At 39.5% G+C, this 72,089-nt stretch overlaps 2 protein-coding genes across 2 annotated transcripts; one reads left to right on the top strand and one right to left on the bottom strand.

Moving 5' to 3' along the window:
- Nucleotides 1-59,322: 59,322 nt before the first annotated feature.
- Nucleotides 59,323-60,361, top strand: LOC131428092 (2-oxo-4-hydroxy-4-carboxy-5-ureidoimidazoline decarboxylase-like). The gene is made up of 3 exons (XM_058591754.1): nt 59,323-59,606; nt 59,664-60,002; nt 60,065-60,361. Coding segments are annotated over exons 1-3 (525 nt in total). The 5' UTR covers nt 59,323-59,604; the 3' UTR covers nt 60,249-60,361.
- Nucleotides 60,362-65,358: 4,997 nt separating this feature from the next.
- On the bottom strand, nt 65,359-71,831 carry LOC131429147 (uncharacterized). The gene is made up of 2 exons (XM_058593195.1): nt 71,604-71,831; nt 65,359-71,550 (listed from the first exon to the last, which is right to left on the bottom strand). The coding sequence occupies exon 2, from the start codon at nt 71,401-71,403 to the stop codon at nt 65,359-65,361; it is 6,045 nt and encodes a 2,014-aa protein (XP_058449178.1). The 5' UTR covers nt 71,404-71,550; nt 71,604-71,831.
- Between the last annotated feature and the right edge of the window lie 258 nt (nt 71,832-72,089).

Raw genomic sequence — 72,089 nt, 5'->3', positions numbered from 1 at the left:
GAAAGTTCGATCTGGATAATATTCAATAGCAGGCTATGGACCCAAGATACTTTTCATTCGAATCTAATGGCGTTTTCGTTTTTAATTTGCACTACACCGGTGCAGTGCTACACTGAGGCATGCATAAACGAACAAAACTGACGAAAACATAAACAGTAACCATTGACTACAATAAACGATTCCATTGCACAGAGCTACACCAAACTTTTGATGAGTGCTACACCAGTGGTATCGGTGCAGAAAAAGTGTAGCACTGGTGTAGTGCAATTGGCAAAAACGAACGGTTTCAGTGCAGCTTTCGCTACACCGGTGTAGTGCAATTTAAAAACGAAAACGACATAAGATTATGAATACCGGTTCAGCCGTTACTGAGAAATTGGAGTGATTTTTGGCTTGGAGTACACGGTCACTTTTTCATACTGTCGGAATCTGGAACAAAGATTCGGTATACCCAAAATCAATGTATCTGGTCATCAACTAACCAAATCTGTCCAACTCAAGAATTATACGGCTATTTGAATGTATTTGATTGAATTTTCCGTGTCATGTATAAAAACACGTACCAGAAAATGAAATTTTTATACTTATCAGTTTGTAACTCCGGAACCGGAAGTCGTATACGGATGAAATTTATTGTATATTTATATGGGGTTGCAAGACCTTCAATTTAAACCTCCGCTAGTGAAAAGTGGACGAGCGGTCACTGAGAAAATCGATTGCACGTTCTAAGTTCATTTTTCACATCTTACCCCGTAACTCCCGAACCAGAAGTCGGATCCGGGTGAAATTCAATAGGAACCTATGGGACCAAGAGACCTTTCATTTGAATCTATGGTTGTGAAAATCGGTCCAGCCATCTCCGAAAAAATCGAATGTACATTTTTGTTACAAACACATATATACAAACACATTTACACACATACAGGCACACACACTAAGTGAATGTGTTGCGTCATGTGTAGAAACACAGTTTACTTCAAATAAATATTTTTGCCAATCTCATTTATAAAGGCTATACAATCGCTGTAGAAACCGAGGCACGGAGGGCCTAATGTCATATACCAATCAATTCAGCTCGACGAACTGAGCAAATGTCTGTGGGTATGTGACAAATCATGTCACTCAATTTTCTCAAAAATAGCTGAACCGATTGACACAAACTCAGATTCAAATAAAAAGTCTGATGGCTGCTATTGAATTTTTGTCCCGATTCGACTTCCGGTTCCGGAATGAAACCATGTGATATGCAAATGGAAACAACAGTCCAAATCTGATTTTCTCAGAAACGGTGACGAATAAAAAAACCCAACTGACAATATTTTTAATTTAATTTAGATGCGATTAGTGCATATATGCTGTCGCGTTAAAAATGAAGTGAATGTTATTTTTGTGACGGTAAGTCGATTTCTATGGCGGCGCCATTGTTTTCTGCTGCGGTTCCCTGGTAACGTGACGAAACATGAGAGAGAAATAAAATCGGCTCAGAAAGGCTGCCAAACAAGCGGTAGCTTTATTGGATTTTATGTGATGTAGTCAAACTTGTAATCGAAAGTATCAAAACTTTCTTGACCACCCGGCCACATCGAGAGTCATTTTGCACATTTGCGAGAGAGCAGGAAGTTAAATGTAATACGCAGAGCGAGCCAAGTGGTTTTACGCGACCTACTGGCCTCAGTCATTAAAAAGTCATACGTGCAAATTTATTAGAAAATGCGCACTCCATTTTCTCGGAAATCTCTGAACCGATTTTCACATACTACTATTCAAATAAAAGATCTTGAAATTTTTAAAAGGTTTTCGAAATATCGATTCGAATCTTACTTCCGGTATTACAGTACGATAAGTGAAAAAATTTCAATATCATGAGTATTTTCTCACTAGAGACAGGCGAGACGAGATGCAATTTTTTATGAAACTTACTGGTACATGTTAAATTGTGCAGATCTTTCTAGTTGGTGGATATCTGAACCTACTTTGGGACTACTTGTCTACGATTTCCGGTTCCAAAAACACAGACTATAGTTAGATAAAATTCAAAAACCGAGACTCACTTCGATTCCTCAGCAAGGGTTAAACCGAATTTCACAAATTTTGATTCAAATTAAAGCTCTGGTGGTCGTAGTAGATACAATGCATTTCATCCAGATCCGACTTCCGGTTCCGAAATTATATGACGATGAGTGTCAAAACATTCAAACCGTCATACAAAATGACGATGCAAAGCCGCTGCGAGCTGGTACAGAAGAAAAAAACACCATCGCCTTTCGAACGAAGCACACACCGATCAATTTCGTAAAGCATGCAGCGTTGCCACATTTATATCTATATTTTTCAGGAGAATTATACTTTAAATCTGTATCGGGGGATCAAAATTCTTTAAATGAAAATGATAAAAAATTAGAGCGCAACGAAATGAAAAAGTTATCAAATTAAATCTGAAAATGCCAGCAACTTTTTGTTTAGAAGTCCAAGCTTTTTGTTCAGGAAGACCAAGTATCCTTTACCATTCTACACAGTTAATGTGTATGTATTGATGTATGTGAGTATATGCCAAATAATGTCACTCATTTTGCTCAGTGCCAGCTTGACCGATTTTCACAAACTTAGACTCAAACAAAAAATCTCATGGTCCCCTAAGCTGCTATTGAATTTCATCATACTTCCGTTGGGTAAAGTTTGTTAAAAATTGTACATTGTCATTTAGAGCGACGATGCAAAAAGAGTAAAATTCTTCTAGTTCTGCCTCAAAACTGATTTAAATTTGTAAGCTATATTAGTTACATACTAAACGAACCGACTTCGACTGTACCGGTTCCCAGTTCCCTGTTCCGGATGTACCGGTGGAAATAGTGGTCAGAAACTCCAAAACGAAACTCACTAAATTTTCTCAAAGATGATTTGATCGATTTTCACAAACTTAGGCTACGGTCAAATGAATGGTCCTATAGTTTCCTAGGTTGCTGTTGACTTCATTAGGGTCCGACTTCTGGTTCCGGAAAAGTAGGGTTTCAAATTTTAAACCGTCATTTTGTGCGGGGATGTAAAATAAATAAAAAATTCTCATTAACTGTTTACACTGTTTACAAATTGAAAATGTAATGTTAGCTTATACCCAATAAAAGTTTCTAGTTTTATTCAAGTTTGAAAAAAATATTTCTTGACAGAAACTTCTAGTAATATTTTTGAAAATATAAATTATATGATAAAGGCACATAGGAGGATTGAAAGGATTTTTCATGCGAATCTTCAAAGTGTTAAGTTTTTTAAAGGCAAATTTTCAAAGTTATGCGAGTTTTTTATGCAAATTTTTAAAATTATTCGGGTGAGTTATGCATTTTTATCACGGAACGACCGAAATAAGTTCTGCGTTTAATTTGCATTACTGTTTTTGAATTAGTTGATTTTAACGACAAAATTTCCAAAATACGTTTAAATTAGTTAAAATTGAGAATTTACTTTGCTGGAAAAAACTTTTATTTTTAGAGAATGTGTTTAGTTGGCGAATATACAGGACACAAATCAGTAATATTTCAATCCAACACGAAATTCTCATTGACAACTAATTATGTGACTAAAGTCAGAAAAATTTTATCTATTCATCTATCACCATCATTGCTGAAGGATAGCATAAAGAAAACAAAAATGAAATTCTTTTATTAACAAGTTTATTAGCCAAAACCTCATGAGAAGTGTTAAAGCAAAACAATCCATCAAAAAGCTAAAAAGAACAGTCGTTGAAACTGCTTGCAAATTGTTTTGATGTTTTTCGCATGTGTTACGATATATCCATATTTAAATTTCTAAACCGATATGTAAAAATGCTGTTAGTGGGAAATTTGTGTGCATTTGAAGCGATTGTGCGTAATAATGTTTTTACATCGAACAGTGACGTGTGTATCGAATGTTGCACTCTAATTGTATATGTCAAATGAAGTTTTTTGTATCTTCCAACCCTCCGGGCCACGCCGTCTGGTGTACTACTTGTATTCGGTTTCTGTTTTCCGAGTGCTCAAAACTTTCAGTGAGAGAGTCAATTTTGCGAAGTCGAATGTTAGAAGAAAAATGTTTTAAAAGAAGTTTATGTTTCGTTTATGTCTTTTTCTCCAATACAATATCGTATTTATACCTGTCAATATAGAAAAGACAACCGAGACTGAAAAATTGTTTTCGGTAGTAGTGTGGCATCTAGTGGCTAGTAGTCACTACGGTGTTAACGTTTTGATGTGGAACACATCTTTATTTTCTATATAGGGGTGAAAATCAGAAACTCAAGGAAATATACACTTAGAAATGTGGTCAGGTTTTAAACACTTACAACTCAGTATATTTTGTATCAATTTTTTATATTATTTCATTGTTTGATCGGAAATATTTCTAAGATTCGATTTGAGTGTATCAAGACACATATTTTCAATTATAAATGATTAAAATTTAGATTAGTAGCGAGCAGTGTCCTATTTTGTCTGCTAAACATCTCCGGAATATCGGATTTCCCTGCCATAGATGACGGTTTTGAAGGAGTAAGCGATTTGAAGCGATATATCAAAGGGAAAGCATCGCTCTGATTGATCAATCGACACAAAAGCGAAGCTGTTGGAAGCATGCGAATCTATAAATAGAAGCGAGATTATAGCTAACGTTTCAGTCCTACGCGTTGCATTCTAGAGGTAGGTTGTTGCTAGACAGCAAGACAAAAAGTGCCATAAAATGATTTTAAGCTTTAATTGGTATGCTCTGATCTTGTGTCATGCAAGCTCGGATGAAATTCCATGTTATGTCGTTTCGCCTGAGAAATTGACAACTACCCAGGGTAAATTTTGAGTGCCTAAGATTAATTTCTAATTTATATAAGATGAACTCGATTGATAATGAGAAAAAGTTTATCGCTTCAACCGAAATCGCAGAGTGGTAGAGAAACCCAATGCTATACAAATAACTGCTTACATACAAAACTTGAAAACAAGCTTGGCGAAGAGAAGCTTAAATAATGAAATTACAAAGATATCATTGCCTACATTTGGGATGTTGGTGTAATTTCGTTGGCATATAAAACAAACAATGTTAGGTGTTGGTTCCTAATCAAGATCAATCTAATGCTTATGACAGACATGTGATATCGGTATCACTGTACACCAAGAAATCACATGTCTGTCACCCTGAATCACGGTGGTATCACGCGAGCATTATGATACAACGGTGATTTCCGTTCTACGGTCATTCATCGTTGTACTGCGCAAAATCACATCACTGTTTACTGCTACCAGCGCCATTGGCGAGCGATGGTGAACTCATGAAACAATATTTCCTTCATCTGAGCATCATATAATAAACAACCATCGTCATATTTTGAAAAAAATCTCGGTAAAATGCTAACAAGCAGCATAAAACTTATATACTTTGTAGCATATTTTCAAAAAGCAGTCAAACCAAGAAATATTCATTAATTTGGTGAAGTTTTGAAATACAAATAAGGAAAACAATTTATTCATATTTGTACAAAAAATCAGCACTATTGAGTAATTGTTTTCTATTTAATAACAAGTAAGACTATTGTTGAAATGGATTTAAAAACATAATGATTCATATTTTGAATGCACATGTGGTAATAATAAACGATAAATATCCAATACACGAATAAACCAATTGTGTAATCATCCTGTTTATTGATGACCTATCGAAACTCAATTTATCACATTGGTCTCCTATATTCACTTCTGGAAACTCTAAATCTTCTTATTACTTCGTCTTGTGTCATCGGGTTGAATGCCGTTGGATGGAAAGTAAACTTGTTTTCAAATTGTTTAGAAAGAGTCTTATTTTGGGTTCAGCGAATCATGTCTTTCAGTGTGAGCAAATTGAAGCAGAACACGTACCAAGTTACATATTCAATTTAGGAAATACTTGTAATTATCACTCAGATTATCATTATCAGATTATATTCCAGTGTAGTAGACCGTTTTTCATAAGATTTCTGAAGCACTTTGCTATTATATAATAGCATCAAACCTTTGTCAAATCTATTTCGGAAGGATTTAAAATTCAAGAAGGTTTTAAATTCAGTTTCATGATGAACATGATCTTTTTTATGAAAATTTCGTGATAAATAAACTGTTACGTTGACAAAATTTTTCTGAAATATGTGTGTGCCATGCCGTTTCTGATGGTTACATACTAATAATATCTTAGATTTATATACTATTTTGAGACTCAATCTTAATAGTTTATGCGCTCGTTTTTTTATCGTGAATATGCAGGTGAAAAAGGAATTATTACTGCACGTTTTGAAATTTATGCGGAATTGGCAAAAGTCGGTAAGATTTACAAACAAAATTTAGTGATTCATCACCATTTTGGTAGAAATCAGCGTCGTTGCAAAAAAAATAGTGCTCGTGTTCCGAAAATTAGTTCTAAAAGCCTTTCATATTTCCTACATTCTCTATTTATATTGTTTTTTTTTTATTTTTATCAGTGAATGTTACGGTAGAACATCAAAATTATGAACATCTAATTTTCTCTAATGCTAATTACATTTAAACAATGAAGGAAAAATCCTGTATCCCAAAACAAACGTGTCAAAAATGTGTCTGATATGAGTGACAGTATCACTCACACTCACACACGAATAGGTTAATAGCTAAGACAGAGAGACAAGATTATATCTGTCATAAATTAGTTGCTAGTAATAATCTTCAAACCACAAAAATTGTTGGTTTCTATATTATCGATCATCGGTGCTGGGAAATTAAGCTAAATTTTGAGTTTTTTCGTTTCACAGTACATTCATTCTGTGCGCAAAACATGTCTGTCACCTCATCGTTGTACGCGTACAACGTTGTACAGAAATCATTGTACGGAAATCACATGTATGTCAGCGGTATAAACAGACTCTCGTGCAATTGCGGATTCAAAAGTGTGACGATTGATTGAACTGGTTGATTGTAGATCATTAAAAATTTTGGTTGCCTTGTTCCACATCAATAGCTCGAACAACCCCATGGGGCTGATCCCTGTAGTTTTTTCGATGGCAGTTTTTTTTTTCGGTATAGCTGCAAATTGTTGGTTTAAAACAACGTTTTATTTCTCTAATTCAACTGAAAAAATAGTTGAATGGAAGTGGAGTGTGCCTTAGCTAAAAAATGACAGCACGTTGAATGGGTGAATTCAACTAAAAATATAGCCATTTCAACAAATATTTTATTATTATTAAGGGAATGAGAATTAAAAAATCTAAATTGGCGAAAGTAAGATTTTTTTAGTTGTCTCAAAAAATAACTAACTAAAACCAGAAAATGAACTAATTTTTGCGATAAAATGCTTTCGGTCTTTCATTGTATGCAAAGTATCGTAGTTATGCGATTTTTTTGTGCGAATTTTCAAAGTTTTTCGTTTTTTTTTACGCGGTACGTATCTATCACATAAAAAAGACTTCAGTGTAATCATATAAGTGACGTAACCTTTTAGATTTGACCAATTTTCAAGTTTTGTTATTGCTAGCATACCGATACCAAAATCTTTGCATGACTACAATCTGATGCACTGATGAGCCGAAGGCAAAACGTGAAAAATGAAAAACAAAATATTGAAACTTCAATAACTTGCAGTATGCAATTTCTTCCAAATTTCGATTCCTAATGTAGTTCTTACTATTCAAAATTTAAGCTAACATCAGTAGCAATTTTATATAGCAATTAGAAGGAAATGCATTCGGAACTATGCAGTATTGAAACGAACTAATGCCATGTTTCCGCTATTACAATCACTGCACACTCTCATCCACACCCAAACTCCGAAAGACCATTAAATAAATAACCAAATACCTGCGAAACAAAATCCCGAAAAAAAAATTTTGGATTGATTAAGTAATTGATAGAAATTATTGAAATTGAATCAATCCAATAGCTACTCAACTAGATTGATACCTACCTAGTTATACCAGAACTGTGTGAAGTAAAACATTTGTGCTTGAATTGAGTCAAAGCTATCAGCGGCGATCCAAAATACTTAAAATATCGAACGCCTATAGAGAGAATGAAACACCAAACCACCATCCAAAAACAAATGAAATATTTTCGGTGAATTCATCAATTTAATTTCAATACGATGCGCCTCCCGCGGCAACACAAGCAGGGTACATATTTCTCATTTTTAGATGAAAAATGCAATGAAAATGAATAGCCAGAACAATGCACTAGAGCCACTCACAGAACAAAAAAATTAAGCCAACCTGAAAATTATCAGCAGTGTACGTTTCCAGCCCATTACCCTCACTGGTTGCAGCTGATGAAATCTCGCCGAAAAATGACCAATGCGCTTTCGGTTCCCCAGCCGATCGAATACCAAACGTGCACGGAATAGCAACCGAACCATAAATTTTAATAGATGAAAATTGAAAATGTGCGGTACTGCTGGCAACATATCATAACATATCCGACGCAACGCAACACTTCACTAACACACGCACGCCGAAACACGGGCACAGGCCAATCCGTTGCGATTTTGGTGTCGGTTATAAATTGCATGCATTCTCCCAGCTGACGCTAGCTACAACCAGTAACAGAACATAAAATTGAATCCTTCATCCCTCACCAGATCTGCCATCCCATCGCTGCACTGTTCCGTTGTCTTATGCGATACAGCGAGAAGGATACATTGTTGCATTGAAATTTTTCAAACCGGCTTGGAATTCGATGGCGAAACTGAACGCATGTCGAACCAAAACACATAAAATACGATGTCATAGGTCAGACGTTGTCCACAGTCGTTCGTACTGACAAAATGTTATCAGCAAACTTCGGTCCATTAGCAAAACATACAATAGTTGGCCATGAAAGACCAAAAGGCCCAAACCGAACTAGGTTAGGTTTTTTCGTCTGAATAGCCTCGGGACTCTGCCAGCAGCCGCGGCCTGTTCACGCGGCATCGATCCCAGGAAATCTCGCCATTGTTCACTAACGTGCCGTACATGATTCGATTGACAATGATTCTTATGCAATCTACCGTGAACGATACGATTGGAAGACGGCTATCATGCTCGTACGTGCCTGAGGGAGTGCCGTCAGAAAATTCAATAAACCGGAGAAAAGTAATAGGCTTGTTCCCGCACCTGAACCGGAAGGCGGAAGTAATTGGAAACAAAGTAGGAGCAAGACAAATTTGACGATACAAAAATGGACAACCATCGTAGTAGTGCAGGTTCTGGTTATGATTTTTCTCCGTTAACAGGTGAAAGAATTCTGTTGCTGGTTCGGATAATCTCGTAACAAGAAACTAGTAAACTATGTGATGGCATATTCGACATTTACACGTCCGACTCCATTCGAGCATCTATGTTAGAATTTCACGTTTATTCCAAAAATTATTAACCGTCAAGTAATGTTTTCATTGGTATAACTCGTTTTCGGTATGATATAGAACAAACCAAACAGTATTCTAAATATGATTTATATGTTTAATTGAACTATTTATTGAATCCCAAAAATGGTAGGATTTAGCATGCGTCCTGCAAATTTCATCATAAACATTTGTTTATTTATTCGTAAAACAAATGTAGACAACATATAAAAAAAACAGGTGAGTTTACTAAATATGTGTTAATAGAAGGCAACATGATTTTTCCACTAAACTACACTACAACTACATTTCTTAACGATTAGTTGGGGATTAGGCTTTTGTTGCACCAAATGTTGAATACGTTAATTTCATGTTGAAATACTTCTGCATCTACACCATTTTTTATTTCCATAAAGATCATCATGTCGTCTGCATATACAAGTACTTTTAGATGTTTGAGTAAGAAGGAAATGTCGTTTACGTACAAGATATAAAGAAGAGGGCCCTAATGTGAAACACCTGAAGTGACATTTACTAATTTGGAATATGTGTTTTGATAGCATACAATTTGTTTACGTTTTGTGAGATGTGATTCAAGCCATTTCAAAAGTTTTTGTTCAATGCCATATTTTTTAATTTTGAATCGTACACAGTTCGAAAAATTCTTGTGATATTGCATCTTAACAGATGCACATAAATGGAGTGTCACATTTTTCGCAAATTTATGTTCAAGAAGATGAAAAATTGTGTGATTTGAAAATTGCATGGCTTTAAAACGAATGGAATAAAAATCAAAAGATCGACAGCAACAACGCGACCTGAACCGAAAAACATTAGATCACAAAGCACACCAGTTAGTCGACTGAGCCACAGAAGCACATGTCTGCTTAGCTGGTAAATCGTGCATATAAATTCATACAGTCTCACTTGCTTGCCGAATGCAAATTACACTCGTAGGCAGTAAATTTCTGTACGAATGGAATATTGCGCCATTTTAGAAGTTAAGTAGTTATGAAGTGTAGCGTTTGTAGAATTATGTCAACTGTAATATTCATAATTTCTTGCTGTGTAATAACAATATGTCAATTCAGTCGAAAGCTTTGCTGAAATCAGTAAAGAATTTCTACATAGTTTCCATTGTCCATAACTTCCAAAGTGAATGTGATGAATTCCAAGAGATTTGTTGAAGTAGAACGACCTTTGAAAAAGCCATGTTGTTTTGGGGTTATGTAATTTTTGCCTTTCTTATATAGAAAGGCTATGCAATCGTTGTGAAAACCAACTTTACAACAGAGGCCCGGAGGGCCGAGTGTCATATGCCATTCGACTCAGTTCGTTGAGATCACAAAATGTACGTGTGTATGTGACAAATAATGTCACTCAATTTTCTCAGAGATGGCTGAACCAATTTTCACAAACTTAAATTCAAATAAAAGGTCTTAAGGTCCCATACAAAGTTCCTGAGTTTCATTTAAATCCGATTTCCGGTGCCGGAGTTACAAGGTGACACTAAAAAATTCACACCAGAAGAGGAAAAAAATAGTCACACAAGTTTCTCAGAGATGGCGAGACCAACTTTCACAAACTTAAATTCAAACGAAAGGTCTTATGGCCTTATACAATTTTCTGGAATTTCATTAGAATCCGTGGCATTTTAAAAATTTGACGCAAAAAGTCATTTTACAATAACTTTCAGGAATTTTTTTCCCATCTTTTTTCATCAGTCAGTCATTTCAATGATCAAATAGAACCAAACTATCTCAGGGGACGGGTATAGCGTGATGGGTTAGTCGATGCCTTTCACGCAGCCCACCTGGGTTCTATTCCCAACCCCGCACATAGAGTCAGAAATCTTTCCTAGCCCGAAGAGTCGAATGACCTTAGCAACCTTTGAAACAAAAAAAAAACAAATTATCAACACATGTACAAAAAATTTAAAAAAATCATTTATATATTTTGTGTTTTCACGAATACTGATCCTCCTTGCAATCACGGTTTGCTCATTATTCATTTTTGTTCAGAACGAGTCACAACAATTTTGCAAAATTATGTTGATTTAAAAAAATCTGAATCAACATCATTATCAAAAATCTGAATCAACATCAATATCAAAAATATCCGCATTTTTTAGTTTTTATTGAACTAAAAAAGGAAATGGAATAAATCTACAGAGATTATGAAAATAAATCATCTACTTTTGTTTTTTATTCACTATTGTTAGATGAAATGCGTACTGCATAATGTACTGTTTTTTCAAAGTCGATGTACTGTATTTTATTGATGTTAATAAAAAAATGTACTGTTTTTTGAAAAGAAAATATAAGACCATTAGGCATTCTACATGGTGATTCCGAATTATTCGAGGAAAGAGTACTTACTCAGTATTTAATCAATTTTTAAAAACCTACCAATCGATTTTATTACTATTCACACAAATTGGTAGTGTTTGACACAGCTTTCCATTCACAAAGATTCAATGAAATGAGAATTCACCGAACGAAACAGGCTCTCCTAGTTCGATCAATACAATTAGCTAAAATGTTGATTCAATACGGTAAGTACTGAGCCGTAAAACAAATTGACTCCGCCGAAGCTGGCAGAAAAAAAACTGCATCCGATTCAGTTGGCTTTGAACTCGCAGTCGCTAACAACCGGCGAGGATTGTGCAGTGCAAATATTGAACTTTCTCACTAACTATGTTGCGTCATTGGTGGGACTTTGATGCGAAAAAATAAAAACCGCCAGTCAACTACCAACTGCTATTAAGTGGTCCTCAACATTGCTGTTCGCCACAGCGCTGGGCGACATAATAGTGGGGGTTGGCTTTGGTAATCGTTTCAACAATCCCATCAGGATGCTAACCGGAAACCATTCCATTTCAGATGAAACTTTGATTGCAGTTTTCGCTCCTTTATACTTCTTTTTTTTCAAGCTGGTTTCCGAGGATGAAGATCACTACTGCTACCAAAAGTTTAAGAAGTATTGTTTACTCTTTTATTTGTGTTTTTCGTCAAACGGATGTATTTTGCAACAATTATATGACTGTATTCGCTTGTTTCATTGATTGTAATCCATACAAACTGTTGAATTCAGAGGCGTATTTTAACAGTAAATCGTTAAAACAACGACAAAACGCTCATTAGACTTGTTGTTCTCTATGGCCACGCGACCTGGACTATTCTGGCAGAGGATCAACGCACCCTTAGTGTATTCGAAAGAAATTGAAGACGAATTGCAACAGTTGCACGGAGAACCACCTATCGTCGGTAAGTTGGACGACTACGATCATCACGATGCCAGACGGCAACCCAATGAATCTGATCCGGTAGTCACAAGAAATGAGAAGCGTCGCAAGCAAGGTGGATCAATGAAATGGATTTATGAAGTACCCGGACTTGAGTGGCTGGTGAAAAACGGCCATGGATCAAGCAATATGGAGACGTTTGCTAGATATTGCAACGAACACCACAGAACTAGGCTGATAGGAAAGGGAATCATAAAAACTGTTTTTGAAACTACTTCGATACCAAGTGACATGAGATTGGAGATTAAAGAGAGTTAGTCCAAGAGAGTCGAAAAAAATCCTGAAAAATAGCACAGCTATTCTCTTTCTACAATAAGGATTTGTTGGATCAAGACATCTTTCTCGAAACAAGAAGTATTCAAAACAACGTGTACAAAATACAGTGAAAATGAATTGAGGGATTCCACTGAAAAAGATTTTTTTTATGAATTTTTGTATCTTTTGATTTGCCTCAAATTTTGGATAAGCATTCTTCAAGGCCAATAAAGTTAAATTAGATCAAGAAATTGCCATATAAACTCTAGCCACACATATGATAAAGGTATAAGCACAAATTCCTTGAGGAAAAAACTTCACCCGCACTGATGAAACTACCCATGCAGTGCCAATCATAGTAACCCATGAAGTAGCAGACAAAATTTGACAGCGCTATAAGTCGAACTCCAACCACGATGGCGAAAACAATGAAGCAACTCCGTTCAGAAGTATGCGTGTTCAAAGAACGGCACTCCGCCGCGTCGAAAACGAACATCGTGCGACACTTTGTGGACACCGGATGCGCCCGTCCCGGCATCTACAACACTAATAGACAACAAACAGAGCATCGAAAGAAAGCTCGGTTCCGGACAACCGACGACTATGAGCGACAAGAAGGTCCAAAGGAAGCAAAAGAAGACCGAGGGAAAGTGACTACATCGCTGCGTGATTTATAGTGCCTACCGGAAGCTGCGTCGTTTATTCGGATATATCACAGGGGCGAAGACGCGGTGTTCTGTCTGGATCCGGTGTCAGTCCACTACTCAAAGCGATCGTTGGAGGAGATGGAGCAAATCAGAATGAAACACGAGAAAATACATACAAACTCTACTAGTTTTTATTCAAATTTTGAATATGAAGTAAATTTTGGTAGGACCATAAGACCTATCATTTTACCTTAATATCAGGAATATCGGTTCTGCAATCTTGGAGAATAGTGAGTAAGATCCGTTTTTGGGCATATGACTATTATCTTCCATCGTTAATCGAAAACCGAGAACCAGGATGGCCGAAATCGGTTCGTTTAGCTGCATACTTATAATGGCGGTGTATAATATTTAACCCACTTTACTTTATAACTCCGGAACAGGAACTCGGATCCGGAAACAAATTCGGAATTCCGCATCGGAAATTGGTCAAACCATCGCTGAGAAAAGTGAGTGAGATCCATTTTGCAATATATGACCACTATTTCCCGTGCATCCGGAACCGGGAACCAGGATAGCCGGAATCGGTTTGTTTAGCTGTCTACTGACAATAGCTATTTTTTGTAATTTTGGGTCCAGTTTAGACAATTCTTTACGGTTGTGGTTCATCACTTTAAAGTTCTACTTACAATCACAGGAAAACAGCCATTGTTGAAAAACACTAAAGCAGTTTCCTCCGCTACTGCTTGATGAAACTTCAAGAGAAAAAGATAAGTTTATTTAGGAAAATGTTCTAAACAAACTGATATTTCTCTTTTGAGTTTCCGCTCATCGACTGCGAAGAAAACTGTATTTTCGTTTTGCAACAATGGCCGTTTTTCCAAGATTGTAAATTTGCCCTCCGAGAAAATCTAGTGAGATTATTTGACACATACACACACACAAAGATCGGTCGGTCACATAAGTTTTAACGTTATATCTTCTGCAGCGTATATGACAGCTATTTGAACATGATCTAGATCAACAATTTGATAGTAGCTTTCAAACGAGCCTAAGCTTGTTTAAATCGGTTCCATTATCTCCGAGAAAATTGAGTGCCAAAAAATCTTTGAAAATTTCACGCACAGAAACATTTTTTGATCTCGTTGAGCTGAGTCGAATGGTATATACAGGGTTGTAACGAAAAAAATCAAAACGCGCGAAGTCGAAAACTAACACGCGCGAAATCCGCGCTAAGATGAAAACTAATACGTTTGTCATATAAACACACTAAATAAGTCCGCATGCAGCATGTAACTTTGAAAAACCCAATGAAAACGGTTTCATTTTCATTCTTCATATTTTTCGATGTCCTTAGTTTATTTATACTCTCTGATGTACGGAAAATGTTAAAGTAAAAATAAAATTGCTTACAATTGTGATTTTGAAAGAAGTTAAACAGATTTCAGCGAAAACATTTTTTTTGCTTCAACATCTTCTTGTTCGGCAAGCTTTTCCTTCTCGGTAAGAAAAATTTTACGGTAGACCACATCAGGATGATCTGAACTACTCTTTTTTTTAATTTCAGTTTCAATTATGTTCTGCCTCTTGATTAGCTTTTGTTTTCTGGAACAGTGCCTTCTCTTGTTGTCGGATTTTACTCTGTCTTTGTTCCCTCCCCATCTTTTATTCTTTTATTTGGAGCAGGGAAAAGCCCACTGGAGATAGTTTCTTGCTGTCAAACTTGCTCTCCAGTAGGCATAAAACCTCCTCATATTTTGCATCAACAGATTGCAATCATCCAAATGATGCATTTCCTTCAATCTAGTGCTTATATAGTAACTAAATCTAATGAGACAATAACATGAGAAACGATTTCTTGATAATATTACGTGATAAATGAAAGCCGAAAGAATGGAAACATAAATATGCCACACATGCTAGTAATGGACTCGTGATAACCATATGTAGTTCTAGCGTAGGGAATCCGAAGAAAAAATAGGATCAAAGATTACGACGTCGAATGTCTAATTATAACAATTGCAATATCTCGGAGCAGTCGGTTCGCGACTGAAGTACTTACTCTTACTCTTTCAGTCGTAGACCACGCGGGTCTCTGCTGTATACAGGAGGCGTCTCCATTCAACTCGATTCATGGCTGTTCGCTGCCAACCTCGGTAGCTGCGAAGGGTCCGCAGGTCGACCTCAATTTGATCGATCCATCTTGCCTCTGCGCGCCTCTTCTTCTCAAAGACTGTCCCAGAAAGTATGGACGCACTTTGATTTCTCTGTAAATAATTCACAAGTGTTAGATATTAAAATTTTATTCGATATACTGATAATATTAAACTACCACAACAGAATATTATTCTCAACATTTGCTACTTAGCCATTGTAGACTAGCTGGCGTACCTTCTTGCGAATGTTCCTCATTAAATTCCGTACAGACTCCATGGAGACAAGTTTTGACACTTTTTTCCAAGTTTTTTCGAACTGTTGAATGGTTTCGGCTACCGAGACATGCTTCCTAAGACGTGCCTTCGTTAATGCCCAAAATTCCTTAATTAGTCGAAGTTGTGGACAATTTGGTGGATTCATGTCTTTTGGGACGATAGTGACATTTTTGGTAGTATACCATTCTACCGTAGAATTCAAGTAGTGACAAGAAGCAAGATCTGGCCAGAAGCCAACAGGATCCTTGTGGCTTCGAATCATGGGTAGAAGTCGTTTTTGTAAACATTCCTTGATGTATATTTCGCTTTTCATTGAAGCAATGGTGATGAAGGGTATCGAAATCTTACCGCAACTACAAATTGCTTGCCAGACCATAGCTTTCTTACCAAATTTTTCGACTTCAATCGATGTCTCGGACCGGTTTAACACTTGCCCTTCTCGCACCGTATAATATTGTGGTCCCGGCAAGGATTTGTAATCGAGTTTCACGTAGGTTTCGTCGTCCATGATTATGCATTTCAAATTTCCAGCAAGAATCGTATTGTACAGCTTTCGAACCCTCGGCCTGATCAATGCTTCTTGTTTCGGACTACGTTTTGGTTGTTTCTGCTTCTTATAGGTTCGAAGATTCAAACGTTCTTTAGCACGAAGAACATTTGACTTCGAAGTGCCGGTCGGATCATTTTCGAGAATCATATTAACCTCGCGACTGAAGTAGGTATGCCACAAAACTAGCCTTACAAACATTGTGAAAGACATATAACAAACCTAGATCAATCAGTTCGCAGCGGTCATGATAACTAGGTAAGGGATATCTCCAAGGAAGACGTCGGAGAGCGAATTAGACACATTTGCGTTGAATCGTTCTAATGCGTTGAATACCGTTTTGGTAATAAGGTAGCCATATAACAGCAGCATATTCGAGAATTGAGCGAACTAAGTGGCAATACAGAGCCTTCAAGCAATGTATATCAAAGAATTCTTTGGTAACACGAAAAATAAATCCTAATAACTTAGAGGCTTTGAAGATAGTAAACTCTATGTGCTCCTTAAAATTTACCTTGGAATCCAAAAGAACACCCATGCCCTTAACAGACGATGCGCGTTCGAGAACAGTTTGTGAAATATTATAGTCGAACTTGAATACAGACTTTTGGCGACTGAAAGAGATGACGGAGCATTTAGTGGCATTTGAAACCATTTTGTTAATGTTACACGAATTAGTTAAATTATTCCACTGTTATAGTAGGAACTCTGAGTCAGCTGCAGATCTGATTATATGAAATATTTTAAAGTCATCGACGAACAATAGTTTCATACACTTGATCGAAAAATGTAAATCGTTGAGATACAATAAAAATATAAGCGGTCCAAAGTGATTTCCTTGAGTAACTCCAGAGGTAACAGCAAATGGTGAAGTTTATTTATTTATTTATTTTTTTATTTCGTCAAGCAAATGTAGACTACATATAAACGGTTTACAATGTTTACTTAGATACTACGCATTTTTTCTACGACTAAGCTAGAATTCCATTTCATTTTTGGACATACCAAGGTCAAGAGTTTCGCAATATTGATTGTAGTGGCGCATTATTCGATTGATTGGGCTATATTTTGCATAATTTGTTCTAGTGTTTCTTTCTAAAAATATTTTCCTGGTTCGTAATTGACGGCTAGGTATATAAAAATACAATTGCGATAATAAAGAAGGTGATTGAATGCGTTGAGAAATAATGTCGCTAATAAAATAAAGAATTGCAAGGTCGCGGCGATCTTTAAGTGTTTGAATATTGATGAGCATGCAGCGTGCTTCATATGGTGGTAAGGGAAATGCTGTCCAGTTTAATTTACGAAGTGCATATAAAAGAAATTGTTTTTGAATAGATTCGATGCGTTCTTCGTGAATAATATTGTATGGATTCCATACTAGGCTGCAATATTCCAAAAAAGGTCTGACATATGTACTGCATAATAATTTAATTGTGTATGGGTCCTGAAAGTTATGACTGAAGCGTTTTATAAAGCCCAGCATGCTATTTGCTTTATTGATTATGGTATTGTAGTGTTCCACAAAAGTGAGCTTGGAGTCTAAGATTACGCCTAAATCTCGTACAATTTTACATTTTTTTACAAGTTGATTTCCTAGATGTATGTTTATAGATATAGTTTCATTTTTCCTGTTGAAAGTAATTGAGTTACATTTTTCGACATTGAGTTGGAGTAGACTTTTGCAGCACCAAATGTGGAATAGATTGATTTCGTTTTGGAGTATTACAGCGTCGTTGATATTTTTAATTTCCATGAAGAGTTTCATGTCGTCTGCATATATAAGCACTTTCAGATTTTTTATTATGAAGGAAATGTCGTTTATATGTAAAATTAAAAGGAGAGGCCCTAAGTTGTACAGTCTCCTATGTTCACTATCATTTCACGATGATATAATCGAAGCTATTTTCAAAATTATCCGTTAAATCCCAGACTACTCAACTTGGAGATCGTTATGTGATGATTGATTTGGACCAACGCAGCAGAGAATTCGGTGAATATAGAATCTACTTGTAGTTGTGTTTGTAAAGAACGTATGATGAAGGAAGTGTAGGTTACTAAATTTGTGGAAGTGGAACGCTTTGGTAGCAACTATGAGTTATAAATTCCAGAACTATAATTCCAAACAGCTTCGATACAGCGCACAAAGCTGCAATTCCACGTTAGTTGGATACTATACCCTTGTTCACATATTTTAGGAAAAATTCCATAACACAAAGAACAATTGCAAATTTTGGATAGTGGAATTTACAAACTATTAGAACAATTTCTTTTCACCACGAATGGAATCGAATAATACATCATCCATCACACATCAATATTTTTGAGTGCGAAAAAAATCTTTCGATTTCCGCATTAGAATGGGGAAACGCAATCACATATATCGAAAAATTTGTGTAATTCCTGGAAACAGCTCTGCTGAAATAGTAATTTGTACCACTCGCGATCGAAGAAAACAAATCGAAATTTTGTCCACTTCAGGAAAGCATTTGCTAGAATCGCGTTCCCGTAAATTTTGATTTTATCATGGTGAAAATTCACCAATTCGGCCAGCTCGACCAATTGCTGAAACGTTCGCACATCCAACTTCAAAAATTTGTAAAGAACTTTTTTCTCAAACAAATGATTCATAAATGTAAAATGATGTTTCTTGAAATTCGCGCGAAAACCGCGCCATCACATGAAAATCTGAACAGAAAATGCGCCAAATCCGCGAAAATCGCGAGATCCGCGAAAACCGCGAAATTCGCGCGACCGAAACAACCCTGTATATAACACTATGGATCACTGAGGCTTCGTTTAAAAGTCGGGTTTTCCAGAGATACTATTAGATAACAGATGGCCAAAAAAATAAAATCACGAGTTCATAGATAACAACCGCGAAATGTATACGAATCAATTTTAGATAATGATATTCCAATCGAAAAAAATTGAGCAGTAGAAGAGTAACTTCCGCTACCTTTCAAACATACGAGAGAGGGTAGGGTATGCCAATTTTAAAACCCTAACCCGACCCGTGCCCGATTAAAAAAAATCCAATTCCAACCCGAATCCAAAAATGTTTTTTCCTAAATTCTAACCCGACCTGTTATTTATTGGAAATGAAAATCTCATCCCAAACCTGTCGAGTTCGGTTTCAGGACGGGCTTCCACCCGAAGTTTTATACGAAAACAATTAAACCCGAAACAAATCCAAGCCTTTCCGATCTTTCAAAAAAAAATTACCACCTGATGTACCCTTATAAATATATATAAAAGAGCAAAGGTTGGAACAACTAAAACAACTTTTCTGCTCATTCTCATTCAACTACAAAATAGTATGGAAATACCATGCAACAGCATAATGAACATTATTCAGAAACGAATGCTATTCAAGGAACACATAAATATCACATATTATTTTCATTTTATGTGAATAAAATATACGATAAAGCTTGCTTCAGATAGAATTGGAACACAGGCAACTGCCTGTATTTCAGCTATTTATTATTGAATTCAAGATCATTTTTATACAAATGTTGCGTTTTCTTCATACTTTAAAGAAAAAATAGATTAAAATTATTCGTCACGGTTTCGAAGGAATTCTAGAATGTTTCCTGTAACACGTCGACTCCAATATTGTTAGTAAATTTATGTAAATTATCACTTCCAATAATGTTAGTAAATTTATAGGTCCTTGGTTAGGTACCCGTTACCTCATTACTTCAGCAATAAATGTACAGCTCGTAAAGACCAAGTGATACCAAAATCTCTACTTAATAATATGAGTAATTTGTCAGATGGCTGCGGCAAGTCGTTCTAATTTTCATTATGACTACTGAAACTGCCTCAACTTTACCATTACTTTTCTTCCTTCGCTACTCTGAATGATCTCCGAATGATGTTTTGCAGACCAGTGACAAAATGTAAGAACAATATAATTGCATTTAATCGCTTTGACTCTTACTGTAATTGGTAATAATAAAACTCAAATTGTTCTTAAAAGCTAATGGTCCTCATCATTGCCGCAATATGAAAGAAATTCACTTCTTGATGCTGAACCATTGCATTGACAAACATCAGAGCATTGTCATATCGAATACGAACTTCACAATGCAAAAATCGTTAAAAATATGTTTGCTGGCATGGGCGTCCGGATCCATGCTGGGTTCCACAGCGATGTTCGACGGGGAAAATTTTGAATTCAAAGACCGGATAAAAACTTTTATTTCTGAAAAAACGGCTAAGCTTTCATCCGGTTTTTTTTTAAATTCAAGTATTCTCAAATGGATTTTTCAAATTGAATTGCATTAATCCGATTTTTGCATTCATCCGTTCATTTGTTATCATTTTCCAAATGTTTTACGATATATGCTGGGTTTTGTCATATGGAACGGTACACAGTTCGAAAAAATCTTGTGATTTTACATCTTATAAGATGCACATAAATGGAGCGTCGTATAACATACAAATTTATATTCAAGAACATGTAAAATTGTGTGATTTGAAAACTACATGTCTTGAATTCGAATGAAATAAAAAAAACAAAAGATCGATAGTAGCAGCGCGACTTGAACTGAGAAACATTAGATCGCAAACATATCGATTACTCGACTGAACCACAGAGCTCATATCTGTTCATTGAATAATTGATAAATATAAATCCATACAGCAGCACTTGGTAGCCGAGTGCAAATTACACTCGGAGCATGTAAAATTCTGTGTGAGTGGAATATTGCGTCATTTTAAGAATTAAGTAGTTGTGAATTGTATCGTTTGTAGAATTCTGTCACCTTTAAAATTCATAAATTTTTTCTGTGTGTTCTAGTGTTTAATTTTTAATTGTCCACCTACAGTTTCAAACATAATAACATAATAAGCATTATAATTAGTAGCCTCCTTCTCCCAACAAACTCAAATTAAACCGCATTTTTTACCGAAGAACTTCAACACAAAAGTATTTTTATTCTCTCCCAGAAAAATATGCTAGAAGAAATTATGGCCCTCGACTTTCCAACAAACCACATCCACTGTGGTTACCGAGTATGGGGCCAGAAGGAGAAGAATGTCTAATACTTTTGCGAAAAGCATACGCAGCGATATCGATTTTGAAGGGTGCTGCAGCAGTTGCTGGTGAAAAACTGAGTGAAAAATATCACAATATCATTACCGGATCCTCAAAACCACCACAGGATCAACAAATCAATCTTATGAGAACTAACGTTGTGGTGTAGGAGGATGAAGGAAAATGGCGATACTGATATGGTTTGCGTAGGTATAGCGTTCACAACCGATTACAATCTTCCAGTAAAGGAAAATAGCTGACACTATTTTCTCACTCTGAAGTCAACATAATACATTCAAACTAAAACACACAAAATCCAATTAAAAAAGAGCCGAGAAAAAATTTCGAATATTTTCCAATCAGAATCTATCAGACTACAAGATAAGTAATTCTAATAGTTTTTTAGATAACATTTGGAACCAGTAGAAGGGCTGATTTTGGATAATGTTCCTCATCGTTGTCCACTTTTCGTTGTATTTTTTTGCTCCAATGCAAACGACCAGCAGCAGGCACGGTGACGCAATCGATCTTCTTTGAAGGGAAACTGACTCTGCGAATGACCGCAATTGATTCAATACTGAACTGAATTCTTGATACTGGAACTGGATCTGAGCTCTGGACCTGAACCAACCGGAATGATGCGCTTTCTTTACCGCCTGCTTAGTCAGCTGCACAGGTTAGAATAAACGCAAAATATCAGGTGTTAACCTTTTACTTCACTTTTTGATACTCGTTGACATCAAACATTTCAGAAAACTTTAATTTTAAATTATTTGTGATTATGTCATACAACTGAAAATTATGATAAATTGATGATCATATTTCCGATGGCATGTAGCAATGTTGATACGTTCTCAGACGGTAAATTTTGGAAAGGCGCCCCATAGTAAAGCAAGTCGTATTCACGACAAAATGAAATGTTAAAACTAATTTGTTTGAATACAATGTCTTACAAAATAAAAAAAATGATTCGTGTCGATCGGATCAACAGTTTCATTTTCATCGTATGAACGAACGATTTCGAAAAATAACGCGCTTTAAAGTTTATGTGTTTTAAAGGAACGGCATGGCACGAATAAATTCAAAGAAATATTTATATATTAATAAGTGTGTAGTAGTGTAGATTAGCGTCTTTTGAAATAGTTCGTGTTTGACACATTCATGCGTTTCAATATATTTTTAAGTATTAAAGCACTTTTGCATGTATGGTGCTACAATCCTACTGCCACTAATAATCCTTACATGGTCGGGACTCGAACACATGCGACAACTAGCTCGTGAGACAAGCGCCCTATGCATTGAATCACCAACCCGGAAGCCAATTTGTAGCATTGCAACTTATAATTTTATAATCATGCATTGACACAACTAAAAATGAAATACTCAACGTAATGAAAATCGGTGATGGGTAAAAATTTATTTTATAGGTGACCGCACCTGTGTGCAAGTTTTAGTAATAGAATAATAATAGATATCCTAGCTTGCAAATTACTAACATTCCAAATTTCGCATCACTCAAGCTCACTAATCAACTGTTGAATTTCAAGCAGTTCTCAGTCAAACAATGCTGTATCTCACGAGCATACTTCGAAAGCCCTCGAGTGTCGAGTATGCTTGCTACAGACTGGAATCATTTGAATTCCTAATTTCATGCTCCAACAGAACAATTTGAGCAAGTATATGAGCCTGTTGAATTAAGTTTCCAGTTGCCAGCAAATGGGGGAACATTTTCAGCTATGTCCACCTCCCCTGTCTCTACCACCGCATTCAACTCCGGTGCCGACTGCCGCCAGCTTTGAATCGCTATTCACAAGATTCTGCTGAATATACTTTACACTGTATGTGATGCAGCCGAACTCGCAGTCCTGACGAAGAAAGACGCTCTGTTTCCACACCAGAGTCGTTCATCTGTCAGCTGGCTGCAGGGATTTTAGAATAAAATGCTTCCTGTTGACCCCGGAAGTAGTGTTCTGTAAATGTTTGTGTAATTAGACCAGCAATGGTCAACAGAACATGTCGAACATGTGTAAAGTCATGGTCAATATTTGTGTTTCGATAAGGTTAATTATCGGCAAGCAAATAAAGGACTGCACTTCGGACTTACGGTGAACCATATGCAACTGGTGTGAAATGAATTTCGGATTGTTTTGGGCACTTTCCTTGTGGCTTTCGGAATCATTGGACGTCTGTTATGGCAATGGAAGCCAAGTCATTGTTTGATCATTTGTAATCTGAACCAGAAAATATTTTTTTTGTTGATTTTTCCACTTTTAGGTAACGAAGTACTATGTGACTAATGTGATTTTCATTATCCGTTTCCGCAACCATCGTTTATACTTGAGACTGGACCAATTCAAAGTAATTGAAACGAATAACGAATTCGGGTATAATTCAGTAGCAAGCGATTATGATTGATGTTGTGTCCTTCGTCTGAAGTTGCTAAGTCCAGTTCAATCACCTTTGCGAACATTTATTCGAGTCGTTATGTCCGTTTCCTTTGGAAGTTTTGGTACCGCATGGGTAGCGGTTTGTGTTAAACTATTATCTCTTTTTTTACGTTTCTCCTTCGACTTGCAAACCACTTTTTGCGAATAGTATTAACTTTACGTCTGTTTATCGGTTTATGTTGAGTTGTTAGGTGGCTCGAGCAGCTCAGTATAAACTGTTAATGCACCGATGAGTTATAGACGAATAAGTATCGGAATATCCATAGCTTACAGAACTTTCCGAACCAAGGAGTTTACTAAATCTAGCTGATCATATAGAAAAAGTCTGTAGAACCAAATGGAAGAACCTGCACTGGCCGCACGAAACATTCTGGTGACTATTTTACCCCATTTCTCCATTTCATGATATCTTATTGTAAATCGTCCTTAAATCTCGGTAAAATAGTCACCAGAACGTTTCGTGCGGCCAAAGTAGATTCTTCCATTCGATTCTCCAGACTTTTTTACATAATATAAGATAGTTTTCGTATGCTTTCAACGTGGTTCGCTTAAGACTTAAAAGTGATTTAGATGAAAATTTCACATATAGGAGGAATTGGGGTAAAATAGCCACCAAAACGTTTCGTGCGGCAAATGTAAGTTCTGGCATTCTATTCTACAGACTTTTTTACATAAGATAAGCTAGATTTAGTAAACTTCCAAAAAGTTTTACCATGTTTTAAGACCGATTTACAATAAAATATCATAAAATAGTGGAAATGGTGTATAATAGTCATCAAAACGTTTCGTCCGACCAGTATAATTTCTTCCAGTCGATTCTACATAGTTTTTTACATAAGATAAGCTAGATTTAGTAAACATGCAAGAAGTTTTACCAAGATTTAAGGGTGTTTTACAGACAGACTTTTTACATGAAAGTTGGCTATTCCACAATACCGCACTCGACTTCTTATCAAGTTTCCGATGCGAATGTTATAGGAAATCCCAAAACTGCTGTACATTATGGTAAAACGAGCAGGATTGCGATTCGTGCGGCCATTGTAAACCATTTCATTGAATTCCTTGGACATTTTTACATAAGAAACGCTTTAGTTTGTTGACCAATCTCAATAAGTTCATGAGTTACAGAATTCTTTGCGGGTTTTCATAGTATGAAGATATGAAGTCGTTCAAGGTTAAAACTACACCGAACCGTAATGATAAACAGATATTTGACGAAGTTTTTCTGTGTGAGAATGGACGATGTGCTGGAAGACTTGAAGCTGCTTTACGGAGTGTTTTTTTTACTGCCATGCATCGGAACGGCGTAGAGGAGCATTAATTCAGGACGAAAAAAACGCCAAGCTTCACAAAAAATGATTGGTTTGGCATGCAATGTGCAACTGTGGTTGAGCGAGCTGAAGCTTCATCACTACCGGAACAGTGAACAAGGAGATATACCGTGAAGAATGCCTAAAGAATCGATGGTTACCATTCCAACGCAGCCATGACGTCCCTCGCTAGTCTGGCCTGTTTTGGCATCTTATAACTACGCCAAAGATGTTTTGGAATCGTATAATGCGAATGGAGTCCATGTTGTACCGAAAGAGGCGAACCCACTTTACTTCAGAGTTGCGATCTATCGAGCGGTATTGGGCTCTCGTAAAGAGAGAAAATACTCTCAATATAAACAACAAACTTTAACTATAGGAACATTTGAAAAATCATGGGCAAAAGTAGCTAAATCGAATGCAGAGAAGTCTGCACAGACCCTAATGGCTGGAGTAATTTTAACATGAATAATAATGTTTTATTCCAAATTATTAGGTGTATAACTTTGCTTCCGCCGTTTTTTCCAAAATTTAAAGCTTTATTGCGAAAAAGTGCTTACAGATGTATTATTCAAAGTATTGTCCGTCGCTAGCGACAACTTTCTCCCATCTTTCCGGAAATTTTCGGATCCCGGCTCGAAAAAAGGAGTCCTTTTTTGACGCTATCCATAAAGCAATCCATTTTTCCAACTCATCGAAGGATTGAAAATGTTGATCTGCCAGGCCGTGTGCCATCGAACGGAATAGGTGGAAGTCAGAAGGGGCGACATCTGGGGAATACGGCGGGTGGGGACTTCCCATTTCAGCGTTTCCAGGTACTTTTTAACCACTTTTGCGACGTGAGGCCGAGCATTGTCGTGTTGGAGGATGACTTTGTCATGTCGCTCTTGATACTGTGGTAGCTTTTCTTTTAGCGCGCGACTAAGGCGCATCAGTTGCGTTCGGTAGCGATCTCCTGTGATGGTTTCACCCGGTTTTAAGATCTCGTAGTAAATTGTTATTCATCTTTGAAGGTTTTTTCTCTTCCACCATCATGTTTGTCTTCGACATCGAAATCACCATTTTTAAAACGTTGAAACCACTCCCGACACGTTCTTTTACTCAGAGCAGCATCACCGTAAGTTTCTGAAAGCATTCGATGCGCTTCAGTTGCATTTTTTTGCGAATTGTAACAGAAAAGTAAAACTTCCCGCAAATGGCGAGATTTGGGCACATAAACAGACATTTTCGAGCGTGAATAATACGAAAACAAGAACAACTGTCACTGAGACGGCGATGACAATTCGTTAGGCACTGTACACACTCACTTTAAAGGCATTATCTTCTATGTATTTTAACCAGCCTCAGCCGGTACAGCCACCTATCGGAAAATGGCGGAAGCAAAGTTGTACACCTGATAGTTCTGTCCAGATTTTGTAATCCCACGGAGTAAAATGGGGCAGTCAATCCTGTCGTTCAAAACATGAGCTATCATCAAAGCACGATAAAACTTTCATCTTACTTGCAGTGTGTCTAGACCAATTAGCAATCCGAGACTATCATAGCTCGGTTTGGATGAGAATTATTCCACGGTAAACGGCGAAGATCGAATCGAACGAATCTGAACCGTATGGACTCGATTCTATAAGCGCCATTGAGGTAGAGAGGGTTAAAATTATCATACCGTCATTCAAATAGACGATGCAACGAACCCATAAAAAAAACTCTTCGGAATCGTACTGAAAATGATGCCAATTTTTAGGTCTTGTTGTTTAGAGAACGTAAGTTGTCTTCTAAATTTGCCTTAAAACTAATCCAATTTGTATTTGATGTTAATGGATGGTCGTACGAATCCGTTCCGGAAACACCTAAAATAGTGGAGCTCGCTTCGTTTTCTTAGAGATAGCTTAACCAATCTGCGAGCAGATTCAATTTATAGGTTTTACTAGTTGATGCCCAAGAAACGGTATAGTTTTTTTTCAAAAACGAAAAAAAGTATTTTTTTAAATATCACAGTATTAAATAGCATACATAGCTGAACATGAGAGATATGAGAAAGACACACCACTATGTGGATTAAAAAAGGTCGTAGAACTACACGCTGCTTAGTTATCCATTTTAATATGATCTATAAATATTCTTCGTCGTCCAAGAACTGCATCGGAAACAGGTCTAAAGATCTACAAGTGCATCACGAGCATAGATAGATTTCAATAATTTCGTTAATGCACTTGGTTATGCTGGAATATAATAATGCCCATACTACAGGTAGTTTTTAATGACCGAGAACTTCCATAATAAGCCTATCAATAGCATAAGGTATCCGGAGCATGGACAAGAAAAGAATTCAGCTTTTGGCATCGGTTACGCTAAAAGATCTTAGAGCCCATTCTCCAGGTAGTTTCTGGATGAAATAGCACATCCTTATAATTCATAACAATGATCATATCCTATTAGTTGAATGTGATACCACGGGCATGGACCGAAAACAAGAAACTAGGTCATCGGTTACGTTTGTATATCTCTAGGTCTATATTATGAGGAATTTTTGGAAGTATAAGAACTTCCACAGATGTTATAACAGTAAGTCAATTTACGAATATATTGTATACTGCACTCATGATTCATGCATAAGTTACGAGTTATGCGTTTAAATGATTATGGTTTTTGTGTATATGTGTATATATAAGTTACGTTTAGTTTTTTTCTGTGTAATATGTTATTTTCGCCAAAAACTAAATATTATGACACAATGTTGATGACAACTTTCATGTAAGGAACATCAAATTTGACATTTTCGTCCAAAGGCGTATAGTGGTACTATCTTCTGCGAACCATCAGAGACTTGACACCCGATATCAATTTGATTTAAGTCTACACTCTTATCAGCCGCTAACTAATTTTGGGTCAAAACCTACCCAAAATCAACTAAAGTGCATCTCCCCAATTTTAGGTAACGAGTGATGACCTTAAAATTTAGGTAAATGTAGGTTTAGTCAAAGTGTTATGCCATAACAAAGCACGCTACCCATTTTTTACTAACAAGTCAAAGTTTGAGTAGATAACGACCGAATTTTGGGTAGCTTATAGAAGAGTTCGACAATGAGTGATTTCTCCTAAAAAATAGGCAAAAATGATTTTCAGTGTATGAAAAATTACATGCCAAATCTGTCAGTAAATAAGGCAAACTGATGAAAGACTGATAAATAAACTAACAAAACTAAACATTTACGGCAGAATGACCGAAGAGTGAGGACTCTAACCTGAAACATATGCTATTCGGGGCATTAGTTTTAACTACTAATTATTTGACTATTATGTTAATCGGTATGTAACACACAGCATAAGAAACAAACCAATAGTACAGAATCTGCACATATGTTAAACTTTATTCGACCGCAACGCAGCTCAGTTCTTAGTTTTTCCCGATGGCATCATCCCGCAAGAGAACAATCCACTTACAAACACCAATCAAATTTACCTCCTGTCCCCCAGCTAAACTCTAATATTTTCTCTGCAACTGATGGGTGTACAAGACCTTCCATGTAAGTCAAATTTTGTAAAATTCTCTGAGATAAATTTACCTGTTATTGTGTCAGATAATGTTCACTGGAGACTGATCGAGTTTTAGTGTGGTGGCTTTTGAATATATAAGAAACAAGAATCTACACGCATAGGTTCTTGAAAAAAGTAATTAAATTGAAAAAAATATGATAATTTCATTCCACATGTTTATTATAATGCATATTATACGTTGGTGATATAAGTCAATATATCCTATACCGGCGAACGTGCAATATTAGGATGAAACCGAGTTAAAATAAATAATATTAATAGCAATGATATTCCATGCAGTTAAAATTTAAAAAAATGTTTTAAATATGCTTTTGTACAAAAAGTAAACTGGTTTTATTCATATAACAAATCTTAAGTCCCAAGAAAATTCATTTTTCACTCTACCTGCGGGCTGCGATACACGCACTATGTTAATTAGTGGTGATGTTAACGGGCGAAGTCTAGACACAGAGAACAGAGAATCCAAGCTAATACCAAATGTTTGCTGAAAACCCACTCAAAGCATACATGTAAAAATTTGTTTAAGATCACCGTTGCATACGATTTCGCACGCATGAATTATCATTGCATGCAAACCGTTACATTTGTTACACACATGGAGATCTCTAATGGGATGTCTGCTCTTTGTGGTGTAGGCAAAACTGGAACAGATTCCATATCATTTTTTTTTTGCCATCGCCGATCACCCACTGGTTTATTTTTCGCAATACCGCATCGTTTTCTACGCACGTATATACTGAGAGAAGCGAGGGGCCTTCGTGAAAGTGTGACAATGGAAAATCGAATGAGGTCGTGCCGTGATTTAATTGGTTTTGCCTGTTCAATGTGATTGATGTTGACATTATTTGAAAGTGGAATGCAATTAATTAAACGGCAGTCTCTGGAGACAATAGTCCATTATCCTGTATAACGTTGACTGGCTAAATTAGAGTAAAGCGTATGCAATGACGTGGTGTTTGTACGCACTTTTCAAAGCATTTGAGTAAATAGCGTCATCGAAACATACACAACAATATAATTAGAAGCGGTAGATTCAATAAGCACTCGTGGGAATAGTTTTTTTTTTACTACAAGATCATCATTCCAATCATTCATTCATTGGCACTATTCTTCATGACCAAAACGGATAAATTGAATCATCAGTTTGCCATTTTAACCTTAGCCTTTCGAGAAAAGCCTAAGCAAATTCGTTGCCAAACTTGCAAAAACCTGTGTTTCATAAACGGTTTATTCGATTAATTTGGTGTCTTTGGCAATGTTTTAGGACTATATCACAAAGAACGGACATCCAAGTTAGTGAAAATTAAAAAAAAAACTTTATGAAGCATACAAGGGAAAATTCGCTAAAAATCACCATTGCACTAGCATTGCATTGAGGTTCGAACACAAGAGCCCATAAGTCAGCTCGTGCTGCTGCCTCTGTAGGTGAATTGCTACTTGATGATCACTTTGCCATACAATCGTTCTCTGTGATTATATGGAGAAAGTAAACACTGTTAAAAATATTATTTTGTTCTGAAAATAAAACTTTAAAATCAAGTTTCATGACTGACAATATTCATGACATTTATATTTTAGATATGTTATAACTGGTAAAGTTTACGCACTTTTGCTCAAGATGGAGAAATAATAATTTAACATAGTCATAGCCATTTAAATATAACAAAATTTTTAAAAATTGTGCGATTTTTTATATGTATTTTGACCGAATTTTGCGAACGTATGCAACATTTTCAATCAAAATTAAAATAAAGTTTACTGGAAATCTACAACTTTCGACGGTTTTCGCATGTTTTTCGAGTCTATTTAACTTCATTCAATATCGACCCCCGCCCCCCTCGTAGACTTTCGTTGACTTTTCAAAATAGAGGGGAGTATCCCCTCCTCTAAAAGTCTACTTAGACTTTTCGCTTTCACAAAACATGATGGAAATTTTGTTAAATTTATTTAGCAGACATCTGTAACCGTTTCGCTATCTTTATAGCGTGTACGAAATATTTTTCCACCGTTCCACCACGTACTGGTGTTGTAGGGTAAGGGCTCCCTATTCCATCTCATTTGTAAGGACGTAACCTTAAAAACCAGATTTAGCCACTAAAATCACTACGATTTTTTCATATTTCTACTTAATTCGTTTTGCTCCACATTGGGAATTGATTCACATTCCTCGAAAATTAAAATAATATTTGAAAAAATCAGCTAAAAACACTTCTGATATGTTCACTGCTGTGCTCCTAATTTCATCTCAAAGGTTTTATATTCATCATATCGTTGGTCCTTTATTTATCCCATAAATTAGTAATGGCGACAGCAATCAAAACCAAAATATTGCACTATTACACTCTCAGATTCAAAATGTCAGAATTCTTCTTAAAAACCCCTTCTTAATCCACCTAGTGGTGTGATAATGCCTTTCTCTTTCTCCAAAACAATCTCATGGAAACGTTTTTTATCTTTTTATTAATTAATTTGTGACACTAATTTGGGAACATTTTTGACATCAATTGATTCAGATTGAATTGAATAGTTCACCAAAGCATTCTTCACTGTTTATATCACATAGTAGGCATCATTTTTCCAACCAAGCGCTTGACATTTGCGTTGCTTATTTGTATGAGAAGAGTGATGCTAATCTAAAAAACCCTTCTTAATCCACCTAATGGTGTGATAATGCCTTTCTCTTCTTTCATAACAGTCTCATGAAAATATATTTCATACTTTTATTAAATAATTTCGGATACAAAACTTTTCGATTTCGGAAATTTCATAGACTCCCCCCTATGGTGCTTTTTCAAGATCGAAAATTTTCAAATTTAAACCGCTGGGCAGCACCCCTTACCCATGTCCGATTTAGCTCAAATTTAGCATGAGGACTTTTTTCGAGGTGCTTAAACTTTTGAGCACTAGAGCTTTACGAAAATAGAGATGATCGCAAAATATTGTCACCCTTATATATATATATATATATATATATATATATATATATATATATATATATATATATATATATATATATATATATATATATATATATATATATATATATATATATATATATATATATATATATATATATATATATATATATATATATATATATATATATATATATATATAAAACCGGTAAAAATCAACGTGTTTTGTCGGTTACGTCACTTATGCCATCATATCTCCGGAAACAGAAGTCGCAGTCATTTGATCTTCGAACTTAATCAATGGCTTAATAGTAGCTTTCAAACTATCATGTTGAAAAACTAGCTTGTTAACATCGGTTGAGCCATCTCCGAGAAACTAGCGCGGTAAAAAAAAACGCGTTTTGTCGGTTACGTCACTTATACCATCATATCTCCGGAACCAGAAAACACAGCCATTTGATCTTCGAACTTGATCAATGGCCTAATAATAGCTTTCAAACGGGTCTAGACTTGTTAGAATCGGCTATCTTCGAAAAACTAGCACGGTAAAAAACAAGACGTTTTATCAGTTACGTCATTTATAGCATTATATCTCCGGAACCAAACGTCACAGCCATTTGATCTTCGAACTTGATCAATGGCCTAATAATAGCTTCCAAACGGGCCAAGACTTGTTAAAATTGGTTAAGCCATCTCTGAGAAACATGCGCGTTAAAAATAAACATGTTTTGTCGGATACGTCACTTATGCCATCATATCTCCGGAACCAGAAGTCACAGCTATTTGATCTTCGAACTAGATCAATGGCCTAATAATAGCTTTCAAACGGGTTTAAACTTGCTAGAATCGGCTAAGCCATCTCCGAGAAACATGCGCGGTAAAAATATCTTCGAAAAATGCAAACACACACACACACACACACACACACACACACACACACACACACACACACACACACACACACACACACACACACACACACCACATACACCACATACACACACACACCACATACACACACACCGAAAAAAAAGTCTTTTTAACCAGCTCAGGGGCTTTCAAAGCACTAAGTTTTACCTTCGCGTACCTTTCTTAATTGTAGACCTCAAAAATATTAGGTGTATTCATTCAAGATTCGAAATTTCCATTGAATGAGGTGGAGTTATGATGGAGTCGATTTTCGTGTTTTAGCGAATAGGGATGCTACTCAGAAGGCAAAGTATCAATACCTAGGGTATCGGGATACCGAAAGTTTGGGAATCTATACAAGGTATCAAAAGGCTAATCTGGCCTTGAAACTACTCTAATCGGTAGTCCCATATTGAATTCCTGAATTTCGTCCGGATTCGACTTCCGGTTCCTGAATTACAGGGTGAAGATTGTTAAAATGTGTATACCGTCATTGCTCAGTGGTCCGGATCCACAATTTAGGGGCACAAAAACATTTGTGGCTTAGCCTTATACTTTAGAGCTATGATGTCTTCAAAACAATTGAAATTGACCTGTAAGTGTCAATTGATACTTGAGCAGCAATCGTTTCAAAATAAAATTAAGTTGTCGACTGTGGTCTTATTTTATGATGTACAGAAAGGTGTTTCCACACAAGAAAAAAAATTGTAAAATTCTCAGGGGCGGGTAGGGTCTAACACTTTTGAAAAATCATTAGTAATTTTCTATATATTTTCTTATAGTAAAACATTTCCAGAATATTCTGTGAAATTTTCATGCCCATTGGAACGAAACTCCGGCAGTTATAGTCCTTTATCTATGGCTATCTCATTCTACGAAGAAGCAAGAGCTCGGTGCACAGGCCCAATATTTCTACGATTGACTTCAAAACTTGACAAAACATTCTTGAAATGTTTCATTATAATAACTTATAAAAGAAAAACCTGTTTTAATCCACCTAGTGGTGTAATTATGCCTTTCTCATGTACATATAATATTGTGGTATTCCATTCAAAAATTTTCTTTTCGATTTTTGAAAGAAACCAAGTGATTGTTTATGCATAACATACAGAAAAAAACAGTGCTTTGATTGCGTAAGCCATCCTTAAGAAAACGAAATGGATTCACTATTATATGCACTTCCGGCACCGGAACCCGAGAACCGGTATAATCGAAGTCAGTTCGTATGGTCACCAACTAACATGACACACAAACTCTTTTAGTACGCACCCTATAACCCCGGATTCGGAAGTCGGATCCGGATGAAATTCAGGAATTCCGTATGGGACCGGAAGACTAATAATGACTATCGATTTGTGTAGTTTTGAAACCAGTTTAGAAAAATTTTCACGTTTTTTGTTTCGCCGGTTTAAGTGACGGTGTACAATATTGAACACACTTTACCCTATAATTCCGGAACCGGAAGTCGAATCCGGATGAAATTCAGGAATTCCGTATGGGACCGGAAGACCTTTCATTTGAATCTAAGTTTGTGGAAATCGGTCAAACCATCGCTGAGAAAAGTGAGTGAGATCCGTTTTGGTATATATGACCACTATTTCTGGTACTTCCGGAACCGGATACCGGGAACCAGGATAGCCGGAATCGGTTTGTTTAGTTGCCTACTGATAATGACTATCGATTCGTCTAGTTTTGAGATCAGTTTAGAAAAATTTTCACGTTTTTTGTTTCGCCGGTTTAAGTGACGGTGTACAATATTGAACACACTTTACTCTATAATTCCAGAACCGGAAGTCGGATCCGGATGAAATTCAGGAATTCCGTATGGGACCGGAAGACCTTTCATTTGAATTTAAGTTTGTGGAAATCGGTCAAACTATCGCTGAGAAAAGTGAGTGAGATCCATTTTGGTATATATGTCCACTATTTCTGGTACTTCCGGAACCGGATACCGGGAACCAGGATAGCCGGACTCGGTTTGTTTAGTTGCCTACTGATAATGCCTATCGATTTGTGTAGTTTTGAGACCAGTTTAGAAAAATTTTCACTTGTTTTGTTTCGCCGGTTTAAGTGACGGTGTACAATATTGAACACACTTTACCCTATAATTCCGGAACCGGAAGTCGGATCCGGATGAAATTCAGGAATTCCGTATGGGACCGGAAGACCTTTCATTTGAATTTAAGTTTGTGGAAATCGGTCAAACTATCGCTGAGAAAAGTGAGTGAGATCCATTTTGGTATATATGATCACTATTTCTTGTACTTCCGGAACCGGATACCGGGAACCAGGATAGCCGGAATCGGTTTGTTTAGTTGCCTACTGATAATGACTATCGATTTGTGTAGTTTTGAGACCAGTTTAGAAAAATTTTCACGTTTTTTGTATCGCCGGTTTAAGTGACGGTGTACAATATTGAACACACTTTACCCTATAATTCCGGAACCGGAAGTCGGATCCGGATGAAATTCAGGAATTCCGTATGGGACTGGGAGACCTTTCATTTGAATCTAAGTTTGTGAAAATCGGTCAAACCATCGCTGAGAAAAGTGAGTGAGATCCATTTTGGTATATATGACCACTATTTCCGGTACTTCCGGAACAGGATACCGGGAACCAGGATAGCCGGAATCGGTTTGTTTAGTTGCCTACTGATAATGACTATCAATTTGTGTAGTTTTGAGACCAGTTTAGAAAAATTTTCACGTTTTTTGTATCGCCGGTTTAAGTGACGGTGTACAATATTGAACACACTTTACCCTATAATTCCGGAACCGGAAGTCGAATCCGGATGAAATTCAGGAATTCCGTATGGGACCGGAAGACCTTTCATTTGAATCTAAGTTTGTGGAAATCGGTCAAACCATCGCTGAGATAAGTGAGTGAGATCCATTTTGGTATATATGACCACTATTTTTGGTACTTCCGGAACCGGATACCGGGAACCAGGATAGTCGGAATCGGTTTGTTTAGTTGCTTACTGATAATGACTATCGATTTGTGTAGTTTTGATACTAGTATAGAAAAATTTTCACGTTTTTTGTTTCGCCGGTTTAAGTGACGGTGTACAATATTGAACACACTTTACCCTATAATTCCGGAACCGGAAGTCGGATCTGAATGAAATTCAGGAATTCCGTATGGGACCGGAAGACCTTTCATTTGAATTTAAGTTTGTGGAAATCGGTCAAACCATCGCTGAGAAAAGTAAGTGAGATCCATTTTGGTATATATGACCACTATTTCTGGTACTTCCGGAACCGGATACCGGGAACCAGGATAGCCGGAATCGGTTTGTTTAGTTGCTTACTGATAATGACTACCGATTTGGGTAGTTTTGAAACCAGTTTAGAAAAATTTTCACGTTTTTTGATTCGCCGGTTTAAGTGACGGTGTACAATATTGAACCCACTTTACCCTATAATTCCGGAACCAGAAGTCGGATCCGGATGAAATTAAGGAATTCCGTATGGGACCACGAGACCTTTCATTTGAATCCTAGTTCGTCAAAATCGGTTCAGCCATCTCCGAGAAAACCTAGTGAGATTATTTGACACATACACATACACACACACACACACACACACACACACACACACACACACACACACACACACACACACACACACACATACACACATACACACACACAGACATTGCTCAGCTCGATGAACTGAGTCGAATGGTATATGATACTTGGCCCTTCGGGCCAATTTTCACTAGTCGGTTTTTCAAGTTATTGCATAACCTTTCTATATGAGAAAGGCAAAAATCAAGCAGAAACGTTGGGGTCTAGAAAAGCTTCTACTCTATCTATTCTGGACCACCATACCACCCCCCCCCCCCCCCCCTTAATGTAATTATCAATCGATGACAAAAAAATTAGACGTACTAAAAACTGCTAAATGCAATGATTTTCTGTATTGAGTAGATTATGTTACATCAGCTTGACTGAATAATTAAACGATTCTGATAGAAAAATACGCATCTTTTCGTGTAATATTACAACTTGTAGAACGATACCAACACATTTGTGATATTACATCAAAATTGCTGCACATCACTACTCACTACTGATGTGCAGCGATTACGATATAATATCACAACAATCTTGGTGACGTTCCAAAGGTTGTAATATTACACGAATAGATGCATAATTAAGTATTTAGTTAAGCTGATGTAATAAATTCAATACGTTATTTCGATGTAATACCGTGTGATTTATCTGCGATATTTCTAGAAAACAGAAAATTTTTGTATTCGATGTTCAGTACGTTGGAATTTTTTTCACGTCATCATAATCACATCGAGATTGTTACAATTCTTTCTTGCTGTGCGACTTTTGGTCCACGTTAAAGAATTTCCGCACGCCATTTTGTGTTGATTTCACATTTCCCTTATTTTCTCAACAATTTTCATGTCATAACCTTTATGTCGATACACGAATATCACACTAAAAGCCAATTCCTACTGCTATTATTCCATCGCTATTAGGCACACTGAAAGAGAGTGCAATGAGTGTGAAAAATTTAAATGATTGAATCCTCTGAGAGTATGACCTTGTATGCATGTGCGTGTTTTGCACATTGCACCTTCTTACAGCGCACCTGTGGGACGAAGTGAGATTGTCAAGAACGAATTTAAATGACGGTTATTCCACGTCATACCAATACATGCGCGAGTTTGGCGCTTCGTCAAAACCAAAAAAATAAAAATGTTCCATTGGGGGCGGGTATAGCGTGAGGCCTTTTACGCAGCCCACCTGGGTTCGATTCGTTGAATTATTCGCGATTATATCGCGAGTAAAGACAGTTTGATTCCTTCGAAAATAATCCACAAATTTTTAATCCAAACTCGCTCTTTACCAAACTTTTTTATGGCTCGCTTTATACTTGCTGGGTAGACATGTATGTATGTATGTATGTGTGAAGCCACCATCAGTTCAAGGCATTACCAGTGGATGCAGGTAGACTTACAGTAGATCCGAATTTGATTATCAGATAACTTTCATATTACTGCTGTTAAGAAGGCCAAAATGGGCTTTGAGGACCCGGCGCCTTCCAGCAATAACATCCGGCCATATAATAAAAGAATTCGCTGTACCAGCTTAAACCTGCCTGATGGTTTGTTTGTTAGAAGGGTGCGTCTTACTCATTTCAGACCTTCTGGGGAAAACACACAGCTTTCCCCTGTGAATCGGGTTGACATTTCACTCCTTCATCCAGTCATTCACTTGGAAGATACCCTGATGCACTCCCATCCCTCTTCCCTTACAATGTACTTGAGCATAGTATAATATAATGTAACATAATACACTTTAATATAATTTCCGGCAGTATAATACAATAAAACACAATATAGTATAAAACGGTGCAAAATCGTATGGTACAGTGTATTATAGTCTACTATAATATTTTATGATGAATATAATAGTATCATAATGTTATGAGACATAATATAGTAAAATATACCATAATATATTATAATATAGTTTGGTCACTATACGACACTGAATATAATAAAATATTATTATGCATAAAATATAAAAATGTAATACATCACAATGCAATATAATACACTTATAATTGTGTATTAAAAAAATGCATTACAATACTATATAAAACAATACCAAACATTGTACCATAATATAGTATAATATAGTACAATGTAATATTATATAATTCCACAAAATATGACGTAATATAATATGATACAATGTAATAACATATGTGTAAAGTGAAATGTGTAGTATGGAAATGAAAATGTAGCTGATAATGATAAAGATTATAATAATGGTAACAATAGTAATAATAATAATAATAATCATAAAAATAATACTAATAGAAACAATAGAAATACTAATAATAATAATACTTAAATACTACAAAATAATATAATATAACATAATATAGTATAATATATTTTAATTTAATATAATATAATACAATGTCATACAATATAATATAATATATTATAAAACAATATATAAAATAACAATTAATGTAGAGTGTCAGTTATGCTCTTCTATCTTCGCAATACTGCAGGAAGTAGAATATTTCTCTTCTAATAACAATAATAATATCCAGATCTATAAAAATAATATATGTTACTATTTTTAATGACAAATTAATAATAATAACAATAAATATAATAATGAAAACAATAATAAAAAACAACATAATTACAAGTACAATGAATTATATAATAAATAATATAATGAATAAAATGATATGTTGCGATATAATATGATATTATATTACTTCAATTTATATGTCATTTCTCATCCTCTCATTCTGCCATCAACGCATTCCATCGACCAATTGTCACCACAGATACACGTGTAGGCATGAAACAGGAACCAGTGAGGACCAAGCTCACCTTGTGACGACCTTGATATTTAGTTAAAATTTACTTTAAAAATGATAACTTATAAGGAAAACAAATTTATATTTTGCGCAGAGGTACGTAGTACTACTCATAATAAAGCCTATAATATAATATAATATAATATAATATATAATATATTTAGGATGGGCTTCAACCTACAAGCCATTTCGCACCCTCTCATTCTGCTACTAACGTAGAAGGCGATAGCACCCAGTCGACGCCGTTCTATTGACCAAATGTCATCATAGACGCTCGGGGAGGCATGAGATAGGGACTTGTGAGAACTTAGTTATCTCACCATTTGACGACCACATTTATACTTGCTGGGTAGACATGAACATTTTCGCATTATTGATTGTAGGTAACATACTCTTCAATAATCAAGTGTACAGATTTTTTTAGTCGCTGAGATTCGATTCGCAACATTTTGAAAATTATTTATGGGGGACCGGGGTTATTAAACCAGACAGCTTGAATTTGTTATAAACCAGCAATTATTTAAAATTAGGATATAATGGGTGTTTTCTCAATTTCCTAATAATATCCGGTTTAGCCCCGGTCTTCCCTAGAAATCGGAAGCGAAAGATCCGATTACTGATTTCTGACACGTATACAAAGAGAATGACGTTTACACACTGATAAAATGCACAGTAGTTTATGAGTATCAACGTATCCAATGTTTTTAATTACTGTTCGAAACACTTTTTATTGAAATGATATTTAGATGTGTGCAATATGTCCAAAGGTTTTAATTGGCAAATTCCAAACACTTAGTGTTTGGGTACGATTGATGAGTAATAAAACATTAGATACGAACTGGAATATTGCTAAACCAAAAAAAAAGTTATATGTATATGAAACAAAAAAAAATAAAAATGTCTGATGCAATGTCTGATGCAATGTCTGATGTCGTACACATGGAAACATTTTTTTTCTGAGAATCGTGGCCGAGTGGGGTTGAAATAGATTAAACACAAGCAAGAGAGATTGCGCTGAACCACTTCCAAAGAGTATCAACTAATCATGGGATACTTATTGCACATTCCAGCCTGGCACCCTCGGGTACATTATTATGCGAAAGCGATTTTCATGTCAACTCAAAATAAATGCATGCCCAGTTCGGGTAGCGCGTCGAATAGGAGCATAATTTGCATAATTTTCATTATTTTGCGCATGATGAATGTATCCGCAGCGCTGTTCATAGTATTCCATTTAATCTACCAATGTAGTTTCGGAACCATTTGGAAGTAATTTGATTATCCGGAGCAATCGTGCTAAACTGCATTTCAAGATACAGGATTAAACTTCTAATAACATGTTGCTGATTGGATTGAATGTTACGTTCACTCAACATGCCAACTGCGATTGGTTGCAGTTTACTGAACTTCCGAGTGAATAATTTAACCGTACATTAAGAACTTTCCAGCAACAGATTACGTACATTCGATTGAAAATTGAAAAAACATGCACACACAACGTTAAAAACACTGAAAAACTTCCTTCACACCGTAAAGTATGCCCATCAATATTCGAGTAGGTGTTGGAGCAGCTGGTTCCTCCTGCGCTAGTAAAATTTTAACTACGGCAATTCAGCAACGTGCTATAACTTGGATGAATAATAAACTTCTAGGTGTACATGCTGAAAAGCTTACGTGATAGCGATCAAGATTATGCTGACGGAGCAATAAACCGGTCATTCTACGGTGCACGTCAGAGTGGGTGAGGCAACCCTGGCATACTGAAACTGATTTTCCGCCTGACCTAGGAAATCCTCACGACTTTTCGCTCCGTGAAAAAGCCCGACTATGATGGAGTGCTAAAAAGGTGCTCTCCGAAACTAAGTTTTTTCCAGGGTTCAATATTCTCTCGCTCACCATAGAATTCGTTAATGAGCAACAGCTGTTCAGTGGTTCACGTGGTACACCGGTATGTTCGAAAATTCATGCGCGGTTATCAGCGAAGGAGAATATGCCGGTACAGTGGGAGTTCATCCGTATTACCCACGGACTGGTTTGAGATTTTGGCTACAGGAAATTATGAAAGCATAGTAAAGGTGCTACACTCTAAAGTGGAACTTAGCCTATTGTTGTTTTAACAGACTCCGCAGCCGATTCATCCGTTTTCAGGCCAATTGCATGCCGAGTTCTACTACTTCAAATCCAATGGTGATGAATAAATAAATAATTTCACAATTGTCTAATGAATTTCAACCGAGTCCATATCCCGGTGCTATGGGCTGGAAATGAGTTACGAAGGCAAAAGGAGCAAATCTTAAAACACTGCGTTGACAACACGTGCAGATGATGCTTTTACATTGACTTTGATACGGTGAAACCTGTTGAATAAGATGATCGAACAAAATTGTACTGTAATTGAAGGGTCTGCCTTGGAGACCATAAAACACAAATTCATTGTGAGGCATCTATGTAAGTAACCTGACCACAAGCAAGGTGACGCAAGCTACAGAAACAATCAAAATGACCGAAGTAACAATATGTACACTTCAGGAATCAGAACTAATTGGCTCAAGTGACACGTTTCTCTGGTTATTAGGCGCTTACCGTACATGTAGACTTTATCGTGTGATGTTCTTTGCTGTATCCGGTAAACAGAGCCGTAGTAAGGGTGAGGCGACTGCCTCGGGCGCCGACATTAAGAGGGCGCCAATGCATGATGGACTTTGGAATTTTTTATGCAATTTGTTTATTAAAATAATTAAATTCAGTTCTGCACTGACTGAGTAGAAACATATATTGGAGAATCCAAATGAATTTTCATGAAACTTAACAGAAAATATGAGTTTTTGGAAAAAAAAAAAACGCTCAAAGACAGGACTCTAACCTGCGTTATTATGCATACCGTGCATACGCGCTACCACTCACTCTGAACTTTGTGATAGACACAGCTCTATAACACGGAGAACGTACATCGAACATGGTCTACATCCTGGCCGTCTCTGACCGGTACCATACATCCAAAAATCTTCTCTGTTCAACAAACACTAGTCTTCTCGCTCTATACCTATTTTCCGCACAAGTACTGAGTAGGAGAATGTATTTATAATCGCTTGTCACCATCGTCGCCAGAAGCAGATTGTTACGAAAAATCAAACCGCAATTGTTTTTAACGATTTATTAATTTTAGTTGGTTTGACGTAAAACCGCCATAACTAAGTTCAATTTTGCAATGACTGAGATGTTTGGATCTTTGGTACCGGTCGGAGACGGCCAGGATGTAGACCATGTTCGATGTATGTTCTATCATCAGTTTCATATTACTACCGTGCACAAAGTTCAGAGTTGCGAAATGGTAGCGCGTATGCACGGAATGCATAAGAACGCAGATTCGAGTCCAGTCTGTGAGCGTATCTTTTCCCAAAAAATCATCTTTTCTGTAAAGTTTTCATTCATTTGGCTTCTCCAAAATATGTTTCCACTCAGTCATTGCAAAACTAAACTTAGTTATGGCGGCTTTACATGAAACCAACTAAAATTAATAAATCGGTAAAATAATTAATTTCTTACAATTTTTTACCAGGAAATTTATTTAAATTATAATAAGTTTCATACTATTATATTGTAACATTTATTTACATAAATACGCAACTCTATAGCCATTTAGAATACAGAAGCGCCATTCAACGACGACCGTTACAAATAAACAAATAACACATGGTCCCGGGTCTAACACATAGATGGCGCCAGTTTTATTGTAGTAATCTTTTCCAGTTAATACTAACCGTTAAATGACAGCTGTTAAAATTAATGATATTCTATTCATAAGTTTGCCAGTTATTGTGCTAAAAGTGACGCTACTTTTATAATTTTCAGAACAATGCACAGTGGTTCGAATCAATAAAAGGCGGGTGGGTAATGTCAGAGACATAACTGGATGTCGTGAATACGAAAACAACTGACATGTTCCTTAACACTTCCGAATATAAATTAGTTGATCACTTGTATGAAATTGTATGTAGAATTTGACAAATATTATTAAATAACCAGTATAGTGCTTTATAATCAAATAATGGTGGCTCTGAAAAGAACCTTTTATGAAAGCGTTTGTGATGGAGAGTGATGAGTTGAATTCGAATTCCGATGGATGCCGCTGACTTCCGTTATCTAATTCCAGGCTGAACTGTTGTACGTGGGTGCGATACTGATATGGTTGGTGTAGGTGTAGCGTTTACAACCGATTATTTTCTTCCAATAAAGAAAACATTAATTCGCTGGGTTGATCAATGATACAATAGGCCTAATTTATTGAACGAAACTATCAATATGCTATAGGGATTCGTTTCTAGCATTCAGAAGGGTCAAATTGCGTAATTCTCTACGACATTAAACTCTGGAACATTTTTAGCAAAAATAAAGAAGCCTTCACTTGATCTCGATTACTGTGAATTTCACACAGCGAAAAGTGCACAAATCTAACCAAACCGTTCTAGATTGGGGATATTTACCTTCAAGCCACCGTTGTTTTTTCATCAATGCAAATGACTGGCAGCTGTGACGCAATCGCTCTTGTCGGAAGCGAAACTACCTTTGCAAACGACACAAAATACATCTGCTCGCAGTGTCAATAGAATCCAAACTGATCCAATTTTTGTTAGAAGCTTTCTTTTTACGTGATTTCGTTTGTAGCCTTTTCACTATTGGGTGGTCCTAACGGCTATAAAAATAGCCGCATACAGAATTTTAATGTCGATTATTTCATTTCGGATTTGCATATTTTTTGAAAAAACCTATCAATATGCTGTAGGGATTCGTTTCTAGCATTCAGAAGGACCAAATTGCGGAACTCACTACTATATTAAGCACTGTTCGGAACTTTTTTCTCGAACGATTTGTTGTACAGCAGCAGATATTTTGTTGTCTTCCTCAGAACGCGTTCTGATTGGTTGGTGTTGACATGGGTCAAATGAGACAGGTTTTTCAATAGTGTACTATTGAAATACTTCAATGCTTTTGCTATACACGTTTAAGTTTAAAAATATAGATTCTATTGGTAGTTAGATTATATAAATCCTTTCACAGATCACTGAGCTATGAGCTTTAAAAATACGAGCAAGGCAAACGCGCCTTATAGATTATCCCCTTTGATACTCGTTTATACCAAACATTTCAGAAAAGTTTAATTTTGAATTATTTGAGATTATGTCACACAACTGATGATTTTATCATAAAATTGTGATCATATTTCCGATGGCGTGTAGCAAAAATTATGTTGATTCGTTAGATACAACAAGAGATATTCACGATCAAAAACTTATCACTCTCTCAGAGGGTAAATTTTGAAAAGGCACCCCATAGTAAAGTAAGTCGTATTCACGACAAAAACATGGACATGAATCAGTAGCTGCCAAACCGTTCTTTTAATGCATATAGTTGCTTTTAAGAAATTATCTACAAATATATACCGCGTAAGTTGATTCTATCCCTAATTGTTCATGGCCTACTTCGACAAAAAAAAAATAACCATCACTTTTTTTCTGATGAGATAAAAAACTTTTTTCTCCTACAAAGTTTTAGAACTATTGAGAATAATTTACTTTGTCGAATATAACAAAAGTCTAGGTCGCACCGTTTCGGATATACAAAGCGTTTTTATGGCAACCCCCTTAAAATCAGTTTTTTATTCATAACTTGTTTCGAGTTATTTTGTTATGCATACTTTGTTTGGAATAATTGTAGAAAATAAAAAATCCTATATTGTTGTTGAAGGTTTGTTCTTTCCTGGCAAAGTTATACAGCATTTTACCTTATTTAACCTACCTACCTTGCACTGAAGCGAAATATGCAACTTTATGGAGCTGATTTTTACAAAATTAATAGCGAAAGATATGCCCAATACTATATAAAAAAATCTAAGTGGAACTCGATGGAACTTTATTTTAGGCCTTTTCAAAGTTAGTTTTAGTTAGTGAATTATGACAACCCCCTAAAAACTAGTTTTCTTATCATAACTTGGAACTACCCACTAAAACACCTAGGATCTCCAACCCTACCTCCCCGGCATCACCGCAAGGTATTACTTCGGGGTGGAAGGCTATTGGTGCTCACAGCACCCTCCCCAGATTTATGCAGAATGGGGATCAGCATCCTGCTTTCGAGGGATCGACCAGTTGGATGACGAGGTCGGTCCAGTGATGCCGGTTGAAGGGTAACTTCCGGTTCACTTGCGCCTCGACGACCCAAAACTGATGCTACGCTGCGGAACTACTCGACTAGTCTCCGCCAAAAGATCTAGTCTACACCGACGGAGGGTTCCCCGACGAGGGAAGTCCTCCCGAACCGACGCTTACGGTACGCGTCTACGACCCGACCGAAAGGATGCCTAAGTTGATCCAATGATTCCGGTTGGAGCGTGACTTCCGGTTCACTGGCGCTCAGACGATCCTAACGGTACCACGCGACGATCTACTCATCTAGTCACCGACAAAGGATCTAGACAACTCCGACCCCGGTGAAGGAGATTCTCCCGAAACTGAGTCCTCTCTTACACCACACGGGACACTCGAAGGAATGCCGAGGTCGGTCCGGCGATTCCGGTTGGAGCATTGCTTCCGGTTCGCTGGTGCCTCGACGACTCGAATCGGTGTTGTAGCGACTACTCGACTAGCCCCCGCCGAAGGATCTAGCCTACACCAACGGAAAGTTCCCCGACGAAGGAGGCTCTTCCGAAACTGACGCTTTAGATACCCGTCAACGCCCAACCGAGAGGATGCCTGGGTCGATCCAGTGATTCCGGTTGGAGGATAGCTTCCGGTTCACTGGCGCCCTGACGATCCTAGCGGTATTACGCCACGACCTACTAGTCTAGTCCCCGACGAAGGATCTAGACTACTCCGACGGAGAGTTCCCCGACGAAGGAGGCTCTCCCGAAACCTACGCTTTCAATACCCATCAACGCCCCAACCGAGAGGATGCCTGGGTCGATTCAGTGATTCCGGTTGGAGGATAGCTTCCGGTTCCTAACAGTTTTACGTACTACTCGTCTCAGTTTTACGTACTACTCGTCTAGTCCTCGACGAAGGGTCTAGACTACTCCGACGAAGAGCTCCCCGGCGAAGGAGGTTCTCCCGGACCGACGTGTATTCGCTGATCCCTCTTGATCATACTACGGTTGCACGCGACCAGCGGTCGCGGCTACCTGTTGTTGCTCCGCACTCCATTTCCGCTGCAATATGCCCGCAATTTGGGATGTCGCGGTCGGCACTGCGTTCCAGTTCTCTACGCAGTGGCACATTCTCTGGATCAGGTTCTCCGGTGTGGTGTCAATGCCACATGCCTCCAGTAGCTCACTCCTTTGAGCCGCGAAACGGGAACATGCGAACAAGACGTGTTCTGCCGTCTCGATCTTGTCTGGGCAGCCAGGACATGCAGGGGATGTCGCGTGATCGAACCTGTGGAGGTACCACCTGAAGCACCCGTGGCCTGTGAGGAATTGCGTCAGGCCGAAGTTCACTTCTCCGTGAGGTCTATCTAACCAACTCGTGACTCTAGGTATGAGCCGATGCGTCCACCTACCCTTGGTTGAGTTGTCCCACTCTCGTTGCCATCTGCGTAGAGAAGCGGCTTTGGAGGCCCTACGGACGTTCCTGTCTCCTCGCATGCTTCATTCACTATCAGACCGATAGGCATCATACTTGCAACCACGCAGGCCGCATCCCTCAATACAGTGCGGTATGCACTGATCACGCGAAGACACATCAGTCTATGCGTACTCTCCAGCATCTGTGCGTTGCGTTCCACATTAAGTGCCGACGCCCATTCCGGGCTGCCGTATCTGAGGATCGAAATTGCCACTCCTGCCAGTAACCTACGTTTACTGGAGTGCACAGGCGAGCTGTTGGCCATCATTCTTGAAAGCGCCTCTGTTTTGTGGTGCGCGAGTTGCAGTTTTCTGCTACGCAGCCAGTCCTCCACCAAGCAGATTGAGTGTGATGCACTCAGTTCGATCTCTTCGATGGATTCGCCGTAGACTGTCAGTATGACGTCGTCCGCGAACCCGACTATCTTGACACCCGGAGGGAGCCTCAACCTCAGTACTCCATCGTACATTATATTTCACAGTATCGGGCCCAAGATAGATCCCTGTGGTACCCCAGCCGTGATTGGAGTGTTACGTGTGCCTTCCTCTGTCTCGTAGAGCAATGCTCGGTTCTGGAAGTAGCTTTCCAGAATCTTATACAGCCCTTCCGGTACTCCCAGTCGAAGTAGGGAATCAGCAATGTCTGCCCAACACGCACTATTGAACGCGTTCTTAACGTCTAGCGTTACTATTGCACAGTATCGGATTCCTCGACGTTTGCGCTGGATAGCTACCACCGTGGTTACCACCGATGTTATGGCGTCCGCCGGCGACCTGTCTCTGCGAAACCCGTACTGCTGGCTGGACAGTCCTCCTGCCTTTTCTATGAAGGGGGATAGCCTGTTGGGAATGATTTTCTCAAGGAGCTTTCCCATAGTGTCGATCAGACAGATTGGTCTATACGCCGATTGGGGCAGCAGGGACTATGTCTAAGGGCTTGACGACCCCTCCCCCGGCAACTGCGAGTTGTAGGGCTTGCCTAGGATGCGGTGGGGTTTGGCAGTGGGCTCTGCTAATCCCCTACAAAAAGCTGCATGTATCCGCAAGCAAGTCCTACCAAAGCGATCGTGTGCCGCTCAAAGTGCACAAGCCCAACGGGAGTGCCGACTCGGCACGTTAGGACTAACGCCAGTGAGGTCCTAACTATGGCTTACTGGCTACCATACCATCCATGGATACGATACGGTAGATCGGAATATATAGAGAAACTAGGGCTGACAGCTGCGGTATTCTACTCCTTCAGTAAAGCAGGGTGGAACCGGCTTGAAATGGCGAGTAGGCTAATGCCGCAGCTGCCTTCCGTCCCATAAAACCGTGGCAGGCCTTATGGCACGCCGTCTCACTTTCAGCCACCCGGTTGGGATGACTGGGTGGAAGTAGGTTCAGATGCCCTTTTCCTGATTTGCGCTGATCCGGCTCTGAGCGTAAAGCCAACCCTCGCATGGCCTCACTGCACCGCATAGGTAACCATGGGATCATGATAGCGACTACTTTCGGCTGGGTTTGACGGTAGCCATAAGGGGGACCCATATAAAATGAGCTTTACATCAACAACATCGACGTCGAGTAAGGAGGTAAACCCTTTCGCAAGAGGGGGTTTGAGGAGATCTCCATCCAGAACGGGTGCGAGAGAGGAGAGCGAGGCAGTAGCTGAGGAGACGAGTGACAGCAATGTCCATGTCAAACCAGCGAACCAGCCTGAGTCCCAGGAGCAAGGGAAGGAAATAATCAAGCCGAGTATGACAGCGGTCATAGATCAACTCGACGCGATTATTGAATTCGCGCAGGAGAAATCCAACATCAGCAAGGAGCTGAAGGCGAACCTTCTGAAGCTACGTAAGGCCGTGAACGTAGCTAAAAGGGACCAAGAGGCGTTGATAGTGCGGCTAGAGGGTGGCGGAAAGTCGGAGAAGTGTTCTCAAACAAAGCCCTTCACCTTCGATACCGACAAAAAACAGGAGGCGGTCGACTATGCGCTCCGGCTCACGATTGAGCGGAATAAACAGCGCCGGAAACGCGCCAGGGATTCTCCAGGCAGTAAACGCCTGACTCCCAAGGCCAAAAGGAGCAAAGACCATGGCGGAAATGATGGGGCAAAGGAACGTGGCGAGGGGCTCAACCCAAACCTCGGCACTCGAACCCCGGATCCGAGCCATGTAAGCGAACCCGGCGAGAATCCATGGGTGAAGGTCGCGAAGAAGAAAAAGGTCCCAAAAGAGGCCGGGCCCATTCCCGCGAGGAAGGCTAGGGACAAAGGAGAGGCTTTGTTGGTTAAGGCCGACAAAGAAAAGTACGCCGATGTGCTCAAGGCCATGCGGAGCGAGGCAAAGCTAGCCGAGCTTGGCAAAGAGGTTCGCAGCATCCGTCGTACGAAGACGGGAGAGATGCTGCTCGAGCTTAAAAAGGGAGCTCAGGGCGGAACGGAGCTTGTTGCGCTTGCCCAACAAGTCCTGGGCGATACGGCCGAAGTTAGAGCCCTACGTAACGAGGTTGCACTCCAGTGCAAACGGTTGGACGAAATCGCCACCGCAGAAGAACTTGCCATGGCCATCAAGGAGCAAGGAGGTGTGGATGTCTCACGGGAATCCATCCGCATGAGGAAAGGACCACAGGGCACCCAGATAGCTACATTTAAGCTATCGGCCACGGATGCCAATAAGGTCCTCAAAGTGGGCAGGCTAAAGGTCGGATGGTCGGTATGCCCAGTGACCGCTTACCAACCGCCGGTGGTCGACATGTGCTTCAGGTGTTTCGAACCTGGCCACAAGTCGTGGAATTGCAAAGGCCCAAACCGAAGCAACCTCTGCAAGCGTTGCGGCGGCGAGGGGCACAAGGCGTATGCATGCGAAAGAACGCCACGTTGCATGCTATGCGCGAGCAAGAAGAAGGCCACAAACCACGTCATGGGCGGACCTACTTGCTCAACAAGTGGAGGGAGTAAAACAGCATGCAAGTAGTACAGCTGAACCTAAATCACTGTGCAGCTGGCCAGCAATTGCTGCACCAGTCAGTGACGGAATGGGGCATTGATGTCGCGATTCTTTCGGATCCCTATCACACACCGGTAGATAACGGGAACTGGGTGTCTGACGAAGCCAAGACGGTGGCGATCTTGACGACTGGTCGATACCCAGTGCAAGAGGTGGTGAAAACACAAGCGGAGGGAGTAGCCATAGCTAAGGTAAACGGAGTTTACTATTGTAGCTGCTACGCTCCACCGAGATGGTCAATAGACCAGTTCACTCGGATGGTCGACATGTTGACCGCAGACCTGGTGAGTCGGAAGCCGGTGGTGATAGCCGGAGACTTCAATGCCTGGGCAACGGCTTGGGGCAGCCGCTTCACCAATAGGAGAGGACAGACGCTACTGGAGGCCCTCGCCAAGTTGGACGTCATGATAGCGAATGATGGACTGAAAAGTACCTTCCAGCGGAACGGAGTCGAGTCGTTTATCGACCTGACTTTCTGTAGTCCCGGCCTAGCTGGAGATCTTAATTGGAGAGTTGATGATGGCTACACCCATAGCGACCATCTAGCCATTCGCTACACGATCGGCCAATTGGCGAGAAACACAAGGAGGAGTAATACTCCCAAGACTCTAGCGTGGAAGGTGGCTAACTTCGACCGCGAAACGTTTTGCGCTGCCCTCGAATTAGAGGAGAACAACGCGAACCTGAGAGGGGACGAGTTGGTCGCTATCCTGTCACGGGCGTGTGACGCGACCATGCCTAGAAAGGCTCAACCGAGGACCAATAGACCACCGGTCTACTGGTGGAACGAGCAAATTGCACGCCTTCGCGCATCCTGCCTCAGGGCTAGAAGAAGGATGCAAAGAGCTCGATCAGCGGAGATGAGGATGGAGAGGAACACGGCGTTCAAAGCGGCGAAGCTAGCACTAAACAAGGCCATCAGCGCAAGCAAAAGAGCCTGTTTCGACAAGCTATGCGAGGGAGCCAACTCCAACCCATGGGGCGATGCCTACAGGATGGTGATGGCCAAAACGAGAGGGCGCTAGGACCCCCTGAACGTAGTCCGGCGAGGTTGAAGGAAATCATAACGGTTCTCTTTCCCCACCACGACACGTCCCCCTGGCAGCCAGCTCCGCTACCAGCGAATGAAGTCGTAAAGGTGACGAACGAGGAGTTGCTCACTGCGGCGAGATCACTCGATACAAAGAAAGCCCCGGGGCCAGACGGTATCCCGAACGTGGCTCTAAAGGCGGCTATAATGACAAAACCGGACATGTTCAGGGAGGTCATACAGAGATGTCTGAACGAGCGTATGTTCCCAGACATTTGGAAAAGACAAAGATTGGTACTATTACCGAAACCTGGGAAACCCCCAGGGGATCCTTCGGCGTATAGACCAATCTGTCTGATAGACACTGTGGGTAAGCTCCTTGAGAAAATCATCCTCAACAGGCTAGCCCCCTTCATAGAGGAGGTAGGAGGACTGTCCAGTCAACAGTACGGGTTCCGCAGAGGCAGGTCGACGGTGGACGCCATAACATCGGTGGTAACCACGGCGGAGGTACCTATACAGCGCAAACGACGAGGGATCCGCTACTGTGCGGTAGTAACGCTAGACGCCAAGAACGCGTTCAATAGTGCTTGCTGGGCAGACATTGCTGATTCCCTACTTCGACTAGGAGTACCGGAAGGGCTGTACAAGATTCTGGAAAGCTACTTCCAGAACCGAGTATTGCTCTACGAGACCGACGAAGGCACACGTAGCACTCCAATCACGGCTGGAGTACCACAGGGATCTATCTTGGGCCCGATCCTGTGGAATATAATGTACGATGGAGTACTGAGGTTGAGGCTCCCTCCGGGTGTCAAGATAGTCGGGTTCGCGGACGACGTCACGCTGACAGTCTACGGCGAATCCATCGAAGAGGTCGAACTGAGTGCATCACACTCAATCTGCTTGGTGGAGGACTGGCTGCGTAGCAGGAAACTGCAACTCGCGCACCACAAAACAGAAGTGATGGTGGTAAACAACCGCAAATCGGAACAGGAGGCGCTGGTACATGCCGGAGATTGCGTGATCCCCTCCTAGAGATCACTGAAGCAATTGGGTGTGATGCTTGACGACAAACTCAGTTTCAGCAAGCACGTTGAATACGCCTGCAAGCGCGCATCAACAGCGATCGCGGCGCTCTCTCGTTTGATGGCCAACAGCTCGCCTGTGCGCTCCAGTAAACGAAGGTTACTGGCAGGAGTGGCAGTTTCGATCCTCAGGTACGGCAGCCCGGTATGGGCGTCGGCACTGAATGTGGAACGCAACGCACAGATGCTGGAGAGTACGCATAGACTGATGTGTCTTCGCGTAATCAGTGCATACCGCACTGTATCGAGGGATGCGGCCTGCGTGGTTGCAAGCATGATGCCTATCAGTCTGATAGTGAAGGAAGACGCGGAGCGCTACAGCATGCGAGGAGACAGGAACGCCCGTAGGGCCTCCAAAGCCGCTTCTCTACGCAGATGGCAACAAGAGTGGGACAGCTCAACCAAGGGCAGGTGGACACATCGGCTCATACCTAGGGTCTCAAGCTGGTTAGATAGACCTCACGGAGAAGTGAACTTCGGCCTGACGCAGTTCCTCACAGGGCACGGGTGCTTCAGATGGTACCTCCACAGGTTCGGCCACGCGACATCCCCTGTATGTCCTGGCTGCCCAGACGAGATCGAGACGGCTGAACACGTCTTGTTCGCATGTTCCCGTTTCGCGGCTCAAAGGAGTGAGCTACTGGAGGCATGCGGCAGGGACACCACACCGGAAAACCTGATCCAGAGAATGTGCCACTGCGTAGAGAACTGGAACGCAGTGTCGACCGCGGCATCCCAAATTGCGGGAATATTGCAGCGGAAATGGAGTGCGGATCAACAACAGGTCAGCCGCGTACCGTAGCAGGCTCAAGAGGGATCAGCGAATAAACGTCGGTCCGGGAGAACCTTCTTCGTCGGGAAGCTCTTCGTCGGAGTAGTCTAGATCCATCGTCGGGGACTAGACGAGTAGTACGTAAAACTGTTAGGATCGTCGGGGCGCCAGTGAACCGGAAGCTTTCCTCCAACCGGAATCACTGGATCGACCCAGGCATCCTCTCGGTCGGGCGTTGACGGGTATCGAAGGCGTCGGTTTCGGGAGGGCCTCCTTCGTCGGGGAACTCTCCGTCGGTGTAGGCTAGATCCTTCGGCGGGGGCTAGTCGAGTAGCCGCCACAACACCGATTCGAGTCGTCGAGGCGCCAGCGAACCGGAAGCCATGCTCCAACCGGAATCGCGGGACCGACCTCGGCACTCCATCGGGTGTCCCGTGTGGTGTAAGGGACTCGGTGTCGGGAGATTCTCCTTCGCCGGGGAAATCTCCGTCGGAGTAGTCTAGATCCTTCGTCGGGGACTAGACGAGTAAATCGTGGTGTAATACCGCTAGGATCGTCAGGGCGCCAGTGAACCGGAAGCTTTCCTCCAACCGGAATCACTGGACCGACCCAGGCATCCTCTCGGTCGGGCGTTGACGGGAATCGAAAGCGTCGGTTTCGGGAGGGCCTCCTTCGTCGGGGAACTCTCCGTCGGTGTAGGCTAGATCCTTCGGCGGGGGCTAGTCGAGTAGCCGCCACAACACCGATTCGAGTCGTCGAGGCGCCAGCGAACCGGAAGCCATGCTCTAACCGGAATCGCGGGACCGACCTCGGCACTCCATCGGGTGTCCCGTGTGGTGTAAGAGAATCGGTGTCGGGAGATTCTCCTTCGCCGGGGAAATCTCCGTCGGAGTAGTCTAGATCCTTTGTCGGGGACTAGATGAGTAGATCGTCGCGTGATACCGATAGGATCGTCTGAGCGCCAGTGAACCGGAAGCCACGCTCCAACCGGAATCATTGGATCGACTTAGGCATCCTTTCGGTCGGGTCGTAGACGCGTACCGTAAGCGTCGGTTCGGGAGGACTTCCCTCGTCGGGGAACCCTCCGTCGGTGTAGACTAGATCTTTTGGCGGAGACTAGTCGAGTAGTTCCGCGACGTAGCATCAGTTTTGGGTCGTCGAGGCGCCAGTGAACCGGAAGTTACCCTCCAGCCGGCATCACTGGACCGACCTCGTCATCCAACTGGTCGATCCCTCGAGAGCAGGATGCTGATCCCCATTCTGCATAAATCTGGGGAGGGTGCTGTGAGCACCAATAGCCTTCCACCCCGAAGTAATACCTAGCGGTGGTGCCGGGGAGGTAGGGTTGGAGATCCAAGGTGTTTTAGTGGGTAGTTCCAATCAACAGTTGGGTAGTCCTGTGGAGAGTCCCACACTCCGTGCGTAAATGCATTTCACCTTGTAAAAAAAAAAAAAAAAGGCGGGTGGGTAATGTCAGAGACATAACTGGATGTCGTGAATACGAAAACAACTGACATGTTCCTTAACACTTCCGAATATCAATTGTATGAATTATGCACGCATTCCCCTTTTTCACATTTTTCGCAAAAACAAAGAAAGCTTCACTTGATCTCGATTACTGTGAATTTCACACAGCGAAAAGTGCACAAATCTAAGCAAACTGTTCTTGATATGTAGTAAACTGAGGATATTTCCCTACGATTTGCAAACAACAAATCCTAATAGTTCTTTAGAAAACTTTTAGAGCCATTAGAACGGCTGATATTGTGCAATGCTCTCCACCGTTGTTTTTTTCCCAATGCTAATGACTGGCAGCTGTGACGAATTCGCTCTTGTCGAAAGCGAAACTAGCTGTGCAGACGACACAAAACACATCTGCTCATAGGGGCGATAAAATCCAAACTGATTCAATTTTTGTTAAGAGATTTCCTTTTATGTGATTTCGTTTGTAGCTTTTTCACTAATGGGCGGTCCTAACGGCTATAAAAATAGCCGCATTCAGAATTTTAATGTTGATTATTTCATTTCGGATTTGCATAATTTATTGAAAGAAACTATCAATATGCTGAAGGGACTCGTTTCTAGCATTCAGAAAAGTCAAATTGCGTAATTCTCTACGACATTAAACTCTGGAACATTTTTCGCAAAAACAAAGAAGGCTTCACTTGATCTCGATTACTGTGAGTTTCACACAGCGAAAAGTGCACAAATCTAAGCAAACTGTTCTTGAATTGTAGTAAACTGAGGATATTTCCCTACGATTTGCGAACAACAAATCCTAATAGTTCTTTAGAAAATTTTTAGAGCCATTATAACGGCTGATATTGTGCAATGCTCTCCACCGTTGTTTTTATCACAATGCTAATGACTGGCAGCTGTGACGTAATCGCTCTTGTCGAAAGCGTGCAGACGACACAAAACACATCTGCTCGCAGTGGCGATACAATCCAAACTGATTCAAGTTTTGTTGAGAGGCTTGTTTCTACCTGATTTCGTTTGTAGCTTTTTCACTAATGGGCGGTCCTAACGGCTATAAAAATAGCCGCATACAGAATTTAAATGTCGATTATTTCATTTCGGATTTGCATATTTTATTGAAAAAAACTATCAATATGCTGAAGGGACTCGTTTCTAGCATTCACAAGGACCAAATTGAGGAACTCACTGCGATATTCACCACTTTTCGGAACATTTTTCCCGGACGATTTGTTGTACAGCAGCAGATATTTTGTTCTCTTCCTTAGAACGCGTTCTGATTCTTATCACTCTCTCAGAGGGTAAATTTTGAAAAGGCACCCCACAGTAAAGTAAGTCGTATTCACGACAAAAATGGGTTGTATAGAGGTACAGTAAAGTAAATTCCGCATAATTCTTTAGGAGTATTATTATGGTTTTAAGAAGAACCGAATAGAAGTCTGGAATAGAGAACTGGACCCTGAGTTCAAGACCTAAATTTAGATCCAATAACAGACTCAGAATCCTGTTTCAGTCGCTGCTGGTTCTCGCCTTGGTGGCCAGCAAGCGAATGAGAGATGCGACCTGAGCGTTTGAGGTTTTTATTAACCACGCAGAAGGTGCATTCTCTCTCGCTGCTGGCTGGTCCACGCGCTTCGATGGCCAGCAAGCGAATGAGAGATGCGACCTGAGCGTTTGAGGTTTTTATTAACCACGCAGAAGGTGCATTCACTCTCGCTGCTGGTTAACTCCCGCTGCTGCTGCTGGCTGGTCCTCTCGCCTTGATGGCCAGCAAGCGAATGAGAGATGCGACCTGAGCGTTTGAGGTTTTTATTAACCACGCAGAAGGTGCATTCTCTCTCGCTGCTGGTTAACTCCCGCTGCTGCTGCTGGCTGGTCCTCTCGCCTCGATGGCCAGCAAGCGAATGAGAGATGCGACCTGAGCGTTTGAGGTTTTTATTAACCACGCAGAAGGTGCATTCTCTCTCGCTGCTGGTTAACTCCCGCTGCTGCTGCTGGCTGGTCCTCGCGCTTCGATGGCCAGCAAGCGAATGAGAGATGCGACCTGAGCGTTTGAGGTTTTTATTAACCACGCAGAAGGTGCATTCTCTGTCGCTGCTGGTTGATGATTCCACTCCCACGACGTCTGCTTCCATCGAACGCACGAAAAGAAATGATCGATTTTCGACCACGGTTCCCCTTTTATACGCATTCAGTTGAAGATATGTGCCTGACTATCTCAAAAACGTCGTCCTTGCGCGAAAAACCCAAGCGAAAGTAAAAAGTTTTCCGCGTTGTTTTCAAATTTTAAGAAAACTTAATTTTTGAGTTGTTTGTGGTTATCGCACACTGTTCAAAATATTATCCTGAATTCCTGATCATATTTTTGATGAAATGGTGAAAGAATTATGTTGCTACCATTAATACAAGTCGAGATATTCGCGATTAAGTTCTGCCCATTCTTCCATATGGCTAATTTTGAAAAGGCGCCCCATAGTAAAGTAAGTCGTATTCACGACAAAAAAAAATACGCCGATGGGTCCCCTGGGGGTTTCCCAGGTTTCGGTAATAGTACCAACCTCTACCTTTTCCAAATGTCTAGGAACATACCCTCATCCAGACATCCCTGTATGACCTCCCTGAACATGTCCGGTTTTGTCATTATAGCCGCCTTTAGAGCCACTTTCGGAATACCGTCTGGCGTTGGTTGGTTGGCGGGTTGGGTTTGCCGTTTCTGGTATGCACACCTGGGTCGAACGGTGTTTTTGTTGGCTCGCGTTCAAACGTCGGAGCTGTTATGCTATGCTGGCCGCGGAAAACATATCCGGAGGGGTCTGGCTCCCCGATGGATGGCCGCTTCTTGGTTTTGTCGTTGAACATGAAACGAAATAGAAGTAAGGGCAAAAGATTTGACAGTTAGTGGGTTTGTGGGGTTGATTAAAAAGGGGGATTCGGCAGATGTTAGTGCGCTATTCTGAGTACAGATCTTGTTAGTTCTGCATCGTAGATGGAGGAGCCTAGTCTTGGAGAACGAGCGGATGTTATTGGACGATCTGAAGTTAGGAGTTGCTGAGGCGCTATCCGTTTGCATCTGCGGCCGTTTTAAGAACGGGTACTATTGTTTGTTTTGATTTGTTGGAGGATTTGCGTCTAGGGTGGTGATGAGGGGTTTGGTTGGGTGGTAAAAAGGGGATTTTGGTTTTTAGCAGTTGATGTACGAAATAATGAGTATCGGGTTTGTAGGTGTAATTCTGCTAGACTGTTGTGTGGGGGGGTGGGTTAAGACGTTGGTGGTAAGAATAGGTTTGGTTGGGTGGTAGATGATTGTTTTGATGTGTGGTGACAGTGGTATGAGATGAGAAGAGTCGAATGTTTGGGGGTTATATCTGTTGGGATTTCTGGTTGTTTTGTTGTTAGGCTGGTGTGTTGAGGCGGGAGGTAAAGGGTGGGGGGAGGAATTGTGTTGACGATTTGTTTCGATTGTTAGATGAAGTTGAAGATGTTTACATCTTTGAGGAGGAGGATTAATGTTATCTCGGCTACGGGGTCGTTCGAAAGGATGTTTCTTATCGTTGTGTTTATGTTATATTGTGCACGGAGATTGTGAAACTCCGGACAGTTAACTATGAAGTGCTTCACCGTTAGCTGGACAACAATTAAATTAAAATCAGAACAATCTCACCGACTACATCGTTTCTATCAAATCGGTTCAATTCCCCTGATCACTAGTTCCATATAATCACCAATTCAACACACAGAAGGCCGACAATGGTGAAAAGACTGTCAGTGAACCAGTCCATATAAATACGACACAGAACAAAACAATCGAATCTCACGTCTCCACAAGAAACATAAATAAAAATTTACTTCCACTAAAAATTTGCTCTCAGAGAGGCATTGCCATTCCCGAAAATATTCTATTCGGAGATCCGAATTCAATAGAATGTGAGTATGCGTAGGTTTCTGTCCTACTATTCGCGGCACTGGTTAAAGACGAAGGGCGTCCCGGTAGATCATCCACATCAACTAACCAACTATTTCAGTGCGAAGTACATTGAGATACCATCGAAATATTGGTTGTGTTGTGAAATTTTCCTGCAAAAGTACCAAAAATCATAAATTTTTAATATCGCCTATTGCTCATTTCCTATTTTCAAAAACCAAATGCAAATTCTTTGTAGAATCTCATAGTAATATAAAGGGTGATTTTTTAAAAGGTATAGGAATGGATTTTCAAAGAATAGTGTAATCTTCATTCGAATCGATAGAACGATCAATATAATTAAATGTTTGAAGATGATTTCATGTAAATGTTGGCCGCGGCTGCACTTTAGATGGCCCACGCGCAATGTCAAATTTTGGTACACTCTTTCCAACATATCGGCCGGTTTTCCCGAATAATGCAATCGGCCCGTAACCCACACCAAACAGTGACTTTTTTAGGATTGGTAACTCTTGCAATGTTTCTGTCTGGTATTCACTCCAGATGCGGCAATTTTACTTGTTGACGTATCCACTCAACTAGAATTGAGCTTCGTAACTGAACACATTTGGTCGATAAAAAAGTGGATCTTCCTCCATATTAGCCAGTGCCCATTCATGATTAAATTGTAGACCAAACGACGATTCATGATTGAATTATAGACTAAACTGAACTAGTTTGATAATGACACAAGACACTATACACGTCTGATCTGTCAAAAACAGTGTTGCCAAAAAGATACTAGCAAAAAAATCACCCTTTATATATCTGCCTGAGAAAGGCATCATTACACAAACAGGTTATCAGCTGGTGAATCAACTACATCGACGTCCAGATACTTCGCCAGCATCAAAAGCCGTGCAAATATATCGACAAATTTTGTAAAACAACAGCAAAACAAATAAATTTGGCTTTATGACAGAACAAAAAAAAACAATCTCTCATTTAGAAATGTTTTCAGTTCAAAATTAGTGACTGATTATCGGAGAGGAGTTTGAGTTTTCGGCAAATTAACGTGACGTAATTTGTGCATGATGCCTCACCTGAATTTTCCACTATTAGATATCACTCACGGCCAAATTGTACCACTAGTAGCCTTTTTGTATGCGAAATGGTAGAAAATAGCCATAAAAAATAAAACAAAGCTCATAAATCCGTTTCATCATTGATGAATGTATGTGCTAAACCAGAACAGTATAACGAATGGATTTTTATTTTTAACGAACAGGATCTTATACAATCTTCATAAATTTCTATAAAAAAAACACATCAAAACAATAACAAAAGCACATTTCTGCCAGCCGCATGTCAGTAGTAGAACGGCTACACACGAAGCATGATAGTAACGAACAGTAAATATTTACGAATTAAGAAACTGATAAAGAGAAATTGAATGACCGAGTAACATCAAACCAGCCAAACGAAAGTCAGTCAAGAGCAGAACGTCGATCAAAAAGCAGGAGAACAGGTTAATGCTGTCGGTGATTGTTGTCCCTTGTGTGTCTTGTCAGGTTGAACGCTGAACTTTAGTTATTCCGTTATATTGGATCTTCGATAAGTCGAATTGCGTCGTTCCCTAGAATAAGGAGTACCTAAAAACCATCGCATCAAAATGTAAGTCAATGTGGATTTTTTTAATAACATGTTGATAACAGTTAATTCTTCTTCCAGGCAAACAAAGCTATCTTTAGAACAGCTGAATGCTCTCACATCAGCAGAATTCCATAAAGTTTTCGAGAACGTCGTAGAGTCTTGGCCGGAAGCTGCCATTTTTTGCTCCGCTATGACACCATTCAAAAGCTTCGACTCGATGATTACAACTTTTGACAACTATCTGCATCGACTAAGCCGTGAGAATAAATTGCGTATTCTAAGAATTCATCCCGATTTAGCTGGCAAACTATTCGTGGAAAATAAACTTACCGCGGATTCCAGCTATGAACATTGTTGCGTTGGATTAGACAAATTATCACCGGACGACCAGAATCAGCTGACTATTATGAATAAGAGGTACACATAGATGTGTAGGTTGTTTAAGCTACTTTCCGTATATAATCTGTTTTATTTTCAAGGTATAAAGATAAATTCGGATTTCCTTTCGTTATATGTGTACGTGAAGCATCTAAGTTTGAAGCAATACTTAAAGGCATTACAGAGAGAATAAACAACAGTCCAGATATGGAGCTTGAAATCGGAATTAATGAAGTGAAAAAGATCTGCAGATTAAGAATCCTACAGTTGGTTAACAATTTATGATCGAGCGAGCACTATTTATGATATTGATTAATCTGACAAGGCATCGTTTGTACAAAAATTTAACTATTCAATTAAATAAATGGGCATCCAACGCAACTTACTGCGAAAAAGTACCAAGATTTTATCTTTTCTGATTCGATTTCTTAATTTAGTCTAAATCACCATCGGTTTCAGATTTGGTCACATTTATTGTCTATTAGATATATAAAATTTAAAATCAGTTTCCAATATTCTTCTTCTTTCTTCTGGTTAGCGTCAGCTCACTTGAGATGACACCGATTTGATAGCAGAGCAACTTAGGCTATATTGTCAGTTAATTTTTGTTTATAGTTCAATGAAATTTCTTTTCCCTAAACTACAAGCGAAAATCTCACCCTGTAGCTACGTCGAATCGTCAAAGTACGTATAAAAATTCTTTCATTCTCGCGAAGTACTCGAATTTTCTGCGCACTCACACAATACAACATGATCACCCATTGAGAGTTTCACCGAAAGTCGGTTTCTAATATTATTCAGTGATATTTGTCCCAACAAAAAAATAAGATTTGCAACTCGGATTGAGCTCGTATAAACACATATTCACCCTCATTCTTGTATACGTCCGTCATTCTTCCAAACAAATACGAACAAGCTATTCTTGTTTTTACTCGAATGTATTCGAACTCGACTCCATTGCCACAGAATATTGAAATATTACTGAACTTCTTCAAATAAATGTTAAACCATGAAGAAATTACTCAAATTCCTTTGATGAACTATATACAAAGCGCTATAATGTATGCTAGTTCAATTTCGAACGATACGTGTATTCAAACATCATTCGTTCGAATGAAAAGTCCCATTTTCGCTTACAGACGAAATGCAGTGGTTTCGATTCGTCAGTTAAATGTTGCGAATCAACCATTGAAACATATATTGAAACAGTTTAACCGATTTCCAACAACTTTCCTTTAGAATGTGAAGGTGATTTGCAATCAAATGATAAATTAATTTTTTGAATAAAACGTTTACAAGGCATAGCAGGCATAGTAAAAGGCTTGTTTGTTTTATTCTGGCGAGCATCCGAATATATGTCGGTGCTAAGTTTGTACGGATTAAATTTCAGCATACCTATTAGCTACTTTAATGAGAATACACGATGGGTAGACATGCTTTATTTTATATTAAATGCATGATTTTACCCATGTAATAAATATGTAGACCATCGAAAACATGATTAGATTGCAAGAAAAATTCAGCATATTTTTCGTTGATACTGCTAACCGGACTGCCATTTTTTTGTACTTTGCACGAAGTTTAATTCCAAAATTTTATACATTTACTCGAATAAAATTGATCTTGAGTACGATCTTTATATATTATTCAGCATTCGTCACTTCTTTGATGCTTGGAATTTTTCCAATAAACTATCTGCGATGCCGATACTTCTTTTGCACAGAAATAGCGTTCGTACACAAAAACAAGAATTATCAGCGCTTTTTTGTCACTTCTTTCTAAAGGGCACTCTAGCGCACAATTTTTTGCACCCCCTCCCCCTACAACGTTTTAAGGAGAAAATATTGAAGTCATATCTTATTCATTGTTTGAAAAACAATGTTTTAGTAAAAAATAATAGCTGAGCATTTATTTAGATTGTATTGCTATGAAATAAAAACTTTTGATTATAATATACGTACGGAATTTTAAAGCAGCTTCTAAAATTTAATTAAATTTTACACTGCTAAAAATCCGCACTTTTTTAAAAAGTGTTTCTCTAAATAAATTTCATGTTTCAGTCGCACTGACATATTAAGTACGACCCATTTGTACTTTAAAAGCTTAGCACATAAATATAAAGTGAATCGTCATATAGCAAGTGCGAGAGTCATCACGTTTGATTCTTAAGTGTGGACATCTTGTTATCGAACGCTTTGAACATAAGACTAAAGTGTGTAACTTTATGCCATAAACCAATATCAAAACATGCCAGTTTAAAGTGTCACCCTTTTGATGTATATGTGTATTCTCAATAATCTTTATATTCTCTGACAATTGCGGTAATATTAAGTGTCAAGCATATGTATAAAATGTTTTGAATAAAATGGCTGCATGCACTGCTAAAAATCCGCACTTTTTTAAAAAGTGTTTCTCTAAATAAATTTCATGTTTTAGTCGCACTGACATATTAAGTACGACCCATTTGTACTTTAAAAGCTTAGCACATAAATATAAAGTGAATCGTCATATAGCAAGTGCGAGAGTCATCACGTTTGATTCTTAAGTGTGGACATCTTGTTATCGAACGCTTTGAACATAAGACTAAAGTGTGTAACTTTATGCCATAAACCAATATCAAAACATGCCAGTTTAAAGTGTCACCCTTTTGATGTATATGTGTATTCTCAATAATCTTTATATTCTCTGACAATTGCGGTAATATTAAGTGTCAAGCATATGTATAAAATGTTTTGAATAAAATGGCTGCATGAATATTCGTGATCTGATTGCTACCGAATTGATCTGGATTTTAACTATAAATTTTTAGAGATTGTGAAGCGTATGTATATTCTAATAAATTCCCGGAATTTTTTAAAGCAGTATCAGCAAGTGATTGTTTCTTCCGTTTACTTATTTTTGTAGTTATTACGAAACATTTTCCACGATCACCTCTCAACTCTTTGTAAATGAAATGAAACGTGGAATTATCGAAAATCGGTTATTACTTAGAAACAAATGATAAATATTTGTGATCGCATTAGAACGCAAAGGAAAATAAACTTGCTTGCTAATGCAGTTTTTTGATTTTTTTGTACGACTCATAAAATGTGTTTGTTGGTATTTTTCAGATAAAGGAAATGTGGCCAAACAACATCATTCAATTCGTGTATATGATAAGCACGACGCAAACGAAAAATAAAATATTCACATTAAATGTACGAAATATGTATCTCATAGAATAGAACATATTTATCAAATTATTATTAGCTTATTATTCACCTGATGACATTTCAATGACAAAATCTCATTCATTCAATATAAAAATGTCATTAACATGAGAACTAAGTGTGGAATCTGTTCAAACCAAAGTATTTTTATAGGTATTTGTCCAACTTTTAATTTGTAAGTGACTGGTCAATTGAATATGAGGTTTAATACATTTGAAATATATCTACAGTTTCGTTGATAAAATTCAAGTTTTATAACTATAGATTTCAATATGATTTCATTTAAATTTAATTTGAAGTGATTTGCACTTGGAATTTAAGTGTCGAGTCATATGCGGCAAAATTAAGTGTAAAAGACTTCTGTATAACGTGTAGATTTTTATCAGTGTACTCATAAATCTTTTCGCAATTGGCATATTGTCTCAAAACTGAAATATAGAGGCACTGCTTGTTTAGAGATGATACTTTCAGCAAAAGCTGTCAAATCGGTAGGAAAATTTCTAATTACTCCACTTTTTCAACGATTTATTTGAAAATGGGCAAATTCATCTGAAAAATCATAGTAAAAGTTGCAGAAAACGTTTTTAATCTGAGGTGGTAATGTTGATCTTAGTTCATTATGCAAAATCTACCGTTTATTCAGAATAGAGCAGTAAACTTGGTTTGATACCATTTTTCAAATGCCTGAAAACAAATAAAGAATCCAAAATAAATAGTACTCGATCGCTATACATTCTAGTACTTGAGAAATCAACGTTACACTGGTGTTTCTTTAAAAAAATGTTGATCCGAAAAAACCTAACCTTACCCAATTTCACACATTTCTGAAGATTTTCCATGTTTAATCGTAGTTTACACTAAAAAAAAGTAGTAGTAATCACTTTGAAATCGATTTTCTTCTACTCCGAGAGTACTTTTATTGCTGATATCTATTTGTACTCTTGAATAAACGATAAAAATGTTGCAAATCACTACTGCCGATATGAAAATTTCCGAAAGAATCCTCCTTTTCTTGGTTCCATTTTTCATTGGCAAGTGTCGCTACTGGTAAATCAGCTTTGCGATAATGTGCCAATTGGCATATTGTCGCAAAACTGAAATGTAGAGGCGATGCTTGTTTAGAGATGATACTTTCAGCAAGAGCTGTCAAATCGGTAGGAAAATTTCCAATTACTCCGCCTTTTCAACGATTTCTTTTGAAAACGGGCATATTCATTTGAAAAATCATAGTAGAAGTTGAAGAAAAAGTTTTTACTCTGAGGTGGTAATGTTGATCTTAGTTCATTGTGCGAAATAAACCGTTTATTCAGAATAAAACATAAAACTTGGTTTGATACCATTTTTCAAATGCCTGGAAATAAATAAAGTATCCAAAATAATTAATACTCGATCGCTATACATTCTAGTACTCGAGAAATCAACATTACACTGGTTTCTGTTTAAAAAAATGTTGATCCGAAAAAACCTAACCTTACCCGATTTCCCACATTTCTCAAGAATTTCCATGTTTAATCGTAGTTTACACTAAAAAAGTAGTAGTAAGCACTTTGAAATCGATTTTCTTCTACTCCGAGTGTACTTTTATTGCTGATATCTATTTGTATTCTTGAATAAACGATAAAAATGTTGCAGTAGTGACTGCCGATATGAAAATTTCCGAAAGAATCCTCCTTTTCTTGGTTCCATTTTTCATTGGCAGGTGTCGCTACCGGTAAATCAGCTTTGCGACAATGTGCCAATTGGCCTTCTAACGACAGTTCGACATGTAAAAGGTGCTGTTGTACAAACGGTAATATATTCGAATGAAGCTGTCAAAATACATAGGAATGTTTATTCTCCAGTGATTTTTTATTTATTTGTTGTTGGGATCTTTCGGAATTCTCGTTAGCCAAGTCGATTTTGATGACTGTAGCTTCAAAGCTGTAATGCGAGTATATTCAGTTTAAACAAGTTTGATTACAAATTTAACTTACATTTAGTATTCCTACTAGGTTCACCTGACCCAACAAATAAGAAATTCGATTAAAACAATTCTTTTGTTTAACAATCTAATATGTGATTTTCTATCACTTGTGTGCGATAAGGGTTATGATCGTTTACAATGAATACAGTGAAAAAAGGGAACCGGTAGTTGGAAGTGATGTCAGATCTATGGCATAAGCAGGCAGTTGGGAGTGATGTCAGATCTACGATACAGTGGCGTCGTTGGCCCCTACATCCCCCGACCCATAATTCTGTTCCGCAGTGGAACAGGCATTATCATCTTTGTTGACTTCTAATACGGCAATCTTCACCAAAGCTTGGCGAACTTGACCATCTTTGCTTCTAACAACCGAAAGAACGCGTCCACGTATCCACCCATTTCGGACAGTCTCGTCTACGACTACGACCAAATCGCCTGGCTCCAGTGGTTTAGTATTATCAAACCACTTCGTGCGCTTAGTGATGGTAGGGAGGTATTCCTTCACCCAACGGTGCCAGAACTGATCCACCAAATGTCTAGCGAGCTTCCAGTTAGTCTTCAGCGCTTCCTTTGGTTCGATAGTATTTTGCTGCTTTTGAATCACCCCGCTTGAGCTTGACAGCAGAAAATGATTCGGAGTAAGAGCTTCCTGGTCATCCGCGTCAAGAGGAACAAATGTCAGCGGCCTGGAGTTAACTATTCCTTCAGCCTCAACCAATATTGTAGCAAGAGTTTCCTCGTTTGGATGTTTCGTTGTACACATAGTCGCGAATGCCGTTTTGACTGAGCGAACGAGTCTCTCCCACGATCCACCCATGTGTGGGGTTGATGAGGGATTGAAGAACCACTTTGTATTGATATTGGTAAACAGCTCGGCTAGTGTCTGGTTCATCACCTGAAACTGTTCCTGGAGTTCGCGACTAGCGCCTATAAAATTAGTGCCATTGTCACTGTATATTTCCAGGGGGGATCCACGACGGACAAGGAAGCGCCGTATAGCCATCTTGCAAGACTCTGTGGACAAAGAGTGCACAACTTCCAGATGAATGGCGCGGACCGTTAAGCACGTGAATAACGCTATCCACCGTTTCACTAGACTTCTACCGACCTTAACAGCTATTGGCCCAAAATAGTCTAAGCCGACGAATGAGAATGGACGAGTATACGGACTCAATCTAGCACTCGGTAAAGGAGCCATCTTCGGCGGCAACGGTTTTGCCTTTTTGACTTTGCATTGCATACAAGACTTGGATACTCGCCGGACAAGAGCTCGTAGTTGGGGAATTCTGAACCTTTGCTTAATTTCGTTTACGACGGTGTTGGTGTTTGCATGTAAGTAAATTCTGTGGTACCAATCAACCAAAAGAAAGGTAAGGCGGTGCTCTTTGGGAAGAATAATTGGATTTCTGGCATCGTAAGACATAAAAACGGTCTCTCCAATTCGTCCTTCCATTCTGATAACTCCGTGTTTATCCAAAAATGGAGACATGTTATAAAGTTTACTAGAACCGCTCAGTGCACTCTTAAGCTTACATTCAGTTGTCGTTTCCTGAAACCTTTTGAGTAGGGATACTTCGTCGGGATAAACCATACTCTGAACTACACGCCAAAGAACATTTTCGGCCGTTGACAGCTCGTCACTAGTAAGATAACCTACTTCTTTCGATAGACGACTAAAATTTCTGCTGTTCGACACGAATCGACCGACATACGCTGTCATTCGATGGAGACGCTCCCACTTGGAAAAGCGTTCCCATGCAATAAATCCATCTAGCGGTTTCACACAATGAGAATAACATGGCCGAAGTTCCTCGATAGTTGAAAACTGTTCGGCGATCATCTTCGGCCACTGCGTAAAGGAGTGTTTCAGAAACTCAGGACCAGCAAACCAGCTGCTACTCATGAAAAGTTCTGGACCTCGTCCCCATTTTGTCGCTAAGTCCGCAACGTTGACCTTGGTTGGTATCCATCGCCACTCACTCGAATCAGTTATAGAAAGGATTTCACCCACTCTGCAGGCAACAAATTGTCGGTAGCAACGATTATCAGAAAAGATCCACGCCAGAACTGTTTTGGAATCCGTCCAGATGAATTTTTGAGATACCGGTAGTGAGTGTGTTTCGATGATGGTTTTCAGTAACCTCGCTCCTAGTAGAGCGGCTTGGAGTTCTAACCTCGGAATGGATAACGACTTTAAGGGTGATACTTTTGCTTTCGCTGATACCAGCGCCACTTTGATTTCGTCGGCTACCACGGCACGAAAATATGCAACACAAGCATATGCGCATTCGCTGGCGTCCACGAATACATGCAACTGCAGATTCACTAAATCTGACGTTTTTGTACCAGGAAAGTACGAGCGGTTGATCCGTACTTGCTGAAGATTGTTGAAATGGCTCGTCCACGCTCTCCAACGATTCAAAATGTCACCGTTTATCTCCTCATCCCACCCGGTTTTTGACCGCCATATATCCTGGATAATAATCCGACCGTGAACCAAAAAGTGTGACAGCAATCCAAGGGGATCGTACTGACTCATCACACACCGTAAGATTCCCCTCTTCGTGGTAGTGGTAACTTCCACATTCACGCTACTGGAGTATAGGAATACGTCATGTTTAGGATCCCACGACATACCAAGTACTCTCTCAATCCAGCTGCTTTTGTCCCAATCGATATGCTTCTCGGGTTGAAGAGTAGATTCCCCGACCCGTCGCAGAACCTCCGAAGAATTGGACAACCAACTACGCATAGTAAAACCACCTCTTCGATGTATGAGAGCTACCTCCTTGGCCACTTTGATTGCTTCCTCTTCTGTGTCGAAGCTATCGAGGTAGTCGTCGACGTAGTGCCGGTTTCGAATGGCATCCGCTGCACGTGGATACTGTTGAGCATATTGTTCCGCATTACGGTTTTTTATAAACTGCGCGGAGCATGGGGAGCATGTCGACCCGAACGTGGCCACATCCATAATAAACACCCGTGGTTGTTTTTCTGGGTTGTCTCGCCACAAAAATCTTTGAGAGTTCTTATCCTGTTTCCTTATTTTTATTTGGTGAAACATTTCACATATGTCTCCTCCAATTGCCACCTTTCGCTCGCGAAACCCAGCAAGGACGACGGGTAGAGATGCCGTTAAATCCGGTCCTTTGAGCAGCATCGAATTTAGCGAAACGCCATCCACTTTGGCAGCCGCGTCCCAGACTAAGCGAAACTTATTTGGCTTTTTCGGGTGCAATACCACACCGATCGGTAGGTACCATACCCTGCGCAGGTCAGCAGTCTGCAATTCTTCATCCGTTGCTTCATGCATGTAGCCTTTGTATCGATACTCCTCCATTTGACGATGAATATTTGTTGCTATATTCGGGTTTGATTTCAAACGCCTCTCAAAACACTCCAATCTACGTGCTGCCATGTTGTAGTTGTCAGGAAATTCGACATAGTCATGGCGCCATAGTAAACCGGTTTCGAAGCCGCCTTCCACACGTTTGGTTGTTACTTCCAACATAAGTTTAGCCCGCTTGTCTGCTTCCGAATCTGGTCCTTGTTTGACTGATACACCGACACTTTCGATGGTGAAATATTGCTTGACCAAATCATGCAGCGTACTATCCGACGAACAATCGCAAATGTGAAGACTAAAACTGGTTGGCTTTGCTCGACCTAGCACGGGACCGTACACTGCCCAACCTAAACGGGTTTTTGCTGCAACGGGTTCTCCTTGTTGACCCTCGCGGACGTGTGTCGTCGCAGTCAGATGAGCGTGCTTTACACCAATGAGTATACCAGGAGTAACGTTCTCGAAACTTTTGATCGGTAAATTACGTATATGATCATACCGAAGAGATAGATCGTCGTATCGCAGCGTTTGCTGGGGAAGAGCTAACGACCGGACGGTTTTGACGTCATCGATTTTGTACCGATAACTATTCTCCTCACTAGAGATCTCCAGTGTGATTTGTTGAGAGTCCTCCTCTACTCGGGTAACATTCTCTGTCCACGAGAGGCACAGCGATCGTTTGACACCTTCTGCTTCTAGTATGTCAGCCAATTTCTTCTCCACTAGAGTAACAGATGATCCTTCGTCTATAAAGGCATGAGTATTAACAGATTTTCCTCGATAGTGTAGCGTCACAGGAAGAATACGAAGAAGCACGGCGCCTTGTACATTATGGAGCGATATTACAGCATCTGCGTCTCGTCTAACTTTATCCGATGGCTCAGCAATAATAGAGACCAATGCCCCATGGAGTAGAGGATTGTGTCGCAACTGGCATCCTGCAATATTGCAGCGCGCCTGCGACCTACATGGCTTTCTACCATGTCTACCGAGGCATACTCGACACAGATGTAGAGTGTGTACCGACTTCCATCGATCATCGGTGGTCATCCTCTTGAAAGTATCACATTCCTTGACCTTGTGATTCTGTTTGTTACAGACGAGACAGCTCACCGTAGATTCTCTTTGTTTCTCAAGTTGCGCTGTCGGTGTTGCCGAATGAGCATTAAGAAACCCCTTTATTCTATCGTTCTTCATCGGGCGAGACGGTGACGGTGACAATTCTATAGAAAGTGTTACGTCTGCTGCTGCCGAAACGAGGTTATTCATGTAACTTCCGAACAACCGCAAGTCAACGATTACGTACTGTCGCTTAAACACAGCCCAATCCAATTTCAGGTGCGCTGGCAGTTTATCCACCAGCTCGTGTAATAACACCGGATTTGACAGGTGAGATATTTGTCCAGCTGCTTCTAAGTGGTCGCAGAAACTCTGCACAGCCATTCCAAAGTTCACTAACGTCTTCAAATTGTCGTGCCTCGGAGGGGGTACCTCACGCACCTTTGCTAACAATGCGTATATGATTTGTTCAGGACGGCCGTATAGAATCTGCAACGTCTGCATCACATGTGGTACTGATGACGGTAACAACAAGCGACTCCGAACAGCTTCCAACGCATTTCCCTTAAGGCATCTTTGTAGGCGTCCTAGGTTCTCTACGTTATTGTAACCACACGCCTCTGTTGATGTTGTGTAGGCACTTAAAAACAACGGCCACTCTTCTGACCGCCCGCTGAATGTAGGCAAATCCTTTGACATTACGTGTCTCGCCGCCAGCTGACGTGCTGTCGGACTATCGCCCTCACAGACCGGCACAGTCGGTGGTAGCACTGATGGTACTTGAGAATAAACACTTTGTGGGAAGGGGATGGAGCCTTGAGGCGCAGTAACATTTACTTGGATATTTGGATTGTTTGCTTTATTATAGTGATAGTGTTGTAACGAGGGAAAAAGTCCTACCGAAAACTGATTTCCTATGCTACTATTTACCTGGTTTGGTAGGTATTGTACCATTTGTTGTCTAACGGAATTTATAATAGGTGGCATCGACTGAGTGAGGTTTGTGACGTCTGCAACTGGATGACCAGATGTGCCCGCTGTTATTGGTGTCGATGACCCTGGTTGACTTATGCCGCTAAACGGTAGAAAATCAGGCGAGAAGTTGTTTGTATAACCCGGGTAGACTGGCTGCCTCATTGCCGTTGTTGTAGCATATCCATTTGTTACCGACGAACCAGGCGCTGCCGATGTCTCACTAGAGTTGAAGGGGTGTGGTGATGAATGCACTGCTGGCTGGTTGGACTGACCTTGTGTGGGCCCTGATGGCAAGGTCGCACAACGCGATTGAGAAGAGTACGGTAATGTATTCAAAGGCGGTTGTGACGCAGATAGTGGTGGTAAACACGCTTGATGAACCGTAGTGACGACTGTCGAGACACCAACTTCCTGGCTCGATCTAGCCACAACCTGATTCAACATCTGGGACCACTCTCCTACTCGTCCGGAACTATCCTCTGAAACTCCATCTCTAACGGCTATTCCGCTCCAATGTGCACGTAGAATATCATATTTTGCTCTACTAGCCTCCTTCTCCAACTGTAACTTTTGCCTTTCAAGTTGAGTTGAGAGATTCAGTTCGATTTCCTTCTGCATTAACGCTCTTTCCTCCTCTAAACGATTGAGGTTAAGTTTAATCTGAGCAGCACGTGAATCAGCAAGAGTTGCCTCCCGATTATCGGAATTTGGTAGTGTGGAAGGCGGTTGTAGATTGTTCTCGTCGTCTCCTGTGGATTTTGTAACACACGAGGAACACTTCCAATCCTCTTGCCTTTTGCTCTCATCGAAATCTACACATCCAAAGTGAAACCACAGTTTTGACAACCATCGCATTCGACCATGTCGTCGATGTTGTTCGGCAACTGACATATCGTACAGTCGAATCGGCTCGATTCCGGCATTTTAAACGTCGAATAGAACCTCTGAATTGAATCCGATCAATAAATCTTTGAAGTTTGTTGGGATCTTTCGGAATTCTCGTTAGCCAAGTCGATTTTGATGACTGTAGCTTCAAAGCTGTAATGCGAGTATATTCAGTTTAAACAAGTTTGATTACAAATTTAACTTACATTTAGTATTCCTACTAGGTTCACCTGACCCAACAAATAAGAAATTCGATTAAAACAATTCGTTTGTTTAACAATCTAATATGTGATTTTCTATCACTTGTGTGCGATAAGGGTTATGATCGTTTACAATGAATACAGTGAAAAAAGGGAACCGGTAGTTGGAAGTGATGTCAGATCTATGGCATAAGCAGGCAGTTGGGAGTGATGTCAGATCTACGATACAGTGGCGTCGTTGGCCCCTACATTTGTAGTTGAAATTCGAATAATCAAAGAATATTCTGTTGTAAATAGGGAAAAAACGTTGATTTCTATCAATTAGAATTTCAACCAATATTTTAAATATTCCGCTTAAGAAAAAATCTAAGTGTTTTGCTTCCAGAATGACCTACAGATTGTTAATATTAACTTTACTTGTTGACACCGCTCTGAAATAATTGGTTCGGCCGTTTATTCCACCCAAGTAGTTATTTAAACCTTTAATTTCAA

This window comes from Malaya genurostris, chromosome 2, assembly GCF_030247185.1.
Source record: "Malaya genurostris strain Urasoe2022 chromosome 2, Malgen_1.1, whole genome shotgun sequence".
Lineage (NCBI taxonomy): Eukaryota > Metazoa > Arthropoda > Insecta > Diptera > Culicidae > Malaya > Malaya genurostris.
The sequence above is the reverse complement of the archived record's forward strand: the minus strand, read 5'-3'. Positions and strand labels throughout refer to the sequence as shown.

Coding starts and splice junctions, on each gene's coding strand:
- LOC131428092 (XM_058591754.1), top strand. Junction 60,003..60,064: donor CTGACTATTATGAATAAGAG/GTACACATAGAT, acceptor TTTATTTTCAAG/GTATAAAGATAAATTCGGAT.
- LOC131429147 (XM_058593195.1), bottom strand. CDS start 71,403: ATGTCAGTTGCCGAACAACATCGACGACATGGTCGAATGCGATGGTTG.